We start from the raw sequence: 72,089 nt of genomic DNA, 5'->3' as shown, positions 1-72,089 counted from the left end.
ACACACACACACACTCTTTATTACCCGACCAAATACTTTGGATGGAGAACTGACAAATTACTGTACAGGTTTTGGGAATAAAAGCAAGCAACATGTCACAGGGATTAAGTACTTGGTGCAATTAAATTTCATATGAATTCCCTTCCTGAAAGTCTGGGTTAGAGAGAAAAATAACCTCACCTGCTTATGGTGGCTTGTTTCTTTATTACAGAATCTAATTATTTTCCTTTAATAGGATTAGTTAGGGTCCCTTATTCTGGAGAGAATAAATCTGGAGATTGATTACTCTTAGTACTATCTCAAGAAAATAGATACATCTAAGACATTATTACTGTAGCCTGCCAAGGATTTCCTTGGAATAAAGCAGGTTTAGTATTTTGAGCTAACAGTAATCCAGGGATAATGACTCAGGCTGAATTCATACTTTGCTGTTCTTTCTCAAGACTTCTGAAAAAAACATACGGATACAAACTCTAAAGCCAATAAAGTTAACTTTGTGTAAATAGTTCCCCCAGATGGGCAAGAATCTGTGAAGCAGTATATAAATTTAAGTATATAAGTCTCAGTATTATTGCTATGGCTAAGAATCTAAATGCATTTAAACTACCGCTTTTGAAAATTGAATTTAATATAAACAAGTTACATTTTAGATGCTAACACTGCAAATAATTTGATTTTTAAACATTTTTTTCCTAAGTGCTTCAGCTACACAGTATGAGTTTATATGAACCCCTTCATAATTTCTTTTCTCATCCAGTCCTGACAGTGTTGCTCAATGTTTATTGAATACTTTTGGAATCTACCAAGATTAGTGGAGATTGAACTCTGAGAAAATTGAGATGGCCACCTTTTGACTCTTTCCACCAAGTTCTAGAAAGAAAGTGACTGTGTTTTTAAAACTCTGAACTGGAACTGAGAACTCTCTGAACTAGTGGTGGGATTCAAATTTTTTTACTACTGGTTCTGTAGGCGTGGCTTGGTGGGCATGGCTTGGTGGGTGTGGCAGCGGAAGGATACTGTAAAATCTCCATTCCCACCCCACTCCAGGGGAAGGTTACTGCAAAATCCCCATTTCCTCCCGATCAGCTGGGACTTGGGAGGCAAATAATAGATGGGGGTGGGGTCAGTCAGAGGTGGTATTTACCGGTTCTCCGAACTAGTCAAAATTTCCGCTACCAGTTCTCTTCTTGAACTGGTCAGAACCTGCTGAATACCACCTCTGCTCTGAACACAGAAATCATTTTCAGGACTTACAGAACTTGGTGAAAACTGGAGATTCATTGAGGGGTTGGGTTGGCTCAGTAGTGTTTGAGGGAGGGCAAGGGTGGAGTCAGAGTGATATAAACAGTATCATGACAACAGCTCTAAACCATCCCCAGCCCCCCTTTACATGTCTCATGATGTTGTATACGCATCCAAGAATGCAGAAATTGTGACAGGATGCTACTTTCGGCAGTGTAAGAACACTATTTAGGTGACTACAAACATATTGCAGAAACCCTAAACATTAAAAATAGGAAACAACTGTACAGCATCTTCCAACAAAATGGATATCCATGCAACTTCATCAAATAATGCCTGACCAAATAACCCACCATAGCACAACCAACACAAGTGATGGAAAGAATAAGCCTGCCATACATCAAATCTCAGAAACCACCAATAGATTAGTACAACCACATGGCGTCAGTGTAGCACACAAACCAATTAAAGCCCTCCAAAACATCTTAAGTAAACCAAGTGACCCAGCAGCTCCAAAAGGAACCCCCCCCGAAGCCTATTTTGTTCTATTGGAGTGTAAGCAGATCTGGTTTTTAACATTCTCACTTTTGTGTAATAAATGTACATGCTTCATTTATTTGGTGATAGTATTTATTTAAAACCATTTCTCTCGTTTATAATCAAGGAGCACTCACAGCAATTATTTAGCAGTTACGAGCCAATGCCATGGTGGTGCAGTGGTTAGAATACAGTATTGCAGGCTACTTCTGCTAACTGCTTGCAGTTTGATTCTCGCCAGCTCAAGGTTGACTCAGCTTTCCATCCTTCTGAGGTTGGTAAAATGAGGACCCAGATTGTTGGAGGCAATATGCTGACTCTATAAACTGCTTAGAGAGGGCTTGCAAAGCACTATGAAACAGTATATAAGTCTAAGTGTGATTGCTATTGCTATCTTATGGTGTGAATCAGTGGTGGGTTTCAAAATTTTTTACTACTGGTTCTGTGAGTGTGGCTTGGTGGGCGTGGCATGGCTTGGTGGGCGTGGCTTGGTGGATGTGGCAGGGGAAGGATACTGTAAAATCTCCATTCCCACCCCACTCCAGGGGAAGGTTACTGCAAAATCCCCATTTCCTCCCAATCAGCTGGGATTTGGGAGGCAGAGAATAGATGGGGGCAGAACCAGTCAGAATTTTTACTACCGATTCTCCAAACTACTCAAAATTTCCGCTACCGGTTCTCCAGAACTGGTTAGAACCTGCTGAAACCCACCTCTGGTATGAATGCCATGGAACATTTCCTTTTATGATAGAAGAAATCAACTGCTTTCTACTTGTTCCAGTCCCAGAGTTCCACAAAATAGAATGCCATTTTAAAAATGTTACTTTTTTCCCTTCTAAGATGGTATGCTGCAAAATAGGACACAGTAAAACTGTAATTTTAATTATTTTAACTTAAATCTAGATAAATAATTGGAAATCCAAATTTCAGTCCTATCCCTTTACAATTTTCTAATTGAAGTACAGAAACAGTCAGGACATTCTGATCTTGTATGCAACTTGTCTATTTTGGCCCTGCTCCGGACAAAATCTCTCCTTTGGATGTGTACCTGCATACAATAAAGTAAACATTGATTCCTGAATCATATTAATTTATAAATAAATACTTCAAGTACAATCTGGGAGAGTTGAAGGCAATACAGCTTGAAGAAATGAGGTCAACAGAAACTCATCCATGGGTTCCATCTTCTTCTTCTTGTGCCCTATCCATCATTGGACGTTGGCAATCATGTTGTTGATCCTATTTTTATCAACAGCTGCACGAAAAAGTGCTGCTGAATTTTATCCAAACCAGTCCCTTAGATTTTGAAGCCATGATGTTATTCTTCTGCCTGGACCTCATTTGCCTTCAATCTTTCCCTGGAGTGGAAGTATGGCATATTTTTCTGGGTGTCACATCACATGTCCAAAATATTCTAACTTTCGCTTTTTAATGGTTTTGATGATTTTCCTTTGCTTTCCCAGGCAGTTTATCACCTCCTCATTTCTGATTTTTGTCAACCCAGCTTATACGTAACAGCCATCTATAAATCCACATTTCAAATGCTTCTAGTCTCTTCAAGTGGCTTTCTGTCAGAGGCCAACTCTCTACTCCGTAGAGCAGGATAGAATAGATGTAACATCTGACAAGCCTGATTTTCAAATTTAGGCTTATGTCATGACTTATGGGTTCTGTAGCTTTCATTGAAATGAATGTAGAGTTGACTATCACACCATAGGTTCTACCTCCTTCATCTATGTGAGTGATGCCACACTGTACACAGAAAAAGAATAAGGTTTGTATTGCATTACATAATACCACTTTCCTCATATGCCCCTCCTTGCCCCTCCTTGCAGACACCTCTGTCTGAGAACTGCCTAGACTGATATAAAAAACCATGCAGGCATCTTCACTCAAGGCTGACAAATGAGCGTTCATACAGAAAAAGATTCATTGCCATGGCCAGGGTGAACCTCTGACAAAGTCTTATACCATAAACTATTGTTTAATCATTTAAAATGTTACAGAACTTATTTGTTGCCATAATTTAAAGGTTGGTTTCATAAATCCTTCAAGACCAACCTAACAGATTAGAGACAGTGTCATAAATATCATACATCTATTCTTTCCTGCAAAAAGCTATAGATTTGAATATAGATGTTGTGGAGAAAAAAACCCAGCCTAAACTCCCCATTCAGTTTCTCATATACAGGTTAAGACTGACTTTTTGCATTTCCATAATGGGGAAATCATGGAGATGAATGCATCGGGGTGTCAGAAACATTTGCACATAATATCATGGGAGAATATAGAAAATCTAATCTTTTTGGATGTGATCATGTGCTGTATATAAAAAAGATAATTTGCTAGCTAATTAATCCCACCCTTGACAAGGCTTTTATACTTTTTAATGTATTTATTAACTATTTTTAGCTTTGTTGTACTCTGCCCAAAGTTGCTTTTTTGTCAGATTGGCAGCTATATAAATTGGTAATTAATCCTTCTCCTCCTCCTCCTCCTCCTCCTCCTCCTCCTCCTCCTCCTCCTCCTCCTCCTCCTCCTCCTCCCACTCCCACTCCCAGTCCTCCTCATTGGGAAGGACTCATTAGATGATAAAAATGCCAAATCCAGCCCTAACACTCACTGTGTGATTAACAATGAAATCTTTAAAAAAATGGCAGAGCGTTAATTGTAAATAGGTACTAAATACAAACCTGAGGATAGAGTTTTATCAGTCTGATCTGTAACAAGGTCACCATGAGGTCTTGATTTATATGGCAAGCAAAACCCAACATAATTACACTTATCAAAGTGAATCACACCAGGCCCCGAAGGGTAGGTGTTTCTATCACAATGATTCAAAATGGAGCCATAATTGGGCAGTGGTTAGAATGAAGTATTGCAGTTTAATTCTGCCAACTGCCAGCAGTTCGATTCTTACTGGCTCAAGGTTGACTCAGCCTTCCATCCTTCCAAGATCCCCATAGTCATATGATTGAAATTCAGATGCTTGGCAACTGACTCTGATTTATGCAATGTCCCAGTGTGTGTGTGTGTGTGTGTGTGTGTGTGTGTGTGTGTGTGTGTCATGTGATCAACTTTTGTGATCTTCTGGCAAGCAAAGTTAATGGGGAAGCCACTTAACATCCGTGTTACTAACTTAACAACTGCAATGTTTCACTTAGCAACTGTGACAGGAAAGATGTAAAATGGGCAAAACCACAAAACTCAGTGGTAACAGATTTTGGGCTCATTTGTGATTGTAAGTTGAGGACTAACTGTATTTTTCATTTTGAAAGAAAATGTTAAAAATATAAATAGGACTGGACAACATAGCCAACTTTGCAATCCTGACTTTGCTGCTTTAGTTCTACTATTTAAGTCACTATCAATATATTTTCACATGATCCACTCAAAGCAATACACAACAAAGTACGTGGATCAATAAAAGCTCTGCCACCAACATCTTGCTACCTGCTGAATCTCACTTTAAAAAGCAATTTGGAACAGCTTGATAAGTAACAGCTATTGAAGAAATCTCAGCATCTGATATGACAATGATGCACTCAGGGGCCTAGAACATTGTCCCAACAAACTTGTATGGTTTCCATTACTATAATTAGTTTTGATCTTTATGTGTTCCTTTTTATGTGCATGGCACAATATAAAATACAGATGGAAAGCAGGTGAAATATAAGTGTAATTAAAACCATGCAATAATCAAACACAGTAAAAGTAAAGTTGCATAGCAACTGTAGAAAATAAATCAGATTGTAAAAGTTGAGGATAAGAAACAGTGGGAAGGGGTCAATTATTATTTGTTAAGTTTATTTAGCACTTATCTCACCATGGGGCTTCTCTAGGCTGTTTACAACAATAAAAATGGAGAAATGAAAAGTAAACATAACAGTAGTAAAGTAATAGAGCAATAGAATAAACAATGAAAAAGAAACAGCGATAGAGCAACATGAGAATAAAAGATGGGTGGGTAGGAAAACAGGGAGCTTGGGAGAGGTGGGATTTGCTTTCAGTCTAGTAGCCACCTCCAATATGGTACTCCCACATTGGGCCAATCTCAATGAAGTAGAATCTATGAATTGACTTCTTGTTCATATATTCAGAAGAAGACTAGAGTGTCAACTTGCAAAAGCATTTCTAGTCTGCTCTTGAGTTGCCATTAGAAGCAAGGGGGGAGCACATTCCACGCATACCTTCTTCCAACGGTGAATCTCAGATTACCAAAGCCAGGGTGTGAGGTGTGTTTCTACAGCCCGCAGAAGTGCCTCGTTGGAGAATGTGATTTATGACACAGACTGAAAGGAGAGGGGAACAGAGTCAAAGATAGGCCGTAACTTACGTGAGGGCAGAGCAAACCTCACTGCGAGTAGATGGTGCTCCTAATAAATCATTGGATTCCTTTTGAAACTTGGCTTGAGACTCATGATTTAATTAGGGCATCTGTCAGAACCTTCACATAGAGAAGCATTACTTTGGTAGCGTAAGCAAAAGTATCAGGCCATAACAGAAGCAGTGAGAATTAAGAAAATTGTCAATATGGATATAAGAAAATAGAATTTGAGGTGACAGGGAAGTTCTAACCATCTCTTAATCACTAGAGAGTAAAATAAATGCCCTATCAGTTTCACATCAGATACTAATAATGATGATAATAATCCCTCAGTCCCCCCATCCTTCCCCAAATAAAATAAAGTAAATTGGAAGCACTTAATTCACCATCAAGATGATCTGCCCTCTTCCACAACAATCCTTTATTTTAATTTTTAAAATTAGTTCTCAAGAAACCAGAAGCTGAGATGCCAGTGGGGCAAGCACATTCTCCCTTTTGGCTGCATAGAGTATCTCAAGGACTTGGCTAGAACAAACTTCCTCCCTTTCTGAAACACCCTCAAAGCTGCCTGGGGAGGATTGTCCATTTGCAAAAATCCTCTCCTACCTCCTGTAATGTACTCCTACTGCAGCCACAGGAAGATGAGTCTAATAGCACTAAAAAGACACAGTCATGATAGTGGCTGAAATCAAGGAAGCCTCATTCACCCTTGCAAGAACATCAGAGTTGTTACCTCCTGACAAAACTGAAATTCATCTATCCATCCATTTTCTCCCTGCAGGTATTCCTTAAAAGAAGAGTGAGATAAATCCTAGCGGGATTTCAAGCCACTGCTCCTCTCATTTATTAGTTAGTTCTGAACATCTCTCAGCTACTCTAATTTTCTAGTAGAAAAGTCCTTTTTCTTCCCCTTTTTCTTCCTTCTATTTACTTGCTACTATAGAAGAAGGCAGATAGAAGCTATTTAATGATGCTACCAAAAATATCAACATGCCTTAAGAAAGGATTCATTAGGGCAGATGCATGCATAAATGTTTTATAACAAGCAAAGGCAACATAATTTGTTTTAAAATAAAGCATATTTATTTTGCAGGAGTGAATAGACTGCGCTGTCTTTGAGGTTTTTAAATTTTGTTATTCATCTTTTTATATCATTTCATTTTTTGCTAAATGATGCCATGGCAGAGCTACCCAAAATCTATTATATAGTATTAATAACCATAAATGAATAACTACAGTATTAAAGTAAGGTAATGCTAAGATAATTTAAAATAATGTACTATGTTTAGTAGTTATTGTTATTCAACTGTATCCTTATTGCATTCTTTATTTTTTAATAATAATTCTTTAGATCCTTAATTTGACATTGTGTGGTCTTTCGCTTTAGCTCACTAGGAAAGAAACAGGAGGCTTCTTTTAAGGAACCCTTCAAATTGAAAATTCAAAGTTCTGAGAAAGCTTGAATCCATTCTATTTTGTACTCTGAGGTTCAAGGACAAACTGATCTAGTTTGTGCTCCTTTGAGATTAGTTTTGAGAAAAAAAATATGTAGGCTATACTTGCAGCTGCTTCATTTTGGGGCATGAAATTCTAGAGGACATTAACCATGTAGAGCAGGGTGTCAAACTTGATTTCATTGAGGGCTGCATCAAGGTTTTATTTGACCTTGGGGGGCTGGGATGGGTGTGGCCAGGGTGGCATGGCCAGCTTGATGTCACTTGTGTCAGGGGGCGTCTATGGTGCCCAAGTGCTCTGCCAGTGAAAACAGGCTTCCAAGCTCCATTTCGGCTGCAACAGCCTCCTGCAACCCTCTGCCAGTGAAAACAGAGCTTCGGACTGTCGCCCTCAGCCCTCGCAGGCTCCGTTTTCAGTTGCAATGGCCTCTTGCAACCCTCTGCCACAGTGATGAAATCTGAACCAGTTTACTACCAATTCGCTGGCTGTGCATGTGCACTGAGCGCCAAGTGCGCGCTGCGTGTGTGCATGCACAGTGTGTACTAAAAGGAGGCTTGGGAAGTAAGTGAGGTGGGGGGGGGAAATCAGCTATGGCGCATGAGCTTGGGAACCTTTTTAAAAACTTTTTAAAAGCATTTTTTAACTACGTACTGGAGAACCGGTAGTAAAAAAAGCTTTAAAAAAGCTTTTTTAAAGGTTCCCAAGCTTGTGTGCCATAGCTGTGATCTCCGGAACCTTTTTAAAAAACCTTTTTAAAGCATTTTTTTACTACCAGTTCTGGAGAACTGGTAGTAAAAAATGCTTTAAAAAAGTTTTTTAAAAAGTTCTGAAGATCAGCTGAGCGATGTGTGATTGTTGGAACCTTTTTTACAGCATTATTTTTACTACTGGTTCTCTGGAATGCACGTATGCGCACAGCAGTTAGGAGAGGTGAACAACGGAGGACAAGGAATCGACTCGGGAAGCAAAGCACACATGGACGCTGAATGGCCCATCCCTGGCTTGGGAATAAGTAGAAGGAAAGGGGAATGGTTGTTGTAGGAGACAACAGTTCGTATTTCTGAAGATTTTGCTCATTGTATTTCGTACCACAAAGACTGCTTGCCAGAACTTAATTTGCAGCCTTTCGGCTGGGAGCTCATGGCTTTGCAATTATCACAAGGAACTGATAAGGTCTATTACTGCATTTAACTCCTTGAAGAACTATTGCCTGGACTTTTTGGTGGGTGAATGCAATTAATTCACAAGAGGTAAATAAAGAGACGGTTTTCATGACAAGGAGTCTGTCTCTTGCTTCTGCTAAGGCTGGGTCAGAACAGTGAGTTTGACACCCCTGGTCTAGGACATCAGATATGCCATGACATTGTTATGCTGTGCTCTTGTATATATATTTGCTGCAGCTGATTGCTAAATTTTGTAAGTTCTCAACACAATGGGAAAGTTCTCATCCCTGGAAAGAAACCCAGTTAGTGGCTCTGGAGACTTCCAAGTTGGGGAAGCCTCATTTTGTAAAGGTTGGCCCTAAAGTCTCAATAGGGTGCAGTTATATTAACAGGGAATTTTGGCATATGTAGTCAGTGTTCCTATTGGGAGCATCAGAATGGAGACTCTAATTTAAGTTGTAGAGAATCCCACCCCCCTTTTATAAAGGAAACCCCGTCTCCCCCACATCAGATGTAAGTTGCTTAAGTTGACCAAATAATCATGCTATCAGAAATTTTAAGAGGAAAAACAGTGGAGAAAGATGATCCTTTTAATATTAAAATCTTGGGAATTTGATTCACTAAATCAGGAGTATGGACTGTGGGATTTGGCCCACGGGGTGCCTAGATTTGGTGGACCCCCACAGGGTCACCATGGAAACAGTGAAGGACCAGCCCGGGGTGCCTCTGCCAGTGAAAATGGAGCTCAGGAGGGCCGTAGGCTGGCAGAGCACTCTCGCCACCAATAGGAGTGTTGTTGAGCTGGCCACACCCACCCTGGCTATACTCACCCCAGCCCCCTGCGGTCAAATACAACCCTGATGCGGCCCTCAATGAAATCAAATTTGACACCCCTGCACTAAATGTATTTTGGAATGAACTTTTAGACATAGACATATGTGAATCAATGAATAAAAAAGTGTAAGATGTATTGAGGCATAAACTCAGGCAACTGACTTTTAGATAACTACAGAGTTAGATGATATAACCCACCTAATCAGTACCTGAGTGTAATCCAAACATGGTTTTCTAAAGAAAATATTATGGATCAGGTTGAAAGCAAAGCAAGAGCAGTATAAAAAGGTGTGAAGTTGTTCTGATGTGGGTTTGGAGCTTTAGAAGATTAATAATCCTGTGGGAGTATTGGTTTACTACAAGTATCTATTTACTATCAAATCCACTTTGATGTTTAGGAATGTCTATCTTTGAAAATGAAAATAGTTTTTAGTTCGCTGAATAAATCATCCCTCTCTTATATGACAGGTAGATGTACTTTGATATTTGCACATGCAATCGTATCGGTTTAAATCTTATTGTGTGAGTTTTTCATTTCATCTCAGAGAGAGGAATGCTATTCAGTCACTTGGGAAGAGAGTCAGTTTTAGGTAAATTATCTGCCTAAGGTACAGTTCTAAAAAACTGTTCCATCTCTTTTATAAAAAGAAAAAAAAATCATTAGGCTCAGGGATGGGTTCTACTTACCTTTACTATTGGTTCACAACGGGATCGCACGTTGATGACGTCAGGGTCAGTGGGCGGAGCCTCCCGCCGGTTGTACTACTGGTTCTATAGAACCGGTCCAAACTGGGGGCAACCCACCATTGATTAGATTATTTTACATGGTAACAGTAGGGCTCCTCAACTTAATATGACAATGTTCCTTTCAATCCACTTCTCAAACCTATGCATCAGCCACAAAGAAAGACTTAGCATGTTTACTTGAAGGCTACCTTGAGATCATCTGGAGTGCCCAATCTGATGTTCCTGACATGAATAGTGACTACATATGCCAGAATTCCCTGTTAATATAACTGCATTGTCTTGAGACTTTAGGGCCAAACTTTACCAAAATAGACTTGTCTAACCTAGAAGTCTCTAGAGCCATAATCTTACTTCTTACAGTTTATTTATTATTTATTTATTTATAAGACATGCTGCTGATAAAGTTGTTGACATATAGAAGAACTGGTTCAATGGTTTGCACCTCTAAGTGCTAGCAAAATGGGAACCAATGCAGGGGTGCTATTCAGAAGGTTCTGACAGGTTCTGGAGAACCGATAGCAGAAATTTTGAGTAGTTTGGAGAACCAGCAAATACCACCTCTGGCTGGCCCCAGAGTGGGGAGGGAATGGGGATTTTGCAGTATCCTTTCTCCAGGAGTGGGGAGGGTATGAGGATTTTGCAGTATCCTTCCTCTGGAGTGGGATGGGAATGGAGATTTTGCAGTATCCTTCCCCTGCCATGCCCACTAAGCCATGCCCACAATGGCTTGTTTATATTTGTTACATAAACAAATCAACCTTTCTTCACTATGAAAAGAATCCTGGTCAAACATCCTTGGAATTTGGGAAGAGTCAAAAATAAACTTGCATACTGTATAGGCTTAGATTGCCAAGCTCTATAATAGTCAGATATTCTGCATGAAATAGCTCAATTTTTATGCAGTAAAACAAGACATCTAACTATTTTGTGTCAGTGAGCTTCTGCTATAAGCAAGATCTTGATTATGGAGCATCAAGAAAGTCAAGATTTACTGCCTTCCCTAGCATGAAGTCTGTCATTTCAAGCCTAATTATAAGATGTTTGATAAAGCATGTAGCAGCTGGAAGCAACCTTATTCACGTTTTGCATCTTCCTAGGTATAAACCATTAGATATCTCTAATAATTTTCCATGTATTCTGCTTCTGTTTACATTCTTAATGTTGTAGTTTTGTGGGATTTTATTTTTCTTTTGATATATACTGTACTTGTAGGTCTACCAATATTATTTTGCTTTCTATCACTGAACCAATAGTGAACTATTACTATTTCGATTAAAGCTGGATATCATATAGATCTGAGTTCTTAGCTAAGATATATCTCAGAACAAAAAATTGTATGACAGAAATTCTGCAGAAATCAGCATGTACCGATACTCTATTTTCTATTTCAGGCCACTTCTGTGGCCTGAAATGAGAAAAAGGGAAGAAAGAGGTTTGTCCAGCTTTTCTATTGTTTCATATATTATAGCATTTTTCCCAATCTTGGTGAACTTTAAGATATATGGACTTCAACACCCACTAGTCTGGGAATTGAAGTCCACATATCTTAAAGTTGCTAAAGTTGAGAAACATTGGGTAAAAAATTAATGTTTGCTTTCAACAACTGGAACAGAAAAATAATCCTTGACATGAGCTCTTTTGTTATTTGTATTTACTTCTTCACATAAACACTACTTATACTATTTTGCCAACCTTCTTCAAACGGTTACAAAAAATTCCATCTTCTGCCTTTCAATGAAGTCTGAACAATCATTTCCACCTCTTGAGTCAAACAGATGCTCATGAACATTTTCCTTCAGTTCTGAGAAAAGATGAAAAATTATTGGCTGCCAAGTTGGACTGTATGGCAGACGAAGTAAGAAAGTGAGATCCAACTTCACAATTGCCTCTTATGTGGCTCCTGAGTTGCTAAGTCTAATACTGTCATGCGGCAAAAATATTTTAATCTTGTGGTTCTGAACTCTACTTAATCGTTGTTTCAAAGTGTTGAGTGTTGCAATGTAAAACTCTAAGCTGAGAATAGTGCACGGTTCAAGGAAATCATGTGAATGATACCGTCTATGTGTCCAACAGTGTTACCAATAGTTTTCATGCTGAAGCCTGGGTTTTGATTTTTTTTTCCACCCACGGATGAAAATGATGGTATTCCATGGATTGGTGCTTTATATCTGAGTCACAATGTTGAGTCTGTGCTTCATTGGTAGCCATGACGTCATTCTTTAACTCTTCAAGTTTTCATTTCCACCATCAGCATGAGGAACCTATTTTTGTGAACACTTCAATATTGAAAAACATCCATAAAATGATCCATACGCTCCTGTGAAATTCTAGATCTGACCTCAATTTGCCTTTGAATGCAATTTCAGTTATCCTCAATCAGTTCATCAAAATTTCTCATGTGAAACTTGCTGGTTGCCATCATAGGTTGTCCACTTTGTGGTGGACAACCTATGGACACAATCATAGCAAAAGGCTTTTCCCAAATGATCGTGTTTACATTCTTTTGCCTGGCAATACCAAAAATAAACAACCTGCTTTCGGTGCTGAATTTCAGTTGGAGGGACCTCCTTTAGCAGTCTAAAATTCAATCATAGGGCATTGCTTAAATTGCCCTGGGGAGTAGGAATAGCAATAGCACTTAGACTTACATACCGCTTCACAGTGGTTTCCAGCCCTCTCTAAGCAGTTTACAGAGTCAGCATATTGCCCCCAACAATCTGAGTCCTCATTTTATCGACCTTGGAAGTATAGGAGGCTAAGTCAACCTTGAGCTGATGAGAATCAAATTGCCAAACTGCTGGAAGTTGGCAGTCAGCAGAATTAGCCTGCAGTACTGCATTCTAACCACTGGGCCACTATGGCTGTTACTGATTGCAGCCTTCCATTTCAAGAATAATAAAGCAGCACAACCTATCCTCCTAGCAACTTCCTAACATGACCCGGGGACCTTGCAACCATCATAAATATGAGTCAGTTGCCAAGTGTCAGAATTTTGATCATGTGGCCATGGCAATGTTGCAATGGTTGTAAGTGTGAAAAATGGTCATACTGTAAGTCACTTTTTTTTCAGTGCCATTGTAACTTCGAATGGTCACCAAATGAACTGCTATCACTCGAGGATTACCTGTCATTTAAATCTCACTTACTGTAATATATTACAGTTGCTTTTCCATGAGACATTATGGATTTATTCTTATCGAAATCAATATTTATTTTATACTTTAAAACATGTTCTCTTTACAAAAATCTGGAAACACAAAGGACTTGCTTTATTTGCTCTACTTTTATGACAAGATGAATTACTGCAGTAAGTGGGAACTGCGTATATTTAAAAGAAAACACTTCAGAGAAATCAGACTTCTAGTGTCAAGGTTTTTGGAAATACTTGTAAATGTCTAAAACCGCATTTGGGGGATTGTAGTGAAATCCATCAGAAAATAACCTTTATAATAATAACCAGCTAAAAATACTGTAGAGACCCTGATATATCAAACATTGAGGAAAATCCTTACACAATCAATAAGTTCTGTGCTTTTATTTGGGTTTCATATTTCTTTTGACAACAGAATTTTAAGCTTTTTAAAGAATGCATTTAAATGTTTTTTACTCAGTTATTAATTGTTTAATTATAGCTAGCTTTCCCATTATTGTAAATTTGCATTTTTAATACATTTTAACTCATTGTCCTAAGAATATTTTAAAAATAAATAACATAAAATGTTAAAGAGGTGCCTGTACTGTCGGAAGAATTAATATCAAATCATTTTCTTTTCAAACATCACACTGAAGTAATAACTTCAAGATTAAAGAGCATCAAATTTAGTAATTAAACCTCTGAAATCTGGTCCTGGACTTATTATTAGTTAATGAGCTGGATGACTGAAGTAGTAAGTGCAGTATTAGCAATGCACTGAAGGACAAAATGATATAGTTTGTTATATACTCAGTTAAACTTGTGTTATCATTATCTCCATTGAAAGGCTCTACCCTGTTCCTGGAATTGAAGACATTTTGAATTGCTGGTGCAATGTTTATGCAGAAAATTGTTCTTAGCCTGAGGCACCCAAATATGTTGGACCATCTGGGCTTAATCAGATAAAATTGAGACAAAATAATATTTCTTGTTTTCTCTAAAATCTATATGTAAATCACATGCAACCCCAACAGAACTTTTATAGCTGATCCTAATCAGGATATTAGGAAAGGAATAAGATGAAAAAGCTACCTACGAGGAAAATACAGAAACAGGCAATGTTCTTGGGCATTGGAGGTTAGGTTTCCTGCCTCAGCTGGCAATGTTCAGAAGAATATCAGGAGAACTATGTAGGTTGTAGTCTTTTGAAGGGACTTCCTACAGGTCCTCAAAAAGGCATCTGTTTCCAAAGAACTTTCTTTTAAAATAAAAGTAGGCCATGAGTGGCTTTGAGATATTTGGTGAATTATTTTTTTCAATCTTCCAATGCTTTTGGAAGCACGTTCCCCGCTATTTTTGGAGAATAGGTTGACCTCCTCTTCTTTGTGGCAGTCCTTAGATATTGGAACACTGCTATCATGTCACCGCTGGTCCATTAAACTAGATGTACCCAATTCCTGCAACCATTCTTTATATGTTTTAGTCTTCAGTTCCCAAAGATGATTTGGGGACTGGAGGCTATAATACAAAGAGTGGTAGCAGGAATTGGGTATGTCTAGTTTAATGAAAAGAAGGACTAGGGGTGACATGATAGCAATGTTCCAACATCTAAGGAGTTGCCATAAAGAAGAGAGAATCAACATATTCTCCAAAGCATCTGAAGGCAGGACAAGAAGCAATGAATGAAAACTAATCAAGGAGAGAAGCAAGCTAGAATTTAGGAGAAATTTCCTTACAGTTAGAACAATTAATCAATGGAACGACTTGCCTCCAGAAGTTGTGAATGCTCCAACACTGGAAGTTTTTCAGAAGAGATTGGACAACCACTTATCTCAAATGGTGTAGGGCTTCCTGCCTGAGCAGGATATTGGACTAGAAGACCGCCAAGGTCTCTTCCAACCCTGTTATTCTGTATTCTGCTTACGTTTTCTATGCTGACTACAGCAATATTGGAAAGGCCACTGGTTGCCCATGTTTGGGGCAGTAAGAGGAAAAACTCAGCTTTTAATTAGCAAAACCAAAGTCTCATTCCAAACATTTCCTTGAAGTCTAATTAGAGTACATCCTTTTCTATTTTTCCCCCCTTATCCTTTTGGCAGTATTTGGAGCTAAGATGAATAGTTTATAGATTTCCCCTGTTGCCATTATAGGACTGATAATTTAAACATTTTATCAGTGAAACAAATGTCCAGGTTTGGAAATTCAATACACAAGTAATGAACCTCTAATGGCTTTGTTGCTGCTATTTTGTCTTTTAATTGCAATAAACAGATGAGGAATCAAATTCCTAAATCCGTTATTTCAATTTTCTCCCTATTTGTTTTTGATGATCTAAATGCACAAACCAATTAAAATTAAAATATGTTTTTATTAGATATTCAGAGAATTGATCTTGATCTTATAGCTTTTTCAGTTTCTTGTTTCTTCTTTCTGTTTATTATGGAATAAAGAAGAAAGGGATACTGTACTTTCAGTCCAAGGTATTTGGCAATTAGTTTAATATCCTATTGTCACCACAATTTGAATATGATATGCTAATAGGTTTTCAATAACTTATCAGAAACTGCCATAATCACACAAACTTATTTAAAGGGACTGGAAAAGAAAAGAAAAATAACTGATATAAAATGTCATTGATTTAGACTATTTACATAAATCATGTTTAAGTATTATCTTGAATAATATGTAAATGCCTGATCAGAATATATACAAAGACAGGTGTACATAAATATTGTTGTGAGTTACCTATGGCTATCATGAACAGGATAGGAATGAAGAGGATAGGCAGCCATATGTGTCTTCTAAGAACAAGACGTGAAATGAAAACATGTCAAAAGTATCTTCTCTTTCAAAGAAGGAGAGTCTGTGGGGTTATAGGCAGATGCCTCCAAGATTATGGTCCTGCTGAGATGTCCATGTACCCTATTTACAAAGGACAGTTCTCTGTTTGAAAGCTCTTAGTTCCAGATAAAGATAAAATTGTATGTATGAGATGTTCACTGTGAACTATTAACAGTGAGCTCCTGAAGGGTGTACAGCTCACAGTTTTCTTTATTCTGTCACAGTTTAATTTTTAGATTTGATCTATAATTTGACCTGTAAATATTGATCAATACTATACATGAAATCATAACACTTGATCTAAGAATTAATTAACATGCATTCAAATGATGGACTCTTCTCTTTGATGATGCACTACTGAGAATTGACAGAAGATGAATTCCTCAATCCATCTGTCTTTTCAGCCACGGAATCGGGTGAAATCCAGCAGGTTCTGACAGGTTCTGGAGAACCGGTAGCGGAAATTTTGAATAGTTCAGAGAACTGGCAAATACCCATGATTCTGCTATCGTTTATTTTATCCTAATAAGGAACTTTACAAAGGACCACTGCTCAATGCAGTTCTGATCTTGATTGATATCCAATATTATTCATATAGTATTAGAAGACTGAAATTCATAGAATTGATGGGTGACTACAGAAAAAAATAAAATAAAGAATAGATCATAGAATGATCTTGAAACTGAGCTATAAGTTCAAGAATTTTCTTCTGCTGAAAATAAATTTTCCTTGTCAAAAGAATGCACCCATTTCATGCTATCCTGTTAATTTTTATACCACAGGGTAGGGATTTGATTTCCTTTCTAGCTTTCTAGCTTGATAATCCTCATACTGATATTTTTCTCACAGCACCCTGAAAGAGATTGGCAAACAGTCTTCCTTTTGATAGCTGAAGAGTCTCAAAAATTCAAAGATAGTGGTCAAAGTCTTATGTATTTTCAAGGAAGCTCTAATGCTTAGCCAAATATGTGCTTTCTATTCAGTGGATTGTTGGCCTGAAACCCCCTTTTTTCCAGGAGATTTCACTACTGTTTCAGTGTGACACAAAATCAATTTAGTTAGTGACCTGAGCATGAATGAATAGTCATTGTACAGAACACATTTTTGAAAAGCTCAGAAACGTATAATCTCAGAAATATAAGATAGGAATGATCTTTTCAAAATAAGAAATCCTCCCAGTGTTACAATGATTATTTTTGATAAATAACAAAATAAAGAATTTATCCCACGAACGTTCTCATCTATATTTTCTTTGTGATTGGGCCAACATATGTGACATTGGGGTGTGAAAAAAGATGTTTAATAAGTTTCATACTATAAATTTCTGAATTTCCTAATAGCAGGTTTAGGCTGTGCATGCCAGCTATTTATAATATCAGTTTTGCAATTATCTGAATTCTTAGAAAACCTATTTTACAAGGGCTACTGGTGCCCCGCCTCCCCCAACACTGCATGAAAATGCCATGGCATGAACAGCATGGCACAGCATGGCAAAGCACAAAACAGCATTGGCATGGCACAGTTTAGTGTAGCGTAGCATAGCATAGCATTATGGTGATAAGGAAAGAAATGAACATATTTTTTCCTTCTGTTCAAGATTGTTAATAACACTTCAGTATTAGAAAAGGAAAAGAGGAATTTGAAAATGTGATGAGATTTTGCCTTTATTCCCAGTGAGGTTATTGTGATCGCAATGGGATTTAACCTAGCTATTTGCCATGCGTGGTTTTACCTAACCCAGATTTCATTAATTGAATTAAGATTATCTTCTGAATATAATCTCAAGAGAGCAGTAGAAAGGTAAAATATAGATGATTGCATTGGAAAAAGTAAGGTTAGAATGTTCTGTGGATAAAATCCAAACTTATTTGGAACTTTCCCCTATATGTATGCAATGTCTGTCTGTCTGTCTGTCTGTCTGTCTGTCTGTCTGTCTGTCTGTCTCTCTCTCTCTCTGTGTGTGTGTGTATGTACAGTAGATAATGTCATGTGAGTATGTGCAAGTCATAGCAATTTCTAACCAATGAGAGATCCCAATGAAAACATCCTGATCTGGTCCCGGCAGTCTTTTTGTCTCACTGTATCATCTCTTCTGTGATGGGGAAAGAGTTTTTATCCCTTCCCTATATGTCATAGTACTATTCAAATGCCCCTCATGTGACCCATTTATAATTCTCTTAAAATAATGCATCCAGAATAGATATACTTATTTAGAGCCACATATCTAGGATAGGTGCGCATATTAAACTAGTGTAGGGTATAAATTCAGTGAATAACGAAATAAATTATTCACAATGCATTAATGTGTGCATAATTCACAGTTCTTGAGAAGTGACTGGAGACTTCATCCATTGTCTCTGTGTGGTTGGCGAATCCCAGCACCCAACACAAAGCTCCATTAGTGAGACAATTGTTTTACAAGATAGATACATCATTGTTTCAGGAATGCAATGGTGACTGCAGACAACTCCATTGAGATCAAAGCCAATGACTGGAGCAATGACAAACAAACTGGCTCCTTGGAATCCTTCTCCAGACAAGGAGAAGATTTAACAGAACAGTGTCTGTTGGGTTTTAGAATCCTAGGACCCGAGAGATTGTTTTCTTGGCCAAGAAAATATTTGGGTGTATACACACACACACACAAACACACACACGGTAATTCTTAATGGACCTTTCTTGATGGGGCTTTAAAATTTGCTTGTAGATAAGAGATGAAGAGATCATTTGTTGTAATGTCAGAGAAGATGATAAGTTGCTGAAATTGTTTGTACTTGTCTTGATAGAAGAAGTCATTGTTTGTATTAGTTTTTTTTATTATCTTTGTACCTCTAAATATTAATGCCACTTATTATAAAAAACAAGATAGACAGATACACTACTCTTCTCCAGTACTTCCAGGATGACTCACAGAAGCAAATAAAAAAGCAAGCATAGCATACTATATAGTACAACATATTTGAAAAATCCAGGAGGAATTAACAGGTTTTGTTTGGCAGAGAAATTTGTTTAGGATAACTTTGTAATTTTAGAATATAATTGGGATCTGAATGCTGGATATTGAGTCATTCAGTGAGTTCTAAAATAATTGGATTGAACAAATAAACAACATACCATTGACTAAATCTCATGATGCCTTTTCATCTATAAAATCACAGAATGTAAGATTGGAAGGGATTTTTGAATTCCCTTAGTCCACCTCCTTCCCAGTGCAAGAAACAATTACTATAAAAGTCCATGCAAAAATCTGAGGATATAGTAACATCTTAACTTTGGTTATTGACCATAAAATAACATTCAAGAATAAAATTTCATATTATAATAAATTACTCACTAGCTCTCATGGTGTAATTTTGATACCAAACCATTAAAATAGTTAGATAAAATTATAAAGATAAAAGTGAGTAAAAAGAGTTGTATGATTTGGGTTAAAGTATGGGGTAATAACCAAAGAAAAATAAAAATAACTAATGTGAAATAGTAAAATCACTTTGTCTGTAATATCTACAGGTGAACATCTAATATTATGGGTGGAAGCATAAGAAATATAATAATGTCGTGTAAAATAAGAGTATATAAAAAGGAATGACAATAGCATTAAAATGTCTCTAACAGCTTTGCTTAGGTGAATTACATTGATCTGTCCTGGACTGTAGGCAACATAATAAGCACCTAAATGATATCATTAGCTATTGTTGACTATTGTTGGGCAGAGTGCTCTGAATAGAGGGATAATTAGCTGAAGATGAATATCATTGTAAAACTGGCAGAAAAAGGTTATGCGAACTGTAGTTTTTAATGCACATGAGCTGCAGTGTAAGTGTCAAACTTCAAAATATTTTTTTTTTGTATTTCCTCTCAAAAATGTTACAGGAAGCACATTGGACCAGGCCAGGGTTAATTTGGAATAGAAGCATGCTAGGCATAAGAAATTGGTTTAGAATTAACATTTGATTATTGATAAATATATTCCATAGGAGAACATCAGGTTCTGACTGAGTTTCCATGTTTAAATGCCTTAGTTTTAAATTAATTGGTATGCGGCATCTGGTGCATCATCCATAATTGCTGAGATGTAATCAGTTTTGCCATACTAGCTGCTTGCTAAGATGACCATTTAATGTATGTAAGTGGGACAATGATCACTGGTTCCAATGACAATATGATAAAATGGTAAATGCAACCCATCAAAAACTTTAAAATAAGTTGTCTTGGAAATGGTTGTGTTTCAAGATGATTGTCTATGACAGGGGTGTCAAATTTGACAACCTTGGTCTATGATATACTTAGATAAGTAGGTATTTAAATTCTTCAGACATATCTTGAGAAACTCAAATCTGCAAGTCCATAACTCTGCCTCTTGTATTTTTTACCAGGTGGTTTGGACGATTCTATCTCAAATAGTCAGATGCCTTTCAAGAAAATCACATTTTCTGGGTTTTGCAAAACTAGGGTTATATTTTGGGGTGGTAAATATGAATCTAGAGGAAGGGCAGATTTGGTGAGAGATACAGAACCTCTAATTTTAAAAAGTGTTGGAAAAGAACTCAAAGTGTTTCTATTTTTGAAGCCATCTATAGGAGTTAAGGAAACCAAATCAATTAATGGGGCAGCTGTTTCATGCACTGCAGTTAATGTTTGCTTAAGCTCCTCAATAAATCCTCCTGTTTACATCTTGGCAAGATTCCAAAAGTGGCAGTTACTTCTGCTTCCAGAGACACATCAGCAATCTGTCCTCCCATCCTTCTCTGAGGTTGCTTTTTGGAGAAACTACTCTCAAGGGCTCTGCTGATTTGATATTACTGCATCCATCTCCAGTTGCCACTTTCAGTTTCACATTTTAAATATGGATAGCATCGGTGTGACAGTATGATTTGAAAAATGGAAAGATCTGGGCTTCACAAATACATGTTTGGAAATATTGAGAGATCACTCAAAAAGGGCTTCAATTTAGGGAATGGTAGGGTGCTTAAACATTAGTAAAATTGGCTAGCTGTCCTTTTCACTATGAAGTCTCTCTGTCTCTAATGAATCTATGTAATAATTGTATGTAACGATCTATGTAATAATTAGCCCAAGGAGAAAAGGAGTTGGTTTTTTTTTTTGAAGGCCACTGTCCACTGTTGAGAGTGATCTGTAAGCAAATCAAAGCTTTGATTTGCTTACAGCTCCTCTGTCTGCCATGTACTGGGTAATCTTTTTTTGTATTTGATCATCCTTGCGATTAGATTCAAAGTTGAGATTTTTCTTTTAACACAGTTTTGCTTATTTTCAAATCTAGAGCTTGGTGCTAGAGTCCTCTTTGCTAATTTAGTGCAACAGGCTCCCTCTGTTCCTCTGCCTTGCTGATGTCTGACTCTGGAGGCTCTAGAGTCCGCACATAACTCCCAGATGGCCCTGGCCCCATCTCTGCCTCCTATGCAGAGCCCTCGTCTGAGCCTTCCCCAAACTTCAGGACTGGCCCATGTTCCTCCCCAACCTCCTCACTGTCTGACTCTGCTGCCAGCTCCGCAGGCTACCGGCGGACCACAACAATGCCATCCCAAGGGCATCTGTGATAATACAACTAAAATCATGGGTTAAGGACTGGGTTTGGTCAGGTGGGAATTGAGCTAGATAAGAGCCATTGTATAAACATATCTCAGATGCTTTCCAAGGCCATCAAGAGATTGGTCAAGTATCCATTATCTCAGAAAAATAGGAGGCAGAGATGTTGAATTCAATGAATATTCATATTCATTGCTCATTTCAATGGGCAGTAACCTGCTGTGTTTAAGATTTGGTGAAATAGGTATTCCTAAGTAACAGTAACTTGTCCAAAGCATGACTAAAGAAATCATAACTGAATACTGTATTATATGTAAACCAGAATAGTCCTATCCATATCTATTTAATTCAAATGATAAAAGTCCCATTAAATTTAATGGGATTTTCCCCTGCCAATGAGGATGTGATTGCTTTTCTAATCTTCTCTCTCTCATTAATTTATGGTAGCTTCTTTTCCCCCTTAAATGAATTTCTAACCAAGAAATTAGTGGTGTATTATTGTTTATGTGAGAAGGCATTCTTCCCATCATCATTCAAAACATACGGATTCCTGAAGTTTTGTTTATCTTTAGCCTTTGAAATTCTGTATGGGTAATCCTGTTAACTTGTCTTCATTAGATCTCAGTAAAATTAAAGTGCTTATAAAAGCTTCACTGGAATAATTATGTCTCGGAGAAAGAAATCCACAATAAATATGAATAAAAACTTCAACTAAGCATTTTTACCAAGATGTCATTTGGGCAATTAGTGTAACAGTAGAGAAAATGCTATAAAGCTTTTAAAACATTTTGTTTCCTTTAAAATATATGGAAAACAGAGAATGAAAATGATACAGTGTTACCCAGATTAAAAACAAGCAAAAACATGCTTTATGTTGGAAAGTGAATGTTATCTAAATAATGCTTAATTAACCATGATACATCTGGCAATATCGGCTTAGTAATCTGTTCCCCAATTCTCCAGAATATTGCTAAGCCTGCTCAGCCTCTTCCCAGTGAAGGCCACTGATATCCATTGCATTTTAAGATGCGTACAAACAAATGCTTTCATCTCTAGGAAGCGGGCAATGGCAAACTGTTTGCAAAAATGGTGCAAAGTAACTTGTAGGGACTTAGCCAGGTAGTTATTAAGACTCAAGTTTGACTGGAAGAGACCAAAAACAAGAGCAATAACCCAAAACAAAACAAATACACCCCCCCTCCTAAATATGAAGACCAGGTAGAAAATAACACAAGTGTTTTATTTAAAAAAAAAAAATCCATAGGCACCACACTGTGTCAGTCAGTTTGGTTAAGGCACCAGACTAGAAACCTGGGAAATCATTCCAATCTTGCATTAGGCATGAAACCAACTGGATGCTCTTGGGCCAGTCACTTTTTCTCAACTCTAGGAGGAAGGCAATGGCAAATTATTTCTAAAAATGGTACTAAGAAAACTGCAGGGATTGTTTCATATAGTAGCCCGGAGTCAAAATTGACTTGAATGGACACGCCCACACCTTCACACCGTGCACAATTCTACTAAATGCAATACAGTTCCCAAGTAAATATATCTGAGTTTGATTTTAAAAACTGGAGACAACTTCAAGCATCTGAACAAATGCCATTAAGCACAGTGAGACGGCAGTATGTTCTTGGCAAAGAAAAAGAATTGGATCGAATGAGCTGTTGCAATATTTGGTGTTCATTCTCGCAGTAATGTGATGGATGTAATACAAACCTAAGACTGAAGGTGCATAAAAACAAGTTCCCTGTCTGATATGTAATCCTTAAAGATTTCTGAGAATTGTTGTGTAGTCTTTAATGATAACTGGGTCTTGCTGGCCTGCAAGTTTGTTTCTAGTTATAAATTATTCCCAGTTGTTATAGTCAAAGGGCTGCAAAAGATTTCAAGCTCCCATCTTGGCTCCTCAGTTCCTCCTGACCTTAATTTTAAGTCTAGGTAACATAAATCACTTAGGTCACTCAAATATCCTTTTCTTTTTGAGATAGTTATTTATTTTATAGTTTGTCAAGCATGCATGAGAAAACAAGTATAAGTATGAACATAACATATAAACATATAAGTATAAACAGGTATAAGTATATACATAAGAAATGATACAAGTAAATGGGAACAGTAGGACAGGGACAGTAGGCGTGTTGGTGCACTTATGCATGCCCCTTACAGACATCTTAGGAATGGAGTGAAGTCCATGGTAGACAGTTTAAGGTTAAAGTTATGGGGATTTGGGGAAGAAACCACAGAGTCAGAGAGTGCATTCCAGGCATTGACCACTTTGTTGCTGAAGTCGTATTTTCTGCAATCGAGTTTAGGGCAATTAACTTTGAGTTTGTATCTATTGTTTGCCTGTGTATTATTGCAGTTGAAGCTGAAGTAGTCATTGACAGGTAGGATGTTGTAGCAGACAAAGCTTAGGTCAGACTGTAGGCGGTATAGTTCTAGATTGTCAAGGTCCAAAATTTCAAGCCTGGTGGCATAATTTATTCTATTGTGAGCAGAGGAGTGGAGGATTCTTCTTGTGAAATACCTCTGGACTCACTCAATTATATTAATGTCCGTTATAGAGTGTGGATTCCAGGCAGATGAGCTGTATTTGAGAATTGGTCTGGCAAAGGTTTTGTATGCCCTGGTTTGCAGTACAATGTTACCAGAGAAGAAGCTTCGCAAAATTAGGTTAACAATTCTTAAGTTAGTTAAGTTAGTAGTACAACCTACGTGAAACAGCTACTGCATCTCTCTTGTGCCCAACTTGCCTAGGAAGTGGGACTTACAGATCTATGTGTGTGATATCATAGCAGCCTAGGATTCCAAATCCCTTGTTTTTTCAGCTGAATAGTTGCCATATCATCTATCTCGGGGAAGCCTAAAAAGGCTAGGCAGCCTGTTCAGCAATCAAAATACAGAGGCTTGAAAGCAGTGGTGGGTTGCCCCCGGTTCGGATCAGTTTGCACGAACCGGTAGTAAAACTGGCAGGAGGCCCTGCCCACCACCCCAGATGTTGTCATCGGTGATCTGTGCTTGCACAGAAGTAAGGCGGCACGTGAGCTAAGCGAGAGCGCGTACACAATCCCGTTGCGAACCGGTAGTAAAGGTAAGTAGAACCCATCCCTGCTTGAAAGCTAGTTTTTATTTGGAATGAGAACTTTTGAAAGAATAGCAAGCAACCCTCTTGCGTTCATAGAATAAAGACAACACTCTTCAGGAGGAGATGGCAGTTACTGTTCTGCAAAATAAGGATATTTTCCAAATCCAAACCATCTTTGAAATAATAATTCACAGGCACTGAATTTAATAATTACGCAAGCTGCTTGTAGTTTAGTTACAGCCACGATTTTGGTTTTTCAGTAAATTCAGCTCTCATGGCTTTCTCTCCTAGAACAAAACATTTATTTATTTGGGAAAATCCACTGTAAGCCTTAGTTCTTAGCTCAAACATCCTGCTGGCAAGGAGATCATTAATGTACTGTATTATTGTACACTGTACCTTTTGCCTAGTTCCCATGTCTTTTTTCTTACCAAACAATTATACAGGAAGAGATGAAGTAAGACTAATTTACCGAGTGCTAGGCCAATACATCCTAGCTGCTTAGGTCTTTATTCCAAAACTTTTGTACAATTTAGATGTCAATTCTTGCTAATTCAATTGGTGTTTGCAACCGTTAAATGATTTGGCAGGCTTTTTATAAATCATGCATCATAAATTTAATTTCACTTCTCCTTGGAATGAGCATATCCCTATGATAACAGTTTTTGGGACAATGCTTTTGTCCCATGTCCAACCTATATCTAAGAAAACTTAAAGTCACTCCCAGATGATCCAGTGTTCAAGTAGTATTTTCCCGCTTCTCAAAATACAATTTTCTATGGATATGATTTGGCTTGCTTCACAGACTGTTTGAGTGCAGTTATTTCTGCCCTCATAATTGGCAGCACCTGGAAATAGCTATGGGATGTTTATAGGTAATATGTGTTGCAGATTCTGGACTTCCAGAATCACACAATTCTGACTTTAATAACTATAATCAAATGCTGCCAAACAGAAATGGACAAAGGGCAAGGGTGGGCTGCTGGGGGTTCACAGTGGTTCGGGAGAACCTCTAGCTAAGATTCTGTGCAGTTCAGAGAACCCCCAAAACCCATGCCTGTCTGGCCCCATGCCCCTCCTTTCCCAGGAGTCCCCACGTGGCCCGTTTTGGATGCAGGTAAGTGCAGGGCTCAGGGAGGGCGAAAAACGGGCCTACTGGACATTCAGGAAGGCACATTTCCGGCCTCCAGAGGGCCTCTGGGCCTGGGGAGGCTGTTTTTGCCCTCCCAGAGGCTCGAGGAAAGCCTCTAAAGCCTGGGGAGGGCAAAAACGTCCCCCACCATGGTGCAGGAGGCTGACTAGGCCACGCCCATCATGGCCACACCCACCCAGCAACCAGGCAGAGAACCCCTTGCTAAAAGTTTTGAAACCCACCTCTGACAAAGGGTATCTGCCCTCCACCTTTGGGGGCATAAGTAACCATGCTGAATTGTAGAAATGACCATCCTTTCTCCAAGATTAATTGTCCCTACCTGGTCTTCTGGGTCTCTCAGGAGTGCATTCATTGTTACTGACGCCATTCATCTTGCCAGTCATTATCCTCTTCTTTCTTTCCTCCACCTTCCCTAGCCTTATGGATTTGTCATGGGAGCTGAAATATTTGCATAATGAGTTTGAAGGCATTAATGTATCTTTTTTAAAAAAAGGAGTTAAAGATAAACTGTCAGTCATAACACAACTCATAAAATGCCATTTTTTTGAGAAAGCTTGGTTAAGAATTGCACTTCTGTGTAAGCAAAATTGGGTACGCTGTATTATAAAGTTGAAGGAGCCATAATAGATGTTTATTCTCATATCATGAAATGAAATAGATGTTATCCAAAATACAGCTTACTGTCTCAAAACCAATTTAATGGACAAATACTGCAAATATAAGGAAGGAAGATATTATTGCTTTGCCACCGCTATATGTATAGGATCAAGATTTTCGGCATAATTCCACACATTACATAACCCTAATCATGAATTACTACCAGGGTTTTTGTGGGTATATATTTAGTATAATGTATTTATATTAGCATAATTTCTTCTAATAGTGAATTTAGCAATGAGAGCCAATAGAAGCCAATATGTTTACTCCGTTACAGGAAATATCAGCATATTTGGATAAAACCCGATGTTTGCAGAAATACAAAACACCAGAAGACAGATCTTATAAAATACTTAATTCATAATAAAAAAAAAATACAAATCCAAAGTGGAAAGGGACATCTGAAAGCAGTATTTAATCTGTGTAAGGGCACATTTTAAGACAAGGTTGGATACAAATATGGAATTTCCTAAAAACAAGTCCTCACCTTTAGCTTTCTTGTCAAATGCCTTTTACTCCAGAGACAACTATAGAAAGAAATATTTAATCACCTATGCCACTATGGTGTATCCACATTCCAAAACCAGATTAAAATCTCAGCAGGAACTGCTCAATAGAAATTTACCATATTTGATGTATTGATGTATTTACAAATTGCTGGAAGAAGTGACCTCATGAAAAGTGGGACCTTGAGAAAAATGACAGAATTTGAAACACTTTTACAAAATCAAGATAATCTGTTAGGACCAGTGGTGGGTTGCCCCCGGTTCACACCGGTTGTATAGAACCAGTAGTAAAACCGGCGGGAGGCTCCGCCCACCGACCCCGACATCATCAAAATGCTTCTGTGCTTTGGCAGAAGAGTGCGTGTGCATGCGAGTGAAGCAAGCACATGCGTGTGGCCCCGCTGCAAACCAGTAGTAAAGGTAAGTAGGACCCACCCCTGATTAGGACCTATATATAATTTGTTTCTGCAATATGACATGGAGATGGAATAAATTAAAAATTGCATGATAAAGTGGATGGAAAATTCAAAGAAGCAATTACAGTAGGACAATGGAAAGAATTGTGAAAGAAACTCAGTCAAACTCATTGCAAGCCATAATTTGAGGGAACATTTGTTTTAAATGTTTTACAGATGGTTTATAACTCCATCAATAATTACCAAGATAGACAAATCATAAAAGAACAAATGTTGGGAATGCCATAACAAAGAAAGAGGAACATTTTGCCATATGCAGTGGTTAGGTAAAAAAGTTAAAACAAATAAAATCATTAACGTTACAAAAGAAAGAGAAAGAAAGAAAGAAAAGAAAGAAAGAAAGAAAAAGAAACACTCAGTAGTATACTAATATAAATACATATGACATGAAGTATAGGTCTAGGTTATGAGCAAAGGAACTTAAAGGCCCAATATTATCCATTAGAAAATTAACAAGACAAATTATGAATACCGTATTTTCCGGTGTATAAGACGACTGGGCGTATAAGACGACCCCCTACTTTTCCTGTTAAAATATAGGGTTTGGGCTATACTCGCCGTATAAGACTACCCCTCTTCCAACACACACCAAATAAAAATTAAAAAACATCAGATTTGATTTCAATATGGTAATTTTAATTCAAATGCTTATGCCTTTCCAAGAATCTAGTACACCAGGATACAGTGGCCTTAAATCTGTTGCTGTGATCTGGGTTAGATTTGGCCCACTGAAGTGCAAACAAACGTATTTTATTTCGTGTCACTACATAACCGTTTTGGCGATGCTCATTCACCATGTCTGCTACATGTTTTTCGAGTTCTGGCCAATGTGGGGTGCCTCTTCTTAATGCACACTTACCCCTCGGCATACTCTTTAATGCCTTTACATTTGCTTTCCAGTCCCGAACCATCTTTTCTGTTACTCCATATTGTCTTGCAGCAGCACAGTTATTATGTTCCATGGCAAAGTTTACAACTTTAAGTTTAAAACTGGCTTCATATTTCTTTCTTCTTGCTGGTGGAGCCATGATGGGGTCTTGACTGTTATATTTGTATACTATACTGTATGTACTGTTGCTGTACTGTATGTATTGTTGCTGTACTGTAGAGAAAGGTAATGGGCTACGCTAGGTGTAGTGGCAAGAGGGCTATTTTGTACCAGGTTTTTTTCCTTCACCCATGCAGCCTTGTCGAGATCCGCACAGCTTCATGAATCTGAGTTGCTGGCACTGACTGATGACATTGACAGAAAGCTGTGCCAATCTAGTCAAGGCTGCATGCTGCTGAATGCTGGAACCAGCTGGCTGCTGAGCGGAGCTTCTCCCAGGCATCTAGGGGGGGTATTACCGACGCTCTGACTTCCCCAGCTGACCCCCACTGATGGCGAGCTCCACCGGTCTGGGGAAGTCAGAGCGTCGGTAATGTCTCACAGCCCGGTCTCCGGGCCGGCCCGTGCTGCTCCAGGATGTTCGCTTCGGGCTCCTTGGAATCGCTGCCGGACGGTTCTTCCCGTTGGGGCGATGGTGGGTGGCTGCGAGCCTGGAAGAGGTGGTGAAATGCAGAGCAATACCTCGTGGGGAAGGAGTTCGCCATGGCTCCTGCAGTCCAAGCGATGCCGATCGCTGCCACCCACCATCGCCCCAACGGGAAGAACCGCCCGGCAGCGATTCCAAGGAGCCCGAAGCGAACATCCTGGAGCAGCACGGGCTGGCCCGGAGACTTAAACCCCGGGAGCCCAGGTGCCGAATCCCGCACAGCAGAAAAGACATGACAGCCGGTGCCCAGTTCCTTCTGCAGCCGTCCGGATCGGCGCCAAGCCAGGAAAGTGCGCTGAGCACTCCCACCTTTCGCCTGCGAGCCCGGGTGCCGATCTGCTTGGACTGCGGGAGCCACGGCGGTCCTGGCCGGGCTGGGTCTGGTGCGGCGGGCACCAGAGGAGGAGCAGCCTCGGCGGCAGCAGCAGCAGCAATTACAACCGGAAAAGCCATAGGGAAAGGAGGACGAGGAAGATCTGGCAAGGCGGTGCGAGCACTTCATGGCTCCTCCGGTGAGCGGATTGCGAGAGCTGCGCGACTGGGGCGGAGACATGCAAAGTCGCATGGAGCTTCTCATAATGGAGACGCAGAGCCAGGTGTGCAAAGCGCTGGCCCAGGTCGACCGCGGCGCCGCTTTCACTGTGGACTGCTGGGAAAGAAAGGAAGGTGACCCGAATTCTGGGGTAGAGTGGGGACGCGTTCCTTTCTCGTGGGCCGCGCACTGCCTGACACCTCTTGTAGGTTGGAACTAATTTGGAATACAGCTTCCCCTCAATGTTGCCGGCGCTCCCAAAGTGTCATCGGTCAGCGCCGGCAACTCAGATTCGGGTACCCGGCGTATAAGACGACCCCCGACTTTTGAGATGATTTTCCTGGGTTAAAAAGTCGTCTTATACGCCGGAAAATACGGTAACTATAATATCTGAAAGTATATTTGAACTAAACCATACTCTTTGATCATGTACAATTATTAACAATAATGATAATAAATAAATAAAGCAATAAAGCAGTAATAGTATAAACAGACTTCTCTTTTGTTTCCTCTATATAATAAATCAAGTGAAAAGAGATAAAATTTATAGAATGTATTTAATTTTAAAAAATATTAATACAAGTACCTAGACTTAATTTCTTCGTTTGAGAAATTAACATAGCAACCAAAGCCAAAAGCAACGTATAATTAATGAAAGTTTAAATGCTCAAGTCTATTATTTTAATAAATTATATAAAATTAAAATTATACAAAAACAGCAGTTAATATCAAGGTTTTCCTTATTTTTCATGAAATGGAAATGGAAGTGGGGGCCAGTTAGTCTGAAAGATTTCTGTTTTCTCCCTTCTTTAAACTGAATATATAAAGACATTGATAAGCAGTTTTCTTTAATTATTTCTCCTACTTATATGATATTGGATTGCAGGTTCTCCAGCCATGTACTTGTATTTGTGATTTCTGTTGCGGCTATTTGTACTTATCCAGAGTAGAAAGAACTTTGCTGTTTCTAGTTACTACCATAGTCTCTCAGCAACCTGCCAAATCAAACTTTTATTCTAGTAAAGGCTAAACTGGCACCTTCCATATATATTGTAATACTACTGGAATGAGAGATTCAGGAAGGACGCCCAAGTAGACCAGAAAAAGAAGATCACAATATTACTTTGTATTTTGGCTTCAATATTGCATTGTCAAGAGAAGAGAATATCATGCATCACCTTCAAACCATCACCTTCAAACTATTCAGCAGTCCTGACAGATTCTGGAGAACTGGTAGCTGAAATTTTGAGCAGTTCAGAGAACCAGCAAATACCACCTCTGGCTGGCCCCAGAGTGGGGTGAGAATGGAGATTTTGCAATATCCTTCCCCCAGGAGTGGGGAGGTAATGGGGATTTTGCAGTATTCTTCCCCTGCCACACTCACCAAGCCACACCCACCAAACCACACCACGCCCACCAAGCCACGCCCACAGAACCGATAGTAAAAAAATTTGAATTCCACCACTGCTTCAAACTATTTTGAGGGATTGGCCAATATAAGTGGTGAGGATGGTGAGGAGAAGAGCTTCTTAGACCATTCACTTCCCCCAGTTTACATTCTTATTCACAATACTCTGATATTCTGATCAAAAAATGTGCCTGTAAGCTCCTGGATAATGAACAGCAATTTATGTTATAACTTACTCACTCATTCACTGGGGATTATATCTAGCAAAACTCTGAGCATCTGATTCCTTTCCTAATTAAAAACATGTAGTTTAAGAGTTCTGAGATCAAACCCGCAAGTCAAAGTGGAATAATAGCTTTAATAACATTCCAAGATTATTTTTTTTTTTAAAAATAACTTTTAATTAAGTTGTTTGAAAAATAACTTAATCTTTGCATAATTTGCCAGTCTAAATTTCAGGCTATGAAAGGCCTGAAATGTTCCCAAGTCTCACATGCCATACTTGCATGCTCTTTGTCTCTGAATATTCAGTGTACTGTGACCTAAGCAAAATCAGCTAGTATAATTTAATCAAAGCCCAAACTAGAAGCAAATAAAATACATTGAATACAGCTCAACAGGGAATGAGCTGGGGAATTTCATACTGAAAGCCTGCCTAGGCATTTAGATAATACAGATAAAATTTACATTTACTTTTCAATGAAAAATTGAATTCAATGCCACCCTCTTCAAATTGATCAATCCAGCAAATAAAATGTGTTCTTTACATCCTTGGTGCTGATAATGAGATGATCTAGACAAAATATATGTTCATGGCGAATCTTCAGAACAGAGTTTCTTGTATGATGGACATCTGACCATAAATGTTTTGGTTTAAGAAAAAGAGGCAGCTATTGCTGAAAGGCATTAAAATGATCATATGAAAAATAAATTTCACTGCAGGCAGTTTTCTATCTTGGTATCGCTCATTGGACATGTTTCCTTTTGCATCTTGAATAAACATAGTTTCATACTTGGACAAATAACTATCAATCTCATGTTTATTCTATTGTACATCTTTCCCCAAGCTTTTAAATTGTAATCAAAGGTAAAAACTTATTCTGATTATATTTTTCTTCGGTTCACACAGGCTTTTACTATCTATTTGAGAAGTTATATTGGCAGCACTGGAACAACAGACTTAATCTTCATAGTTATCCTGAGATCATAAGGTTCTCTGAGAAAAAGAAATGGTATTAAACTCAGAGACATCACTTAGAGGTGTTCTCCATACATTAAATTATTCAGCAATCTACATTCGACTAAGGAATGCAACTAGATAGAACTGCTGCGTCCTAACAAAAAATATTTTTCTAAGAAGGCTAAAGATTTTAAACAGAATCCAGTCTCATTTTACTACAATGAGCCTTTGTAGGCCTTCATCTGTAAGCAGCAATATATTTAAGCCAGTGGATATATTGAAAATGTGAGGTGGGCATACAAACAAAACTGTTGCATAACTGTCAGACCTGGAAGCCATCTTTTGCACTGGGCCTTCAGGCCTGCCACATTTTCTGCTGTGGGAAACTGGGAGGGGGGGGATTGTATGGAGCAAGGCTGATATATAGTCATAATAACATTCCTTTCTCAGAGAGTCAAGGACATGTTGCCCTGCGCCTGGGAGGCTGGACCTGGGAGGATCTCCAGTTGGGACGGTGCTATGATTGGACCATGTGATGAACTTGTGGGTGCTGGGCAGGGACTTTCCTTTGGGTGGGGAAAACCTGGAAACTTTCAGATTCGGGTTTTCCCAGATGTGCCAATATGACCTTAGGGTTGCCAGGTGTCCACTATTTGAGCGGACAGTCCGCTTTTTTCACATTATGTTCACTATTTTTTTTCACAAAATAGTGGACATTTTTTTTATTCAAAAGCTTTATGATGAAATGGTACATAATCTAAAGCTGTACAGTCTAAGAGAATAAGGATAGGAGAATCGTGTTTTGTCTTTTTTTTCATAAGTTAGAATGAGACAAAGATTGAATATCTATTGAACTCGATTCTCCGAAAAAATTAATGATGAGATTAAAAAAAATATATATTATAAAATTATGTACAGTTCACATTTTAAAAATGTATTGTAGCTTGTGTCGACTGACCTAAAATGGCATGTTAAAATGTTTGTAAGAAAATATATAATTTAATTGTAAATTTTTAAAAAAATTTTTACTACTTAAACCCCTCCCCCGCTTGTCTGCTATTTTTTGGAAGCAGACCTGGCAACCCTACATTAACTTGTTATTTCGGAAACAAGTTTGGTCCTTTCAAGAAAGCCCGGAATTGTAATCACTCTTCATGCTATGAAGTAAGCACTGAATTTCAGTGGAATTTGCTGCTAGGTAAATCATTGTAAGATTATAATTTACATCATCATCACCCTTCTATATAGGTCCATGAAAAAGTGTTGATATCTCAGAAAACCTTTGTTGGTTTTTTTTTAAAAAAATGTAATCAGATTTCAGATCTGCCTACTCACTCTCTCTTTCTTGACTTGAGACCAGGGGTGCTATTCAGCAGGTTCTGACAGGTTCTGGAGAAACGGTAGCGAAAATTTTGAATAGTTCGGAGAACCGGCAAATACCACCTTTGGCTTGCCCCAGAGTGGGATGGGAATGGGGATTTTGCAGTATCCTTCCCCCAGGAGTGGGGTGGGAATGGAGATTTTGCAGTATCCTTCCCCTGCCACGCCCAGGAAGCCACACCCACAAAGCCACACCACGCCCACCAAGCCGTGCCCACAGAACCGGTAATAAAAAAATTTGAATTCCACCACTGCTTGAGCCTCTCATACTAACACGCCAAATTTTCTTTTGGCCTGCCTAATCTGTTGAATGAACACAATGAGGAGTGTCTCATGAAATTATTTTTTCAATAATATTTATTCACAAGAATACCTCAAGAAAAGGAATACTGATTTTTAGGAATTTATTGTTTTCATAAGTAAGGAAGCATAAAGGCCTTTGTCATAACTTTACTTATATGTCTGGAATACAATTTTATTTACATTTTCATACACCGTGAGCTACAATATTGAATATTGTACTGCAACTACTTGTCTCTGCCATGAAGTGAAATGACTGGGTATTATTTTGCAAAATTTTACAAAAACAAATGAGGGAAAAATTAAAAATGAATCAATAAATTAAAAAAAAATTAAAAAGAAGAGGAACAGATTAAAAATCCAGTCAATGTAGTCTGGTGCTTTAAATAATTTAGTCTTTCTGCCTAGAGTTCGTTTCTTTGAGTCAGTCCATGAACACAATATTGTAAATAAATATAAGGACATTAATGTAAATAAATAAACATCTTATGAATAAATACCTTAAAATAAATTTAACAAAATAAGGTTCTTAACAATCAGTAAATTAAATTTCAGTTTGATCTTTCAAATAGCACTCTCCAAACTTTCTTCGAACCATTATAATCAAATAATGCATAATGCCAAACTCCTGATCTGAAACATCAATGAAGGAGACACTCCATATAAATTCTAAGTGGTCAAATTATACATATGTATAATACAAGTTATACATATACATACATACAAATTATAGGGATCTCTCCCTCCCCCCCTCTTCTACTCTAAGTATCTAATTAATGGTTTAAACATGCATCAAATATCTTATTGAAAGTTCTTTATAATAGCTATCTCGATTTCTGTTATTTCAATTGGAATTATTCTGAAACTATTTCTCCTTGCTCAAAGACAATTTTTCTACAATTGTAAATCTCATAATTCAATTGTAACATGCCACACAGAAGTGGGTGGTATTTGAATAAAGCTAACTTTTGTCAACCTAGGTTTCTTTTTATGCTTTTAGATTTCTCTTGACATGTATTTATTTTATTTATTTATTTTGTTGAATATGTATTAGATAATATATATAAGTATAAGCATGAATTGAATACATAAAATGAGTACAATTAAAGGGAACATTAGGACAGGGATGGTAGACATGCTGGTGCTCTTATGCATGCCCCTTACAGACCTCTTAGGAATGGGGTGAGGTCTACAGTAGACAGTCTAAGGTTAAAATTTTGGGGGTTTTGGGATAAAACCACCGAGTCAGGTAGTGCATTCCATGCATTGACCACTCTGTTGCTGAAGTAATATTTTCTGCAATCAAATTTGGATGGTTCACTTTAAGTTTGTAACTATTATGTGCTCATGTATTGTTGTGGTTGAAGCTGAAGTAATCATTGACAGGTAGGACATTGTAGCAGATGATTTTATGAGCTATGCTTAGGTCATACCGAAGGCGGCGTAGTTCTACATTTTCTAAGCCCAAAATTTCAAGTCTGGTGGAATAAGGTATTTTGTTGTGAGCGGAGGAGTGGAGGACTCTTCTTGTGAAATATTTCTGGACACATTCAATTGTATTAATGTCCGATATGCAGTGTGGGTTCCAGACAGATGAGCTGTATTCGAGAATTGGTCTAGAAAATGTTTTGTATGCTCTGGTTAGTAGTGTAATATTACCAGTGAAGAAGCTACACAAGATTAGTTTTACAATCCTTAATGCCTTTTTGGTGATGTTGTTACAGTGGGTTTTGGCATGTAGATCATTTGATATGAGTACTGCAAGGTCCTTGACAGACTGAGGGTCATGTCCAGTCAGCTTGTATTTTGTGTTCTGATTCTTTTTGTCAATGTGTAAGACAGAACATTTGTTGGTTGAGATTTGGAGTTGCCAATTTTTTGACCATTCTGACACAAAGTCAAGGTCTTTTTGAAAGTTAGCAGCATTGTTGGTGGTGTTAAATAGTTTTACATCATCGGCAATGAGAACGCAGTTACTTATAATATGATCACAAAGGTCATTTATGTATAGTATGAAGAGTATTGATCCTGAAACGCTGCCTTGGGGGACACCGCTATTAACAGGTGCAGGATTTGATAGGGTGCTCCCTATTTTAACCACTTGTTTTCTGTTTGACAGAAACACAGTTATCCAATTATGCAGAGGTCCGGAGATGGGACCATAGGATTTTAGTTTTAGAAGTAGTTTGTCATGTACCACTGAATTAAAGGCTTTACAGAAGTCTATGTAAATTGCATCGATTGCTTTGCCCTGATCAAGATTTGTAGTCCATATGTTTTCACAGTGTAGACATTGTAGATTACAGGATAATTTTTTTGTGAAACCAAATCTTTTATTAGAGAGTAGGTTGTTTGCTTCTAGGTGGAGGGTAATGGATTGGTTGATGATCGATTTCATGACTTTGCAGGTGATGCAGCATAAAGAGACTGGTCTGTAATTTTCGACTAGGCTGGGGTCTCCCTTTTTGAAGATAGAGATGACCATGTCTAGTGACCATAGGTTGGGTAGGGAGCTGGTCCTGAAAGATTTTTCAAAGATTAGGCTTAGGGGTTCTGCTATAGCAGTGGAAAGCTTTTTTAAGAAGTATGCACATAGTCCATCAGGTCCAATAGATAGAGATGATTTTAGTCTATGTAGTGCCTTTTCAATGTTATATTCTGTGAAATCTATTTGTGTTAGATTGTTGCAGTTATTAGTAGTACGACTAGGGAATGTTGGGCATGAGCCATTGCTGTTTACAAAGACTGAGCCGAAGAATTCTTTTTAGGCTGATATTAGGTCTGTGCAATGAAATATATAGTAATGAAATATTATTTATCATCAGAACTACTATTGTGTTTTAAAAAACCCTCCACAAAATGATTACAGGCTCTTCACTTATAAATCCCAGCAAGTGCTTTTATAATAATGCAAGGTAATTACTAACAGTGTGTTAGGTCCATAGAAAATTAAGTGTACTTGAGTACACATTAAATCAATTCCACTTAAGCAGTAAATTATACTCACCAAGCTTATGGCATTTAGTGGGATTTCAATGTCCTGTGCTTTCAGGATTTCACTAGTCAATGTTACTAATCATTCTATTTATAAGGTAATTATAGCACAATGTTTTGTTTAAACATTGTTTTGTAATTTTAAAATCTAATAAGAATAACCATGATGAACCAAGATACCACAGACATTCTATTTCATATTGAAATGTACAGATTATTTATCTTTGTAATGGGCTAAAATGGGAAGGTGTTGGTAAGACTGGGAACTAAGTCTGATAAAGGGTACAGGAAGGAAAATTCAATCACAAGTTTTATTCATATAAAATATTGTTCCTAGTCTTTCAGAAAAACAGAATAACAACCGTTCTCAAAATTTCTCTCCTATTCTCTCCCCCCCTCCCCACGCATATCACACAGGGACACTGCAGCCCTTAATATTATGCTTAGTACATAAGCATAGAATTAGTACATTAGTCAAGAATTTTGTATCAATGTGTCTGTGGTACAGCATTATTAAGTGAGTGCTGTGTGGATGTTGGAAGAATGTTGCACCCCTCCAAGCAACATAGCTATTATTACTTAACCCTAATTTGACATAATAACTTATAATAGCAAGTCTAATAAATAAGCTGCTATCCATTACAGTCAAATTTCAAAAAATATGCCACGCTAAATGCTACAGAATATCCATTCAACCATTATTTCCACCTCTTTATCCCATTTGGATAAATCTCTATTCTATTGATATATTTCTATTTCTGGAACAGATTTAGACTGCCGGAGTTTTTGTAAGCTTTGATAAAAGCTTATCTTTGTCAGGTGTATTGCTTTCTGAATGAAATTATGTATAGATCACAAGAACATCAGAACAGTTTCTTTAAATGAGTGATTGCAACATAATATCTTATCCCAGTGAAGCATTGGAAGAAGAGGTAGCATTTAGGGTTATTTATGGAAGGCGTGGACTCAGGAGAATATTTAAATCTGCCTTGGGTTTTTCCTCTTTGGGCCAGTAAGGGATCAATCTTGAAGTGGAGTCTTGAAGAGGTCATGACAGGTTCAGGATTACAGAATAAATATTCTGCAACCCAGCTGCAGCCTTTCATTTGCAGAGGTATATGGAACATGGAATGTAGCCATGTATGGCTACATGGAACATATGACACAGAAAACACACAGGATGGCCTTAGGGTGGAATAGGAGGCAATGCTAGGTACAGAATATAGGATATTCTGGATCACAGGGACCCAACGGGTGGCTTTAAATTAAAACAGAATTGGAAAAGACTGTACACTCTCTCCCCTTATATAGTTAGCCTATATGCTGAACAAGGAAAGCTGGTTTGGAAGATGAATGTGGTTTTAAAGCTGGAGGAATGATACTATCCCAATAGCTGAAAATGCAAAGAATCTACAAGCTGTAATAAGAAAGGTCATTTTATCGTACATAATGGATTTCAGAAAAAGTGAAAAAATTGTTGGGCACAATTTCATATGGTGATGCAGACAGTTTTTAAAATTAATGTTCAGAGGAAACTTTTTCCATTAGGAAAAGGCTTATGGATGACTGGTTTTATGTATGGTCAGCAAGGCTATTATATGCACAAAGATGGAAAGCTACAGAAATATCCAAAATGGAGAACTGGATTGTGAAGAGAGCTAAATTTGCAGAAATATCTAAATTGACTTGTTTGATTAAGGACGGAGCTACAATTATTTTGATAAAAGACTGGAAATCCTTTACGGAATTTTTGCTGAAAATGGGGGAAAAATGAACTAGTGATTTTAGGATTTATTGATTACAAATGTTTGTCTGTGGGAAAAGGGAATCATGATACATAATTTGGGAGGTTGGAGATGGTAATTACTATATCTGTAACTGCTTCCAAGTAAATTGGAAATAATTTCTTTCTTTTTCTTTTCTTTCTGTTATCTTTTACTTTCTCTTTTACCTTTCTATATTTTCTTTTTCCAAATTTTTATGTATCTAAAGTGTTTGGAATCTATGTAAAATCTTCTTTTAATAAAAATTATTCTAAACAAATCCTAAATGAGCAAGCAGTCAAGACATATGCTACAAATTAGCACTTGGTAGAGTAGTTATGAAAGCTGTGGAAAAGATATTCAAATGCTGGGTTGTATCTATATCTATACTATGTCTGTATCTATCTTTATAGGGTTCAGAATAATTCAACATTCTTTCTGATACTCTAAGGAAGTAAAACTTGGACTTTGGAGAAGCAGGATAGAAAAAGCATTTACACTTTTTAACTTTGGTGTTAGAGAATACAAATATGCTATTTATTTATTTATTTATTTATTCCTCACATGTTTCAACAGTGCGTTTCCCCTCAGAGAAGAACTCTGGGCTGTGTACAACAAATATAAAATATAAAAACAGCAGTGGTGGGACCAGTCACAGGTGGTATTTACTGGTTCTCCAAACTACTCAAAATTTCCGCTACCAGTTCTCCAGAACTGGTCAGAACCTGCTGAATACCACCTCTGAAAAACAGCATATGAAAATTAAAAAAGAAATAGAAAGGAGGCAAGGTTTATTAAACCATATTAGTTAAAAAGGTGAAGTGAGAGATCTCAGTGTGCCAACCAGCCCCATGGCTCTGTGTTCCCCTGGAGATGAGAGCCATGTTTTAATTTCTTTTCAGAAGGCCAAGAGGGTGGGGGCCTGCCTTACTTCCTGGGACAGAATCTTCCATAGGGTGGAGTAATGGCAAAGAAGCCTCTCTTCCTAGACCCTGCCAGTTGGAATTCTTTAACTGAGGAGTTCTACAACATACCTTCACTGCCTGAGATGGGATGTAATGAGAATGTGGTTCCTTAGTTATCCTGAATCCATGCCATGTAGGGCTTTGTAGTTCACAACCAACAGCTTGAATTGGACCAAAAAGCAATCCGACACCCAGTGCAGTTTGTGAAGCAGAGGTGTTAGATGTCTCCTTCTTAATGCACCCAAAATTACTCAAACGGCTGCATTCTGCATTATGTGAAGCTTCTAGATATTATGTGCATTATGCAAAGCTTTCAAATGTAGCCCAAGGACAGTGCATTGCAATAGTTCACATGGGAGATGATGGGGACATGTTCTGTCCCCGTCCCACACGCACACACACCAACAGACGTCCAAGAGTTAAAAACCAAACCAGCTGACAAAATCCTTTTCCTTATGATAACGGAACTTGGCAGCAACCTAGTGGCTGCCTGCCAAGAGTTTATTACTCATGAAGGGAAGAGATAACTTCTCTCCGCTTCTGGTACATCAAAGTAAAATTTTCAATAATTACAGAGTAAATTCAGTCCAAATATAAACCAGCAAAGTCTATAGCAAAAGTCCGGCAATGCAGAATGGCGTGGAAGCTTTCAGCTTTGTTCATCACAAGGCTTGACTGGCCACCACGCTCCCTTTTATACCCTGTGGGGTGTAATCCAGTGACTCAGCCTAATCTCTGGCACACGTTCTGTTGCACGCGCTTATCTCTGCGACGCTGTCAAGGATCCAGCCAAGACTCATTACTCTCATCACTGTCCACCTGTGGCTGTGTGGATGTGCTTGGCCCCGGCCCTATCTCTTGCCCTTCGGCGGACACCAAAGGCATTGCCAAAGAGGAGGGTCCTGGAGAGAGAGGCCTTGCCAACTCCTCTCCTTCACTCTTGAAGGCCTCTCCTGCCAATGACACAGGCTTGGGTAACGGAGCCACAACAGGGCATTAGTGACCAAATGGAGAGCCTCTTTATCCAGGAAAGGGCACAACTGGTACATAACACAAAGTTGAGCCACACCTGCCACCTGCTTTTTGAGGAGGAAGCATGAGTCTAGGAGGAACCCCACATTATGCATCGAGACGGTCTGTGATAGTGCAACCCCATCCAAGATCAAAGATGATAAACTCTTGGATACAGAGCCACTCCATCTTACCAGGATTAGGCAGAAGTCTGTTGTTTTGAACCCAGATCCCCATAGCTTCAGGCACCCATGTGAAAGAACATCTACAGCATCACTCACTTCACCCAGGATAGAGAACTATAACTGGGTATCATCAGAGTACTAGTGATACCTCACCCATAACATAATCAAAGTTGAGAAAATAAACAAATGGATCATTGAATAAATTAATCTTTATTTCTCACTGGAGGCACAAATATTCAGGCTCAAATTATTCTACTATAGAAATATTATGTGAAGACTCAACTCTCTAGAAAAGGTTAGGAAAGAAGAGGATAACCAACAGTGCAGCAGTTGGACTTAATTATGTTGGGAATGGGTACACCATTAGAAGATTTGAAGGACCAAGTTGGGAATGGAACATCCTGGAGAGGAGCTATCTATATGTTTGTTAAGAGATAACACCAACTTGTTGATAATCAATCAAACAAACAATCAATTATCATATTGTAAACTTTCCTTTCTGGATCATCCATCATGAAAGGCAGTTTAAAAAGCTCTTTAAATCATAAAATATGTCAGCAAATATCATCTGCTTTTACTTGTTTTTTTCCCCCAAAAAAGTTTTTTTTATTTTTTAAACAAAAACAACATAAAAATGTCATCCTTCCAAACACTTACAGACAGTATTTCGATTGGTTAAAATCATTTCGTGCTCTCAAAATCTGCTTTTACTTGTTGAACAGAATAATTCTAGGGTTGTTCACTTGGAAACAATCCTCTTCTCCTTCTGTGTGATTTATTTCCTATGAAATATTCTTAAAGTAGTAGCATTAACTTTTATTTTTTGCCTAGAAATGTTTCAACAGCAACCATATTAAAATATTCATAGATTCAAACTATCATAAATGTATACCCTCACAGTATCCAACTGAGTTAATGTTATATAGATATGAAAAAAATTCAAATCATTTTCCTAAATTAGATACATTTTCAATGTGTTTATTTTTTTATAGTCACAGCTAACATCTTCACTAAATAGTCTGTTTATATATATCTCCTAATAGACTCAGTGGGAACTATCATTAGGTGAATATTTAGAGAATATAACTCTGGGCAGAGACAAACATTTGAAAATCATTATCCTTAACTCTCAAATGTTGTTTCCCTCAAATATAATTTTGTTGAGTTTGTCATTTCCTGCCGCAAGGTTTTAGATGAATGATAATAAAATTAGAAAAATGCCTTCAACGAAATTAGCTAAGATTTACTTTTTGATGCTGACAGGTCTGGATTAAATCCCTGAGTTAATTCAATCTAAAAGCTAAACAATAAGGAAAATTGCCAAAGAATAGCTTAATTCCGTTTCAGGCAATGTGTTAACGTTTTAAAAGCTGCTTTATATCCTGTGGGTGTCATTTGCTTCTCGAGCTCTTGTAAAAGCTCCTGCTTGTCTTCTGATGGCCTTTTTAAAAAAAATGCCTTTATTCAAATTTTATGTCATTTACTATAGCTTTTGGCTTTGTGCTATGTATACAGAATATTTAAGCTTTAACTTCATTACCCCAACTTCCAGTGAATTGTCTCATTTTACTTATTTAAAAGATTTTTATTGACACCCATCTTTAGCAACTCTAGATGGCTCATAATAGCAGTAAAATCAATAACTGTAAAACAGCCATAAAAAATAAACCAGTAAAATGATCAACAAAAAACCATGCTCCTTGATCATCCCCTTAGGACAGTGATGGCTAACCTTTTTGCCATTACGTGCCGGGGGGGGGGGAGCACGTCTCTAGGAGTCTCTGGAGGCTGGGGACAGCAAAAAAAGTAACTTCCTGTCCCACCAGGAGTTGGGAAATGGGCCGTTTCAGGCATCTGGAGGGCCTTCGAGGGAGTGGAAAAGGCTGTTTTCGCCTTCTGCAGATGCATAGAGAGGATCTGGAGCCAGGTAAGAAAGAAAGACGGGCCTTCCCCATGCCCTCCCCAGGGCCTCCGGAGGCAGGAAACAGCCTGTTTCCCTACTTCTGGTGGGCCCAGAAGGCCTGAAAATCAGCTGGCCGGTGTGCGCATGCACGCCAGAGCTGAGCTGGCATGCCCACTGATATGGCTACGCATGCCACCTGCGGCACACATGCCATAGGTTCGCCATCACGGCCTTAGGATGTCCTGCAGCAAGCTCTCATGGCTCTCATGCCATTCATCCTGTCCTGTCCTGTCCTGGTCCAAGAAAGAATACAATTAGCATACAAGTTGGATCTGGACCTCTAGGAGGATCCTAAAATTGTGTACCAACTCAGTCTGGAGGAATGTCTGCCGAGAAACAGAGATGAAATGTTATCTGGTGTGGGGGGAAGGGGCTAAAATCTCAGAGTCACTTCATCTTGCCAGGGTTGAGTCAAAGCTAGTTCCTTCCCATCCAGATCCTTAAAGTCTCCAGGCACTCAGCCAGCATAATCACAGTATCTCCTGGCTGGCCTAGGTAGAGATATATAACTGATTATACTGCATTCCATACAAATTGATGACATTCCCCAGCAATTTCATGTAGATGTTGAAAAGGACAGGTGAAAGCCTTGAATCTTGAACTACTCCACATATCAGGTAGCTATTATTCAAGCTCTTCTTTCCCACTAACACTGAATGGAACTGGCCATGGAATAAATGAAGGGGAAAAAAGGAAGGGGAATGAGAGCATTTAAGCCATGACTGAATCAGATTATAGTTAGACTTTTCTAAGTATATGTAAACTTAATCCAATCATGTTACAGAAGTGATATTAAATTGTTCAACTACTATACTGTCCCAAGGTTTCATGGGAAAAAAAAAAGAAATAATTGGTTTTGTACATGACATATTTCTTTAATTCCTAATGAGAAGTAGTATGTAACTTTTTAGAACACAAAACATAGAAAATAGAGTTGGAAGGGATTTTGGAAGTCTTCTAGTCCAACTCCCTGCTCGAGCAGGAGACCCTATAACGTTTCAGACAAATAGTTGTCCAGTCTCTTTTTGGAAGCCTCCAGTGATGATTCACCCACAACTTCTGAAGGCAAGCTATTCCATTGGTTGATTGCTCTCACCATTGGGAATTTTCTCCTTAGTTCTAGGTAGCTTCTTTCCTTGGTTAATTTCCATCCATTGTTTCTTGTCTTGCCTTTTGGTGCTTTGGAAAACAGTTTGAACCCCTCGTCTTTGTAGGAGCACATATTCTCAGGATGCTCAAGCAGGGTGAGCAATACAACAATTTTTAAACAAATAAGTTACAATCACTAGCATTGTTGCAATCAACAGCAAAGAACCAATTAAGACACACATACCTGTTCATTCTTTACAACAGGCAGCTGCTTGTTGCTTAGGGTGAACAAGTGAATAGTGTAGAGGTAGTCCTCGAGTTATGACTACAGTTGAGCCCAAATTTTATGTTGCTAAGTGAGAAATTTGTTAAGTGAGTTTTGCCCCATTTTACGACTTTTCTTATTACATTTGCTGAGTGAATCATTGCATTTGTTAAGTTAGTAACACGGCTGTTAAGTGAATCTGCATTTCCCATTGACTTTGCTCTTCAGAAGGTCACAACAATGACCCCAGGACACTACAATGGTCATAAATATGAACTAGTTGCCAAGCATCCAAATTTTGATCATGTGACCAATGTTTATAAATAATGAACGATAGGGATCAATGTTATGATTATTTATGATTGTCATATATGATCCATGAGCTGTATCTGACAGAAGAGTCCAGCCAACAGTAATATCTGTTTACAATCCGTATTCAGCCATCTTTCTTCTTTTACTGAAGAAATTCAAATTCAAATTCAATATAATCCAAATACTGGGGCTCCCCTCCCACCGCCCCATCCATAGAATATTTGTAAAAAATAAAGTCATGGGCAATCTAAAAAAAAAGATAAGGCAAAATCTGTCTATTTTTAAAGAAAATTAATTGCTTCTGAAGAAATAAGAACCAGATAGGGAAGGAAGGTGGGTAGCAAATTCTACACTTTGATGCAGACAGCTGGTTTAATCAATGTTTCAGGGCTATGGTTTGCTTAAATTACTGGTGACAGAAGTTTGCGAGAGACTTCTGTCTTTATGCCTTAGGCAGGAGAAGAATTCACAGACTCTCAGTTTCTAGCCTGGTACCTTAACCACTAAACCAAACTTAATAGAAAAAAGGAAATGTATAGTAACAAATGTATGATTTATACTTTGTGTAATATGAAGTACTGTCTTGTTAGACCAGTCCAAAGGTCCATTCCACTCAGGGTTCTCTTTCCAACAAGAGGTAGCGAGATATATCTGGGTCTGTTAAAGAGGGTAAGATCCACCAGTTGTAAATACCTTTTAATCAATACGTTTCTTAGATTTTAATTCAGAGCTTTCCCATAAGTACCTTGGATGGCTGGAACATCTATATATCAAAAATCTTCTCCTTCCATTCATCCATGGAAGATGTAATCTGGTAATAATATCATAAATGTTCCAGATTTTCAATCTGAGCAGCACCTGTTATTTGCAAAATAACAAAACTATTAAAAAATAATCTCTAACACTTTGGAAAAGAAGAAAAATTATATATATATATATATATATATATATATATATATATATATATATATTTGTTTATGTAAGTTTTATATATATATATGTAGGTCTTTGGTTATTCGGGTCTTCTCCCACATAAAATTGGAATTCCAATTTTACGTGGGAGAAGACCCGAATAACCAAAGACCTACATACAAACACCCGCGAAAACCTGAGAAAACAAATATATATATATATATGCAACTTCCTCTTATATCGGAATGAGTAGTATTTATCCTCAACATGTTGATAGAGATTGATTTAGGTTAGCATGAGGGATAATGGGATTTGTAATCCAGCAATATTTGGAGGACTATATACTCTCCCTGCACTGGGCAGAAGAGACACATTAAATCTATGTCTCACTGCCATAACATAATTAGGCACTTGCCATTCATTCTTCTATCTATCTGCCAAAAGATCATGGCAGGATTTCACAGATATGAGCAGAAACTCTACAGCATGAGGAATTCTTGATCAGACACATTATACAAAAGAAAGAATGACTTTTTCCCACTGAAGAGCTTTGTGAATCTTTGATTGTTAATAGTAAAGCCCTATGTGTCTTTGCCTTATATTAAAATGTTGAACAATCTCCCAAGTGTTTTTTCCTTATGCCATTTCTTTTCTGACTTTATCTCTTAGATTTGTATGTGTACTACAGTTGGCCATCTGCTCCTATGGAACTAGACAGATAAACATATAAACAAAAAGTTGCATTTGATTACTTAAGAGTCTTCCTTTGGGATATTGTTGATCAAATTGAACATCTCAAAATTTCTGCTTTCATTTAGCTAGAGGATTTAGCAAGTGCTATAAAACCAGCAAGTACTTAGATCAAATTATGTTTTCTAAATAATGCAGAATCTTTACAATGTTGTATTTTGAAATTCTGCTTCCAAGAATCCTAGAAAGTAGTGTAAAGAATTCATCAATCTGCCCTTAAGGAAGCAGAGTAGCAGAATTTTTGGTTCTCCTATCAAACCTTTTTTTATAAAGATGTTTGAAGTAGTGCTCTATAGTGCTTCTTTCTCTGTTGGTTTAAATAAAGCTATTTAACCAGGATTCATGATTAAACAAATTGTCAAATGCAGATAAGTATGCGGTGACTAACAGACATATAATTTCCATATCCTTCATGGTAGCTATGATGTCATTGGCACATCAGAATCTGGTTTGGGAGAAGGAACCAGGGCTATCAGACATGGGTGGCATGGTTTGTCTTCTTGGCCATAGCTGCCACCTGCTCATTGAACACAAGATGTGAGTCTAAATAGACCCCCTGACTGCACACATGTCATATGTATTGATGCCATCCCATCAATAATCAAAGATGAAATATCCCCAGAACTAGGAGGTTGATACATAGCTATCCCAGTCTTCTCAGGATTGAACCTGAGTCTTTCTATCAAGACTTCAAAGCTTCCAAACACTGGGCCAGGATTTGATAGCATCATCTGTCAATACATGCAACTGAGTTTTATCAGCCTATTGATGATATCAGATACAAACCAATAGAATGCCTCAGTTTCATGTAGATTTTAAAGGGGAGAAGAGGGTCACATTCTGTGGTACCTCGCAAGTGAGGGTTATGGACATGATCTCTTCTCCCATCAAAACTGATTGAAACTGGCAGTAGATGGAGCAGAACAGTGGTGGGTTGCTCCCGGTTCTGTCCGGTTCTTGCGAACCGGTAGTAAAAGTGGCGGGAGGCTCCGCCCACCCACCTGGATGTCATAATAGAAGATCTGCGCTTGCGCAGAAGCGTGCACGCTCCTGTTGCGAACCGGTAGTAAAGGTAAGTAGAACCCACCCCTGGAGCAGAACGACTGTAAAGTGGTGCTCCAAGCCCTAAACCTTTGAGTTGATCCAAAAGAATATCATGATCAATGGGGCTGAAAGCATCTGAAAGCTTAAAAACATATTGATTAAATCAGTGCACCCCAAACTTGGGTAAATTACCCCAAATTGATAGTTTTCCATAGGTAACAACACAGAAACCTATTACCAAATCACAACAGGGACATTTAAATAAGGACTTACTGATCAGCAATAAAAAGGACTTTCGGATAAGCAGTTTGGGGTAATGAAGGAAAAAGATTAGGAAACACTGAATTAAATCAAGATGCTTCAAAATTAAAATAATTCAAAATATAAGGAAATAATTTAATATTCTTCACAGTAATTAATGCAAAGGATATTCACTGAAACTTGAAAAACCAAGCACTTCTTCAAGCTATTGCCTGCTACCTACAAGTACATTTGTTCTGAAGATAAGCACTGATACAAGAGCAAATTTCCTTCCTGTATTTTTATTTCACTGTACAATAATGTATATTGAACACAATCCCAATAGATCGGCCAGGACATTCAGATTACAAGTTGTATATTCTAATTATCTCACATTTGAAATAAACTGTTGAGCACAATCCTTTAAGGGGCTAATTAGAAATAAGGACACCTAAGGACACCTAAGTGCTTCTTGGTCAGGGTGCAATAATATATGGAATTTTTGCAAAATATTAAGTATATAGTAATATAATAAATAGTATACATATTTCCTAAGAAAAAAATCCACAGAATTCAGTGATAGTTACTTCCAAGTAAATATGGAATGCAATCATTCTATAGATATTACCTGAATAGGAATACATTATCAGAACTGGAACTGATATAATTTTATTTACTTGTAAACACATTTTTAAATATGTGTATTCATATATTGTAAAGAGCCAGAAAGGGTTCCTATTGTAGATAATTCTTGTATTAAAAAGGCCGATGAATTTTCCAACTGTAAAAACCATGCTGTAAAATAAAAAATCTATAGTCTTCAGAAAGCTAACATCTAGTTGGCACCTACACCTTGCTTCCAGAATGCTAATCTTTATGATGAATTTCTTTTTTTCCCCTTTAAGTATATGAGATGCATATGCAACACTGGCAGTGATGCCAGGGGATACACAAGCTGATGGAAGTCACTGGCAAAAGCAGAAAAACTGTTCCAGTTCAATTTCTGAATGAAGTGAGAAAGTCAGCACAGCAACATTTAGGACACTAGACAACTATGTCACCTAAATACAGAGGGAACTCTGAAACTGGAGATATAAACTCAAGATATTGGCAGGGCTTCAATCGAAGCTATACTACTACTATACTTCTGCATTGGAAGCACCGAAGAAGTGTTTCCATGGTGAAAGGATTTGTTGGTGACATCATTGTTGCCCATGACATGCCCAGATGAGGGCTCCTTTCACTTCCACATAAAGTTGTCCACCACATTTATCCATTTATCTATTCACGATGACCTGCTTTCAAACCACTGGGTTGGCAGGAGTTGGAGCTTGTGATGGGAATTCATCCCGCCTTGTGGCAGCAGCGGGTCTCGAACATGAGCCTGCCGATTGTCAGCCAAGCACTCTAACCTTATGAGCCATCATGCTCCTAACTAAAGCTATACTGTTAGTCAATTGTAATCTATTAGTAAAAATAAAAAAAAATAACTAGAAAAATATGAAGCAAGGAATCCTAGTAATCTGAATAGTATCCCCTACTCCCAACAAGCCTGGCTGTGGTGCTCTCATTCTTTAAAGTGACCTAACTAATGAATGAATGGTGGCTCAGTAGCTAAGATGCTGAGTGGGTCGATCAAAAGGTTGGCAGTTCAGCGGTTTGAATCCCCAGTGCCGCGTAATGGAGTGAGCTCCTGTTACTTGTCTCTAGCAGTTCGAAAGTATGTAAAACAAGTAGAAAAATAGGGACCAACTTTGGTGGGAAGGTAACAGCATTCCATGCACCTTTGGTGTTTAGTCATGCCGGCCACATGACCACGGAGACATCTTCAGGCAGCGCTGGCTCTTCAGCTTTGAAACAGAGATGAGCACCACCCCCTAGAGTCGGGAACGGCTAGCACATATTCATTAACCAATGAATAATCCAAATAAACTCTTTTCACCAAATATGAAGTTTTTTAAAAAAACTAACAGAGGTAGAAAAAAACCCTTTAGCTGCAGATGTAAATTGAAGCTAAGACTATCACATTTGTGCAAACAAAAATCTGATTTTTCTATCTTTCTTTGCTGACATCTAGAAGTCATTTGGGTTTTTGTAACTCAAATACAGTTCATCTTCAAACTTTGCCGGCAGCTGAGTGTGTTTACTTTAAGAAGTCCCATCTTTCCATTTAAATTTATTTGCAGTAACTGAGTACTTTTCATAAATTGCAGGCTACTTTGGCAGATTATCTTTCAGATTTATTTATTTTTGTTTACATTTGAGCCTTCACTTGTTATCAGCTGTACAATTCAATACAATGCATTATAAGAGTATGGATACTTAATATAATTAAGGAGGAAGTTTGCTCACATAAAATTTATGTTCGTGCCCCTGACTCCAACTGAGCTGCTTTGTGCAATTGAGTCAATTAAATTGAAATAAAGTTTCTATGGAGGCAGCTCCACATTAACAAGCTTTTATTTAATTATTAAATGTTCAAAAGGTTGGTTAGACATCAATCAGCTCTTAGTTTAAGCTAATGGAGAATCTATGGCTGAATACTCCAAATGAAGCTCTATTAATCCTTACTCTTTACACTGTTTTAATGAGCTGGGTTAGCTCATATGCTCTGAGAATCATTAATGTTGTCAAACTAGCATTTTACTATAGTCTTGTGGTTGATTATAGAATTAAAATGAACTCGATGAGTAAATTATTGCCTACTTCAAAAGATAATCACAATCAGGATTTCCTGTCTTTTTCATGAATTGTACCACCTAGCTTTTTTCTTTTTTTACATTAAAACAAAGTTTTGCAGATATAAAATGTATATTAAAAAGCCAGCAACTTAAAAAATGGTATTTGTTATCTAGTACAATGATAAATTTCTATGGAATATTCTTTCTTTCTTTCTTTCTTTCTTTCTTTCTTTCTTTCTTTCTTTCTTTCTTTCTTTCATCAAGCATGTATTTCATGACAGATACAAGTGTAAACATAATTATAAATACATGAAAAGGATACGAATAAAAGAAAACATTAGGACAGGGACGGTAGGCATGCTGGTGCATTTATGCATTCCCCTTTATTATTATTTATTATAATATTATAATAATATATATTATATATTATAGTTATTTGAAAACTGCAAGCAATTTTAAAATTCTAAAATTGGGGATCTTGCTTCATGATGTTAACATGCTTAACCATGAATTTACTAACATGGGGTATTCCAGGTCTTATTCCCAAATTCAGGGAAATAATCAGTATTTACCTTAGTAATACCCTTTTAATTATCTATTTAAAATGTTGTAGATTCAGAATACTCCCCAAATCCATTACAAATCTAACAGCAATTCAGGAGTTTTTGATGCTGCTAATGAATTTGGGCCAAGCTGTAAAATCAAAATGTTCTCTACCGGGGGTGGGTTCTACTTAGCTTTACTACCGGTTCACAGTGGGGCTGTGCATGGGGGTGCTCTTCTGCACATGCGCAGAAGCTTCTGCGCATGCACAGAAGTGTTTTGATGATGTCGGGGTCGGTGGGTGGGGCCTCCCGCCAGTTTTACTACTGGTTCTATAGAACCGGTTTGAACCGGGGGCAACCCACCACTGTTCTCTAAATGGATGTACCACCATTCAATGATTATTCTTCAATATGTTTTCTATTCTGTATTTCTGAAATAATGGAGAAAAAGACCCGATCTGCTTTTGACAATGGCAGTTTGACCATTTTTTTATTTTTTATTTTTTTATTATTGCGATTTATATGCCGCCTTTCTCCCGAGGGACTCAAGGCGGCTTACAAAATGACAATTTCCGATACAAATCACAATAAAATAAAATTAAAATCAACACCCCAATTAAAACAGACCATGATCCAATGAGGTGGAAATCTCCTTTTCTTTTGATGCTAGAGCAGAATTCATTCATTTATTTAATTCGATTTAGACATATAACGCAACTTCGAACCAATTTTGGATGTCTTATGCTATAGAAAAACAAGATTGGACCTAATGCAACCTTTCTTCAGAGAATGTGGGGGAAGTCAAGAAAGTAACTCTTTTGATGGAATATATTTGATGAAATGAAATAAATATTGCTTCATCCAGGGGGAGCAAGGAGAATGGAGATTATCTGCAGTACCGGTTCTCCCATATTTCAAAGAGCTCTGTATATGACTATAACTTTATTTTCATCTTATACTTCCCTCTTTCTCAGGACTGTGTAACTTTTGGTCCAAGCACCAAAGGTTATAGTTTCTTCATTGTCAAATCTCCACCAAAGGATTTTTTTTTTTTAGTATAGATAGAAAAAAAAAAACACCCCTGCCACTTAATAGTCTACAAAGTTCATCATTTAACATGGGTTGGTGTTTGCAAGTCATCAGTTTGGACTAGGGTGTGGGGGAGAATCTGTCATTCTTTTACTAGCCTTGTACATGTCAAAGAAAATTGGTCTCTTTTTCCCAACTCCAAATAGTGGAGTTGGAGACTTGAAAGAAAAAGGTATTAACAGAAAAAGGAAAAATTGACCCATGAGGAGAATAGGGTCCCCACTCACATTTGACTGTGGCACTATATATTGCTTTCCTCAGCCTCAGATTCTTTTGGTGTCTCTCTCTCCCTCCCTCCCTCCCTCCCTCCTTCCTTCCCTCCCTCCTTATCTTTGGAACCAGCTGGGGGAAAATACTGCCAAATGCCAAATACTTATGGAGATTCTCAGTCATCCAGGTCATGGTTGTCCCAAAGGTGCTTTTTCAAGAGGCAACCGGACTTTCTTGTTTTTCTTTGAAGACATTTCATTTCTCATCCAAGAAGCTTTTCCAGCCAATGTATCTTGCCAAATACATTTGTGGAGGAGCTTCAAGCATTCCATTCAACCAACAGCTACTTCTTGAGTTCAAATACCCAAATGAATCAGGCACAAAACTGTCATTCTTTCTCTATTAGTCTGTACATAAGTTGACAGATGGCCTTGCTTGTGCTTTCAGAAGCAGATGGTTAAGAAAAAAAAAATCATGCAAAATACATGAAAGATTTAGTATGCTCTGAGTGATGGTATCTTTCTTAAATGCTCCAGGCTGTTCTGCCAAATCTTTGATCAGATCAGGCCTCAGAGGCAATAGCATATCAACAGATTTTGGATTCTGTCCACTCCCCTTTTTCTTAATTTGCTTTGCTTCTGGACTTAATTTATAAATATGAATTCTCTTAGGGAATTGACATGCTAAAAGTGCATTTTCTTCATTAAGATTTCTGTGAATTGCCTTCTGCAAAACGGAAAATGAATTTAAGGTGCAACACCCTACTGTTAATTTTTTCTTCTTCTTCCCTTTGTGAGAAAAGGAAACCAAGGCTATCTTGATACTCTGAAACAATTATTTTGGCATTCCAACATCTTCAAAGTTTACCATTACATTAACTCTTTAAGTACGTGCAAAGATGCCTTATATTGTGTCACTTAATAATCCTTTCTGACATCCGACTTAACTTCAGGCCAAAAAAAGGCATAATTTTTTTCCTGAGGTAAAAACCTCAGTTCTTTGGACCTGATCATTCCAGAACATCATCAGAAAATAAAAATGGTGTGTGGTGCTCTGAGGAGGAAGTCTTAATTTGGCACTCTCTGCCATGGACTTGTCCTATGGCATTTCATGCGGTAGGACTGATGAAGCCTTATGTTTGCCAATACACCCCCTACTGTTACTGCTGCCTTTAACAGTCAGCCCACAGAATTCATAACTAGCTTGTATGTTTTATGACAACAGGCATATGCCACTCAGACATGTATGCATACATACAGATATAGCCAGTATCAATTTAATTGCAAACATAATATCTTTGTCTTATGGCAATGGGAATGAGGCATCTGAACTCCAATGTCGGAACACTTTTCTGGCCAAACCAGTTTAAAAGGAAAATGATTCAAGTCCCCTTCCATTGCTACTTCTCCATACCTTAGGGGACTTAGAGTTTGCTAAATTAGTTTTTTGAGCCTGAATTCTACTGGTTAAGTAAATATACCAACATCTATGGAGATTCTCAATCATCCAGGTCATGATTGTCCTAAAGGTGCTTTTTCAAGGGGCAACTGGACTTTGTTTTTCTTTAAAGATGTTTTACTTCTCATTCAAGAAGCTTCCTCAACTCTGACTGGATGGTGGGGAATGGAAGGATCGATATTCCTTGCAGACAGCTAGTCATTTGCATTCTTTTAGAGAATTATTGAGGCCACTTGGAGATTTATCTGTGTCCTCAGGATCACCTGAGTGGTGGAAATGTGTGTGGGGCCTTCTTGGAATTGCTGAAAGGACTGTGTTGTAGACTGGAGATAGATGATGTCGTATCCTTGTTGAGAGAGGGATGTTCCATTTTGATATAGATGGCCTCTTTGACCCCTCTTTCAAACCAGCTATCCTCTCTGTCCAAAATGTGGACTTTACCAACACAATATTCTGATTAGAAGAAGCCCTTTCATGAACTTCTACCATGGTGCACCATGGTAAGTGTGTCAAATATTTGTTGCCATTGTCCATAGTGTCAGTCCTGACTCATAGTGGTTACAGGGAAAAGTCCCTGCAGTTTGCTTGGCAATATTTTTGGAAATGGCTTTGCCAGTTCTTTCTTTCTTGAGCTAGAGTGTGTGACTGCTCCAAGATCACCTAAACAGGACATAAACTCAAGATCTCTTGGTTTTAGTGCAATACTTTTAATCATTCTACCAAAATGGTTCTCAATTAGCTATTTACTGCTGAGATTTTAGTGTTATTTACATTGTTTCAACAACAAGAAGAGAGGGGAAAAACATGTTTTTATAATTTTTTTTGAGGAACAATTCAATTTATTATTATGAAGAGGTACTTACAAGAGTGGGCAGAGAGTTGTAGTAGTGCCACAAAAATAACTGCTTATAAATTGAAAAGAGACAAATAATTTGTTATTCACTATTTTTTTCATGAAGCCACATTTTCTATCTCGATTGAGCCATCTTGTGGCTAACATTTATAACAAAAATGTTACAAAAATGGTAAGCATGTTTTTCTTTCTTTCTCATTGTTGTTGAATAGGCCTTCAGACAAGGTCTATTCAATTTAGGAGCAAGATAATTTTTTGAAATATTTCATGGCTGGTGCCAAAGATCTTCGAAATAACTCTAAAACATGTAGCATATAAATGAAATTTTATTAACAGCAGAATCCCAGAGTGGAATAGAATGGAATATGTAGCACAACCTAAAATATTACCACAAAATTTTATACGGTAATGTTTGGTAACACTGCAGTACTTCGAATAAATATGACCTATAATGCAGGGAAGATTATTTGAATTAGGGATGCTCATAGATAGCTTGCCTTGGGAGGGGGAGGATACAGAAATCAGTGATAGCCAATTGTGTGCATTTGCATCAGTGTTGCTCCTATCAGTGGCAGAGTTGGGCAATGCCATTGCATAGATCATGGAAGCAAGAAAGACATGGGCTTCAGCAAGGTAACTGAGTGTCACAAGTTCTTTTATATATATATCTAAAGTCAATGGGCTCCCAAAGCTCCAGAGGGCCAACACAAGCACCCTTGGCTTTTAACCATTCCACAAACAAGTTCACAATGGGTAGTAATAGCAATAGCACTTAGACTTATATACCACTTCACAGTGCTTTACTCTGTAAGTGGTTTACAGAAGCCAGCATATTGCCCCCAACAATCTGGGTCCTCATTTTACTGACTTTGGAAGGATGGAAGGCTGAGTCAACCTTGAGCCTGGTGAGATTTGATCTGCCAAACTGCTGGCAACCAGTGATCAGCAGATGTAACCTGCAGTACTGCACTCTAACCACTGCACCACCATAGCTCAATCACAGTTCTCTCTCTTTCCCAGGCCTCTCATTACCCCTACTACTAGTAGGAGATTACAAGCTGTGAGTCCCACTGCTTAAGATCATTAGGCTACTTCCAGTAACTCTATTTCTTCCAAGTAACAGAAGTCCCCTCCCCTTACTCCCAGAACTCCAGCACTCCAACTACTACTCCCACAACAACAACACCCATCACACTCAGCTGCTTTTCTCTTTGGCTTTTATAGCTGTTCCTTGCTGGGCAGCTGGGCTGGCTAGGGAGAGATCTTAAAGGGACAGGGCACCATTAGCCCAGATGCTAGCCAATTTTCAGGCAGCCTATCTTCTCACAATAACTTTAATGTGAGTTTGAGGTAAATACAAAAGCTTGAAAACTGTGAAGAGAATTTCCTGTCCTCAGTGAATTGATTAAAGTAAATTTGCCATTCTTTTCCACACCCCTCAGTAGCTGGGCTGAGCCTTTTTTTAAAAAAACTAGTCTGGCCCCCACAGTGGGAAGCCAAAGAAATATCCTTTGCCTCCACTCTGGCTAGTTACGGTACACAAGCATGTGTAGGAGATGTCCTGGCCGAGCACGAAGGAGGGTCAAATGCATCATCAGTCATGAGTCCCTTATCACCTTGAATTTCTTTATCGTTTTAACTCCAGCTAATTTCACTTGACCGTTAGTTGTTCAGATTCTTGTAGAGAGTTTAAGCTTATAATAAATCTTTATACACATTTGAATTGCTTGGATCTCCTGATTTTCCTGGTACTTGATGTTAATCTGAAATACTAACCATCAAGGCAAATTAGTGGGAGTTAAGAATAGAAAGGAATTCAAGGTAGGCAAGGCTTAGATCACTTGTGGGCATGAAGAGACTCATGACCGATGACGTATTTGACCCCTCCCTCAGGCTGAGTCTGGTCATCTCCTACACCACTTTTGCTGGATATCTTCAGAAAGGAACTGCTAAATTCATTGCAATTGCCATCATTTCATAGTTAAACCCTTTTGGTAATCACAACATTTTTAAATAAAAGTATTTGTAATTGTACATTACTTATAATCAGTTTGATTGTTATTTGGAAGATTTGCTTTGGCACTTTGTCCATAAAATTAAATAAACAGGCGGCACAAAGGGATGTTTCATAAAGGGTGGAGGCAAAAATCAAAGAAAGGTGAGAGAACTATGTGCGGATCTTGCTGTACATCCCATGCAGGTTTGCTGCACTTGAGGCTTGTAGAAGATTAAATATAATTCTATTACAGCCAATGTAAATATTGATGTTTGTCTCTTTCTCTGTTGGATTTGTTCTAGGGAGTTTGTTTTTAACAAAGGGTATTAAGAGGGACAGATGGCAAAGCATAAGAGAATACACATTTTTTTGTGTGTGTGTGTTTAATTATTTTCCAGCACATTTGAAAGGTATTATGGTATCAGAAAATCACTTATTGGATTAAAAGAACATGGAAGTAGAAATGCATAGAGGACTAAAAGAAATTGGTTAGGATGGTGTTAGTAATGTGGAGAACTGGAATAATAATGTAACTTAATGATTGTACTTCATAATTTTTTTGCCTGTTTAATATTGGATTTATGTGTGTAGTTGCATTTCACTAACAGTTCTTTCCAATATGGAATTTTATACCTATGCCAATATACTGTCAATGACGTAAAAACCTACAGAATATATGTTTGTTTATTTTATTGTTTATTTATTTTACCAAGCATGTATAAGATAACAGATATAAGTATAAACATGATTATGAATACATGAAATGGATATGAATAAATGGGGACAGTAGGACAGGGATGGTAGGCATGTTGGTGCGCTTATTGATGCTGATTGTTTCCTAGTATGATTTGATTGCTTATTGTACCATACGACAGTCACTGGGTGTTGTGCCTTGTGATTCTTGAAGAGTGTAGCTTGTCTTTTTATGTATACTGAGAGCATATGCACCAAAGACAAATTCCTTGTGTGTCCAATCACACTTAGCCAATAAAAAAAATTCTATTCTATTCTATTCTATTCTATTCTATTCTATTCTATTCTATTCTATTCTATTCTATTCTATTCTATTCTATTCTATTCTATTCTATTCTATTCTGCACGCTCCTTACAGACCTCTTAGGAATGGGGTGAGGTCAACAGTAGACAGTCTAAAGTTAAAGTTGTGGGGGTTTGGGGATGTTCATAGTAGAGGCTGTTGATTTAATAATGTGTAATTCTGCTGCCTTAGCTCTATCCCTACTCCTGCAATAGAGGGTCAGCTTGTTAGAATAACAATTAGAACTTTGGTATCTCCCATATATCAAAGCTACTATATTGCATTTCAAACAATGTGTCTCTAATGGTGGTAGTCTCTTCACACTTTTGAGTATTACTGGTGTCTCCTTTTCTGTTATCTTGTATCCTTATTACTTGAAAAGCAATTATCTTAATATTTGGGAACGAGGGGGGTTTCTGTTGCTGTATATTCTTGCTGAAATTATCTTTGATCAACATACTCTATGAGACCTAGGCCAGTGATGGCTAGCCTTTTTGCCATCGTGTGCCAGGAGCGGGGGAAGTGGGGGGCGGTGTCGCACACATGTGTGCCCACACCCATAATTCTATGTGCCCCACCTCCGCGTGTGCATACCTGACCCCCCCACTCTCCCACGCTCCTGGCATGCAATGGCCAGGTGGGGCTGGTAGGCCCATTTTTCTCTCTCCGCAGGCTCTAGAGCCTTTCTAGGAGTCTGGGGAGGGCGAAAATGCCCTTCCCCACCCCCCTGGAGGCCCTCTGGAGGCTGGAAGTAGCCCATTTGCCAACTTCTGGTGAGACCGGAAGGCCTGAAAATCAGCTGTCCGGTGCGCGCATGCATGTCGGAGCTGAGCTCACATGCCCACCGATATGGTTACACGTGCCACCTGTGGCACACATGCCATAGGTTCACCATCACGGACCTAGGCAATTTTGAAGTCTTGCTCTTAGTTTATCTGGATACAGGAGACAAATGTCTCACTGAAGCTTGTTCACTTCAGAAAATTAAATGACTCCTTTCCATCTTCTTTATTTGGGTGAATTGTCTACCACAGTCAAAAAGAAATGATGCATCCATAATAGAAAACGCCTATAGGCCCAGGCCAAAGAAATAAAATGCTAAGCCAGAAAGGATGAACTGAATCTAGCTGTAGTATATGAGTCTAGTCAGAGTGCTTACTTCTACCATCAATTCTTCTGCTATCAACTTAATGTATTCAAAGCCCGAAGAAGGAGGATTGTCACTGTCAATTAGAAGACTGACTACTAAGGATTAGATCTCACAAGACAAAAATGTATTGACATAGGATGGAATCTGGTAAAGTAGCAGTCAGAATCCATCTGAGTTTAATGCAAGGGTGACCCTACAGATTCTGAGATTGCACCTGGCTCAGCCCTGGTTTAGGGTTTCACAGGAGTGTGCCAGGGATTATTCTTTTACTCAGCAGCATTTCATTATATCATTTCCTAATTTAGGAACAATAAGTGTGGAGACTCTTTTTAATTAAAAATATATATTTGTTCTGTAGAATCAAACACTCCAAAAGCAGAACCTTCTCAATTTTTGTGAGTGATAGGACTAAAATTATTTGTTCTGATTTCTATAGGTTTTTTTTATAAATAATAATAATTAGTGTCTTTATGTATCTATTCATTGTTTTTCCTTTCATGTATATTGTCTAGAATTGCTTTTGGGCAGATAGGTGGCTATATAAAATAGATAATAGATAGATAGACAGAAAGATAGATGATAGATAGATAGATAGATAGATAGATAGATAGATAGATAGATAGATAAATGATGGACGGATAGATGGATGGATAGATGATAGCTAGCTAGATGGATGGATAGTTGATAGATAGCTAGATAGATAGCTAGATAGATAGCTAGATAGATAGCTAGATAGATAGATAGATAGATGATAGATAGTTTGATAGATAGATAGATAGATAGATAGATAGATAGATAGATAGATAATATATTATATTGGTGAGAATGTGCATTACTAGGAAATAATCACTTTTCAATTGTTCAAGGAGAATACTCTGATAATATGCTGACATTTGTTTGAGAATAGCGAAATAACTAAAAAGAAATGCAGAGAACATGACTACATTACAGGGAATTTTGGAATAATCTAATGCATAGAAAAGGTAAAGGTTTCCCCTGTCCAGTCATATCCAACTCTAGGGGGTGGTGCTGATCTCCATTTCTTAGCTGAGGGAGCCAGTGTTGTCCGAAGACACTTCTGTGGTCATGTGGCCAGCATGACTATACGCCAAGGTGCATGTAACACTGTTACCTTCCCACCAAAGTGGTACCTATTTATTTACTTGCATTTGCATGCTTTTGAAGTGCTAAGTGGGCAGGAGCTGGGGCAAGTAACGGGAGCTCACCCTGTTGCATGGTGTTTGGGTCTCGAACCTGAGCTGCCAGCTTTTCAGCTGACAAGCTCAGTGTCTTTAACTGCTGAGCCATTGTGGCCCTATAATCCAATGCATACTAGAGAGCAATTTGACCATATTCAAGATGAAGCTGATATAAAACTGAAGAAGGCCCCAGTGGCAGTAAATTGGACAGCTATAATATCTATAGATGATACATACAATTTTTTTAAAAAGAAAAATGATCTAAAATATATAACAACAAAAGTCCTTGTTTCATCAAGGTGTACAAATCCATCCAACTTGTAGTTTTATTACACGTAAAAAAAAAGCAATATTCTGCAAGAAGTGAAAATGTCTTGAGAAAGAAAAGCTGCAGTCTTAAAATCAATGTCATGATATCAAAAGCTTGCTGAGGCTGCAGTCCTATGCAAAATTTGATGTTAGGCTTGTGCCATTGATTGCAGTGAATTTCAGTGTGCTCAACTTGGCAAATGACCAGGCTTTTAGGAATAGAGCTATTTATTGTCTGTTGCTTAATATTGGATATAAATTATTTACTGATTAACTTCTGACAAGGAAAATGGTGTAAATGTGGATGCTGATTCAATGTAGCATTTAATAGGTTTATTAAAATGTTAAAATAATTTGAAAGATAACCTAGGATTTTGCATCTGAAATATGTCTAGGTTAGGGTAGGGATGCATGCATATGCTAAAAAGAAAGTCCTTACTTTTTATTACTTGCTATGATCTAGTACTTTGCATTATTCCTATTGTTATCATTATAAGTACATCTTGTAATGTTATGCCTCTAGTGCAGAGGTGAAATGCTCCCTGTTCGGACTGGTTCGGACCGGATCGCCAGATCCGGTAGTGATGGAGGTGGATGGTTTGGAGAACCGGTAGCAAAAATCCTTGCCCGCTCCCCCGCCCACATTGCCCATCTGAGCTGGGCAATCATCAGAGGCTTTTTAAAATTTTTTGAAAGCATTTTTTTCTACAATCTCTTTAGCCGAAAAAATGCTTTTAAAAGTAAAAAAAAAAAAAAAAGGAAAAGCCTCTGATGATCGCACGGCTCAGCTGGGATCATCAGAGGTTTTTAAAAGCATTTTTTCTACAACCTCTTCGGCCGAAGAGGTTATAGAAAAAATGTTTTTAAAGGGAAAAAAAAGCCTCTGCCGATCAGGCAAGTCAGCTGGGATTGTCAGAGGCTTTAAAAGCATTTTTTTTTTACAAATGGTTTTAAAAGTAAAAAAAAAAAAAGTTGGCCACACCCACTCAGTCATATTACCCACCACCACCAAACCACATCCACAGAACCGGTAGTAACAAATTTTACATTTCACCACTGCTCTAGTGTGTGAACTACACTGGTTGCTGATCTGTTTCTGGATGCTATTTTTGACCATTAAATGGCATGAGAACAGACTATTTGACAGCCTGTTGCTGATCACATCGTCCCATCCCATGAGGTCCAGCAGGGTGGGATATGTTGTGGGCCCTCCCTGCTAAAGAGTTACATCCAATGGGATTCAGATGACATGACTTTTTTGCAGTGACTCCCACCCTCTGGAACATAGTCACTTCCAAGATGAGGTTAGCTCTATCCCAGTTAACCATTCCGAAAACATGTTCTTCCAGGAATTTTGCATTTCCCAAGGGGAGCCTCCATAATGCTTGGACATGTAAGTTTTATACCTGTACTTGAGATGAATGTTCTTCTCCTGCAGTCTTGCTTTTATTTATTTTTCTCGAAGTGTTTTCATGGTTGTGGCATTGTTTAAATTGTTGATTTTTTTTTGCAAAAAGTTTTTTTTTCCCCCAACACACAAATTACATCTTTTTGGAACAGAGCCCTGGTCTGGTCATCAATTTATACAGTTTTTTCTCCCCCATCTTTAACAAAATTTTGTATATTCTATTTTGCCATGACACTTATTTTTTAATCTTAATTCACCTATCTCACCTTAAAAAAATTAAGTCAAATTTACTTAATCAAAACAATTATTCTTCTATTAACCCCCCCTTTAATTTTAATTCAGTTAATACTTCACAATACATTTCACAATTCTTACCCTAAATCCTCACTATTAATCTTAAATCACCTATCTCCCCTATTACCATCTTATAAAAAGTTTACTCTTATTTATTTAATCAAAACAATTACTCGTCTATTAATCCAAGAATTGTGAAATGTATTATGAGATATTAATTGAATTGAGATTTAAAATAAATTGTTTTTTGTACATTGTTCAGAGTCATTTTCAATGAGAAGGGTAGCCATATAAATGTAGTAAATAATGTACTTTTGGGTACAGATATAATTAGGCTTCTGTAGAAATTATTTTTTCCTATCTTTTGAATTCCAAATGTGATAAATTGAAAATTCTGAACTTCCTTCCTTCCTTCCTTCCTTCCTTCCTTCCTTCCTTCCTTCCTACCTACCTACCTACCTACCTACCTACCTACCTACCTACAAATTGATCCAGACTTCATAAAAGAATATGCAGTATGTAGCAAGGGTGAAATTTACTTACCTTCGCTACCGGTTCACAAATTTGAGCGCACGCACATGCGCGCTATGCTCATGCACGCCTCCTCCACACATGCACAGAGCCTTTTGCACATGCGCAGAGGGTCAAAAACAGGACGTGATTATTACAATAATATAGGTAGCGCCGCTGGCGCTACCAGTTCGCCTGAGCCGGATAGAACCAGCTGAATTTCACCACTGGTATGTAGTATAAAATACAATGTAACATGTATAATAAAAAGGGCTGGTTGTTAGTCTACTTAGATCAAGCATAAAAAGTGAAAGACAGAAGGAGGGAGAATGAGAAAACCAAGATTATCTACTAGGACAAATATAAAATCATTATATTAATATGACAAGGAAATAGAACAAATTAAAATTTGCATGATCAAGTGGATTAAAAACATCAAGGAAATAATCTCAGCAGAACAATGGGAAGTGTTATAAAACAAATTCAGTCAAATTCACTGCAAACTATAATTGGAAGGAAAATTGGTATTGGTAATTTTACACATGATATATAACTTCATCAATAATTACCAAGATAGATAGATAAATCACATCATAACAAATGTTGGAAATTCCATAACAAAGAATTTTACCACATGTAGTGGTTTTGAAAAAAAGTCAGAGTTATAAATTAATAATTTATATGTTGAAAAAAACAAACTTAGTACATCTTTGGAAATGAGGAACCTTGCTGATGATAATAAATATGAAGAACAACATTGGAGAATACGCAGCAACCAAATTTAAGGTAGAATGGTTTCCTTTCATATACATCATTACAAAAATAGGCAAATTTAGGCATTTGGAATATGTTTTTTAGAAATGTGAGATCAATTAAAAATAACAAAGGAAAGTACTGTTTTGCGGTCTCCTCCTGAAGAGCAGCTGTCTGGAACATCTGTGAGCGATCTCAAGTCCTCTCCTTGTCTACAGAGAAATTATTGAAGAGTCAGTCTGCTCACTGGCTCTTCATTCTTCTATAGTTATCAAATCTGTTTTTCATCGTGCCATCTTCCGCCAACCATTTCTTCCCCAGAAGTTGAAAGTATTTAAAAAGAAACTGGCATTAATTCTTAATATTCTAAGTAAAATATTGATATCTAAATTGTCATTAGTATTTAGGGATATGAATGGAAAGGGAGGGGAAAATGTGTCACTAGAAAGTTTCCCACAATCCTTTTCATTCGTGAATAGTAATTATTTGTTTTGTTCTATATTTTGTTTTATTTTTTATTTCATTGTTTTTTTACGTTTTAAAAAGATTTTTTTTTTAGAAGCATGTCCATATTGCTAAATAAAATTATTTTCCCCTAGAAAAGCATAAAAGAAAGCATAAAAGTAGGGATGGTATTCACTTACCTTCGCTACCGGTTCGCAAATGTGAGCGCACGTGCAGGACCTTTTGTGCATTCGCAGAGCATCAAAAACGGGACGTGATGACGTCTGGGCAGGTGGGCGGAGCCTCCCACAGCCGCCACTACCGGTTTGCCCAAACCGGATAGAACCAGCTGAAAACCACCACTGCATAAAAGGATGGGATTTTTTCCTGCCTGGATATAAGCAGACAAGGAACTTAAACAGAATATTTCCAAATGTTCATCAAAGTAAATTGTCTGGATTCTTTGAACTCAAATAAGTTTGTCCGGTAGATCTGCCATAAGCCTTTGCAGATCCTGAAGCTTAGAATGGAATTATCCACTCTTGTTTCTGCAATCTACGTTAATATATTTTCTGCATCTCCCCCCTCCATTATTAAAGCCAATTGCCTATTAAATTGGAGTGTATGAAGAAGTCTAAAACACTGGAGAGAAAAAAAGTATTGGGATTATACTTCACTTAATTAGCTTCACTGCCCTGTAAATACATTCTTATACCTTCTGTTCATTTTCAACACTAAAGCATACATTCTGTACCAGGGGTGGGTTCTACTTACTTTTACTACCGGTTTGCATCACATCCCTGCGTGCTCTTCTGAGCATGTGCAAAAGCTTCTGCACATGCGCAGATCACCTATGATGATGTCCGGGTCAGTGGGCGGAGCCTCCCACCAGTTTTACTACTGGTGCTTGTGAACTGGTCCAAACTGGGGGCAACCCACCACTGTTCTGTACTCTTTGAAGGAGACCGAGTGCTATTGCCCTATCCCAAGGGGCTCTTTAGAATTTATTTATTTATTTATTTATTTATTTTAAATTTATATACCACCCTTCTCCCTGAGGACTCAGGGCGGTGTACAGCCAGAATTAAAAAACATAAAATACAAATATTAAAAAACAATTAAAATATATATAAATTTGGCCCAAAATTAAAAATACAAACCAATTAAAACATTTAAAATTTCTTCTTAAGCCAGGCCGGCTTGCTGGAAAAAGTGGGTTTTAAGGGCACGGCGGAAGGCACTAAGGTCTTGGATTCTCCTTATCTTTGGGGGCAACTGATTCCAGAGGGTAGGTGCCCCCACAGAGAAGGCCCTCCCCCTGGGGGTCACCAGCCTACATTGATTGGCTGATGGCACCCTAAGAGGCCCTCTCTGTGGGAGCGCACGGGACAATGGGAGGTCGTCGGTAGCAGCAGGCGGTCTCGAAGATAGCTAGGCCCGATGCCATGGAGCGCTTTAAAGGTGATAACCAACACCTTGAAGCGCACCCGGAAGACCACTGGGAGCCAGTGCAGCTCGCGCAGGAGTGGTGTTACATGGGAGCGCCATGCTGCTCCCGTCACTACCCGCGCTGCTGCATTCTGGACCAGTTGGAGCCTCCGGGTGCTCTTCAAGGGGAGCCCCATGTAGAGAGCATTGCAGTAGTCAAGGCGAGAGGTGACGAGGGCATGAGTGACTGTGCACAGGGAATCCCGATCAAGAAAGGGCCGCAACTGGTGAATCAGGCGAACCTGACAAAAGGTCCCCCTGGTTACAGCTGTCAGATGTTCCTCCAAGGACAACTGCATATCCAGGAGGACTCCCAGATTGCGAGCCCTTTCTGTGGGGGCCAAAGACTCGCCCCCAATAGTCAGTGATGGAGTCAACTGACTATATCGGGATGCCGGGAGCCACAGCCACTCAGTCTTGGAAGGGTTGAGCTTGAGCCTGTTCCTCCCCATTCAGATCCACACAGCCTCCAGGCACTGGGACATCACTTCAAGGGCATCATTGGGGTGGCCTGGGGTGGAGATGTACAGCTGGGTGTCATCAGCGTACTGGTGGTATCTCACCCCGAAGCCACGGATGATCTCGCCCAGTGGCTTTACATAAATGTTGAACAGAAGGGGCGAGAGGACCGATCCCTGCAGCACTCCATAGATGAGAGGCCTCGAGGTCGACCTCTGCCCCCCTGCCAACACAAACTGTGACCGGTCGGAGAGAAAGGAGGAGAACCACCGCAACACGGTGCCTCCCACCCCCAACTCTTCCAGCCGGTGCAGCATGATACCATGGTCGATGGTATCAAAAGCCGCTGAGAGATCTAACAGGACCAGAACAGAGGAGCAACCCCTGTCCCGAGCCCTCCAGAGATCATCAACCAACACTACCAATGCCATTTCCGTGCTGTGCCCAGACCTGAAACCTGACTGGAATGAGTTTCCTCATCACAGAAATTTACAATAAGGCACATTTTTAAGTTTGATCTCTACATTTGTTCTTATTTTTGTTGGGAGAAGGAACAATTCAGCTTTAAAAGAAATCATCATTCCATTGTCGTATTTCTTCTGTTGTTTGACCAAGCAGCCTTCAAATTTCCCACAAAATGGATCTATAGACTGATATTCAGCCAAAAGAGAGGGAGAGGCAGAAGATTCCAAATGGATAAGTTTCATAATTCATTCTGTAATAATTTAAAATCTGATTAATGCCTGAAGATTGTGGAATTGTCATGAAGTATCATTATAATAAACTGGTCATATCTGATCTCACATTTTGTCTTCAAGAACTCTTAATTGTTCTCTCTGTTATAATATTCATAGCTGATATAAAAGGATATCAGTCATTTAACATGGCGTACAGTACTGAAAATGATGCTGTTGTTAAAGTCAGTTTTTAATAGGAATAGTGAAATAATTCAGAATTTAAAAAACCCAAGCATTTATGGAATCTTATATGCAAATTGAGAATTTTCTAGATACAAAGAACCTCAGTTATTAGCTAGGATAATGGAATATTGGTAGGGAAGGGAGCAAAAATTGTTCTAATTTTGCACTTCTGCTTACAGGGAATAGAAATATTTTGGAGAAATTTCATCAGGTGTCTGTAGAAAAGGCAAAGGAGAACAAATAGGGATAAAATTGTGATGACATATTCACATAAATGCTGCAAACTATACTTGCAATAGAAAGTGTGTCTCGAGGATATAATTTGATGAGATCATCATGGTTTATTATGATGATGCTGGAGACTGGCAATTATCATTAGACATCAGCACAGAATTGTCAACAATACTCCTCAACCTAAAATTATTTCACCTTAGTAATTTGTGGAAATGCCACAATTGTCCCACAATTTCCACAAATTGTAGTATTTATGGGAATGCCACAATAAAATATATCTTGCAAATCAAAATACACCATGTTGACAAAGTAAAGAGCTTTGTAGTTTCATAATTGTTAATATTACATCATTGGTGCAACATTTCATTTTGTTCTCCTTTCTTTTAGTTTTGATTATCTGTTTATTTTTTCAGATTTTCTTGGCTAAAACTTCCAGAGCGACTACAAATTGTACTTTAGTAACCATCAGGGAGTTTTACCTTGGATCCTAAGCATGAATTAAATTACAGTAAGTTACCAGGAGGATAGCAGGGGGGAAAATTATCCATACAGCCAATGTGTAGCTTCAATGCTATAGTCAGCAAGAGACAATTAGCAGGAACAAAAGTTATTTCAAATAGGTCCGGAGAAGCAACCCGCATCACATTGATAGGAATTTCCAGTTCATCTGAGATATACTTTTCTATAAATCAAAACTCTTAAGATTAAATTAGTATCGGAAATAGATGGAAACATCTAAAGATTAACATCAGAATCATGCTCTTCATCTTCAAGCATGGGTGCTGTCACTTCTAGAGTCAAAATTATGTGAAAGGCCACTAGTTAAAAAAATTAGTTTTCCTAGATAGGGATAGCAACCATTTATGGGAACAGAATAATTTCCAGGTTCCATTGGAGATGGTATTGACTATCACCTTAGAGTTAGGAAACTGGCAACGTTGTCTGTTTGTGGATTACAATAATATAGGAGTCACAGGAAGGCAAATGCAGAGAGATGTCATTCTATTCAATCACTAGGACAGGAGCTAATATCTTAAATGACAAGGAAGAACCCAGAAAGAACAGGAGGCTTTATATTTAAAAAAAAAAAAATCAGACTGGAAACAGTTCAGTTAATTTTTGTAAATAAATTATATTTGTTGTAGTTTATCTAAGGAACTTTATAAAAACAAACAGCACTCATTTATTTGGATAATTCCTCCTTTGGATCAGGCCAAAGGAGCACGCATATCAAAGCCTGTCATTTCAGTCGAAGAATGGAAAACAAAAAACAATGCACCAGTTATCCTACCTCCACATAGCTCCCTTGTTGCCACAAACTTATATTCAAAAGCTTATAAGCAAAATTTGTGTGCTGTTGTTAAAACAAAGAACACAGACTATGTTGAATAGGAAGACAATTCAATTTATTAAGAGTTAAGTAATTCTCTTCCCAAATTGTCTTGATTTCAATCTGTCCTCTTCTGAAATTGTTTTGACAATTATTGCAGAATGCGCCATCGTGCCTCTGCTTCTAATTGTAACAATCTAATGGAACAAATAAATGTGCATTCTAACATCCTAGGAATGACACAACTTCTTTAAAATACTTTTCAGCTGCCCAGACCTATTCCATGTTGCAATGAGAATAAAGTTATTTATAGAGTAAAGGTTTTCATGCATTGTCCAAGAATAGTGATATAGGTATTGATACATATGTAAGGGAGAAATCCTTTGATCTGAAGTCAGTCTAATTAAAAAAATTCAGAAGAACACTTAAATTTAGAAGTCTTATATGGAGGCCAGTTGGTTGTGGTAAAATTGAGAAGCAAGTTGGGTACTAAAATTCTGAAACAGATAAGAAACTTCTTGTTAACTATCATGGAAATAAGGAGAAATTTTCTGACAGTGAGAGCAATCAACCAATGGAACAGCTTGCCTTCAGAGGTTGTGGGAGCTTCATCACTGGAAGCTTTCAAGAAGAGACTGGACAACCATCTGTCAGAAATGGTGTAGGGTGTCATGTTTGGGTGGGGGATTGGAGTAGATGACCCTTTCAACTCTGTTAATCTGTTAAAGAGTCAGTAGAACAATCAGAACTCCATCCCTTTAGAAGAGGAGGGAACTGGACCAGAGGTGGGTTGCCCCCGATTCGGACCGGTTCACCCCCAGTTCGTGCGATCCCATTGCAAACCGGTAGTAAAGGTAAATAGAACCCACCCCTGAACTGGACCCAAAAGTAGGAAGGCATGAAGTGAAACTTAGAGTATGGGAATGGGATAAAAAGCTGTGAATGCAAGACATGTACACACTTGATAGTGGGGGAAAGAAAAAAGGAATAGAAGTTTAGCTGGAATGGATGCAAGACTAGGAAAAAACACAGAAATCATAGTCCCAAAGATGCTTTTTCAAGAGGCAATTGGACTTTCCAGAAAGTCCAGTTGCTTCTTGAAAAAGCACTTTGGGACAACCATGACCTGGATGAATGAGAATCTCCATAGACACAGAAAGCATATTTGTCATGTCATAAAGCAAGCAATCTCTTTAAAGGTGCAGCCTTAAAGACTGATAGTTTTGAGCCAACCTCCTTGCAGAACACAAGATTAGTTCTACCAATTCCAACAATTCATAAGATTAGTTTGCTTTAAATTATTATTACACCTGTAAGGTAATTATTACATCTGTCTCTATGCTAATAGCAGTTGTCTCTATGCTGTTTCTTAATGATAATAGCAAAAAATATTCCTGTGTTTCTATGCTGTTTTATAATGATTATAATAAAAGCTGCTAAATGTTCTTCATTTGAGGATGGTGTGTCCTTCTTTAATATTCATTTATCCTTTTTTCATTATTGCTACTGCTGATGTACTTTCTTCACATCTATGAACAACTCCCCCATTTTTAGAAAGTAGAATTAGTTACATTAGGGACCTGAATACCAGATAAAGTTGATGGACTCATTTTGTTTCAGGAGAGAAATGAGGCAATGCTAAAGCTTTTAGGTCTTACTGTGGCTTGTGGCAGACTAGAATAGATATAGCCAAAGACAGAATCCCTTCCAATTCTTGTTATTCTAAATGTTCTCTCTTTGTCAGCAGTTTTAATAAAATTAATTTTAGAATAATGTATTATACTGTAAATTCGCAGTGTTAAATAGAAAAAATGTATTGATAATGACAGCCAAATGGAAATATGGGTTTATTTATTTGTTGATTTGATTCATATCCCAACTTTCATTTAGGACCTCAAAGCAGTACACCACATTTTCTTCTCTGCTTTCTCCTCATTACAACTGGAAGGTAGGTTGTAGCTGAGAGACAATGCCTGGCTTAAAGTCAGCCAGTGAGTTTCCAAAATTGAGGGGGAACAAGAACTTGAAACTCCTTGTTCCCAGTGAAACACTTTAATCCCCACACTACACTGGCTGGGGTATAGTTATATCTGAGTTGCAAGCTCTATAGACAGAGGAAGTGAAAGCATACTTGAGCAGAATCATTGTTCATGTGAAAGAAGATCTTGATTCCAGAAACAATGACTCTTAAAGTATAAAGGAACATCATGAAAATATCTTCTGTCATTAGAAGTAATTGGGACTAAGGAGACACCTTATTTCCCAGGAACATCTTCTCACCACCCTATGGGAATGGAGGGTGGTGAGTACAGCACAAAACATTGTGGCTGTCCCCTGATCCCACTAGACGAGATCGCTAGGGCTCGCTGCCTTAGAAGAGTGAGGAAAATTCTTAGAGACGACTCTCACCCTGGTCATCACTTCTTTACTCTCCTACCATCGGGAAGTAGATATAGAAGCATAGCCAGCCACACAAACAGGCTGAAGAACAGTTTTTATCCATGGGCTGTCAGACTACTGAATGCGAAATAACATCATAACTACGTAGTAAGATGGACTTGCAGGGCCGACGCAATGTGTAACATGTTCACACTGGTGCAATAGGACTGGGTGTTTTGTTAACATGATTTATTGGGTTAGGGATTTTCTGTCTTCACTGTGAGTTGTATTGTGTTGGGGGTAGGGTGCACTGAGGGAACTCAACCAATCCCATTGTGCACTGACAATAAAGATTTTGATATTGAACATCTTTGTATGTTATGACTAAATGTTAAAGTCATGTTGATTGGTGAAAATTGCCTAGTCTATCTAACACCAGCACTTGGAAATATGGAGACAAACTGTTCTAATGAAAGCCTTCCTTCCTTCTTTCCTCCCTCCCTCTCCTCCCCTCTCGTCCCCTCCCCTCCCCTCCCCTCCCCTTCCCTTCCCTTCCCTTCCTTTCTTCCTTCAACAATTTAGTAGGAATAGATTGATTATCTATTAACTGAACATCATCCTGTGACTAATGTATTTTTAAGGAGAATTTATAGTTTTCTGGGACAATATTGATGTGTGTGTATGAGAAATACACATACACAAAGAGAGAGAAACATACATTGTGAGCAGGCTGAAATTGCAAATTTCTTGCTGTCAGATTGGATTACTTTACTGTACAAGAGTCAGAAAACTGCCCTCAGGGGTTTTTTTTTTTGTGAAAACACTTTTCATGCAGAGTTTGCATTGCAGGAAATGAATTTCTTAAAAGGATGACACAGAAAATAGCAACAGAAGAATGGATAAATTGCTTGTTTGTTCCTGTACCAATCCGGTCTTTTACTGCTAATGTGCAAAGAGAAAGACATGAACTGCAATGACTCTGAAACTGTCTTGATGTGTTGGTGTAGGCACTGTAAAGCATAAAACTGTGCACAAGGGGGCAGCTGTTCTACACCGTGGTTTAAGAGATGCTGCTAGACTAAATATTGGGCTCTTCTAAAAGCAGTATAGACAGCCACAGGATTTGATCATCAATGATGAACAGTTTAGGTATGAATATGAGTTTCCACATCTCGCATGACAGAAATCACGAGGTGATATGTGAATGGGTATGATTATCTTGGATCTGCAGTCAATACCTCTTCGTGCCTACAGATTTGCCCAGTTTTTCAACTTTTTAAAAAACATTGCATTCATTTTGTCATTTTTGCCCATTTTGTCATTATTTTCATTATTCCAAGTGATCGATAATAGCAATGGTGAAATTTTTTTTACTACTGGTTCTGTGGGCATGGCTTGGTGGGCGTGGCAGGGGAAGGATACTGCAAAATCCCCATTCCCTCCCCACTCCTGGGGGAAGGATATTGCAAAATCTCCATTCCCATCCCACTCTGGGGCCAGCCAGAGGTGGTATTTGCCGGTTCTCCGAACTACTCAAAATTTCCGCTACCAGTTCTCCAGAACCTGTCAGAACCTGCTGGATTTCATCCAGTGATGAGTTGCTCCCGGTTCTGTCTGGTTGTATAGAACCGGTAGTAAAACCAGCGGGAGGCTCTGCCCACCGCCCCGATGTCATCAAGGGTGATCTGCACATGCGCAGAAGCTTCTGCGCGCACGCTCCTGTTGAGAACCATTAGTAAAGGTAAGTAGAACCCACCCCTGATTTCACCCCTGGATAATAGACTCAAAGAAGTGCAGACATACACTTCCT

Source organism: Pantherophis guttatus, chromosome 1 (genome assembly GCF_059756535.1).
Source record: "Pantherophis guttatus breed Tessera chromosome 1, ASM5975653v1, whole genome shotgun sequence".
In the NCBI taxonomy this organism is placed as follows: domain Eukaryota; kingdom Metazoa; phylum Chordata; class Lepidosauria; order Squamata; family Colubridae; genus Pantherophis; species Pantherophis guttatus.
The sequence above is the reverse complement of the archived record's forward strand: the minus strand, read 5'-3'. Positions refer to the sequence as shown.